General features: G+C 37.6%; 2 protein-coding genes across 7 annotated transcripts; both read left to right on the forward strand.

The window, feature by feature from the left end:
- Positions 1–4,548: 4,548 nt before the first annotated feature.
- On the forward strand, positions 4,549–9,712 carry LOC114266497 (uncharacterized). Of its 2 annotated transcripts, none has more exons than XM_028207429.2 (4): positions 4,549–5,147; positions 5,336–5,524; positions 9,133–9,416; positions 9,503–9,712. In XM_028207429.2, exons 1-3 carry the CDS (start codon positions 5,079–5,081, stop codon positions 9,394–9,396), a joined length of 522 nt encoding a protein of 173 aa, XP_028063230.2. In that variant the 5' UTR covers positions 4,549–5,078; the 3' UTR covers positions 9,397–9,416; positions 9,503–9,712. The 2 variants fall into 2 exon arrangements, with proteins under 2 accessions (XP_028063230.2, XP_028063308.2); XM_028207507.2 differs by having other exon boundaries at positions 4,697–5,246.
- Positions 9,713–36,163: 26,451 nt separating this feature from the next.
- LOC114266636 (putative late blight resistance protein homolog R1A-3) lies at positions 36,164–52,035 on the forward strand. Of its 5 annotated transcripts, none has more exons than XR_014343685.1 (3): positions 36,164–39,418; positions 45,105–45,283; positions 50,621–50,854. XR_014343685.1 is itself a non-coding variant. In XM_028207673.2 (2 exons), exon 1 carries the CDS (start codon positions 36,379–36,381, stop codon positions 39,388–39,390), a length of 3,012 nt encoding a protein of 1,003 aa, XP_028063474.2. In that variant the 5' UTR covers positions 36,164–36,378; the 3' UTR covers positions 39,391–39,418; positions 51,703–52,035. The 5 variants fall into 5 exon arrangements, 3 of the variants coding, with proteins under 3 accessions (XP_028063474.2, XP_028063536.2, XP_028063385.2); XR_003630751.2 differs by lacking the exon at positions 45,105–45,283 and adding an exon at positions 45,575–45,640 and having other exon boundaries at positions 50,620–50,854; XM_028207673.2 differs by lacking the exons at positions 45,105–45,283; positions 50,621–50,854 and adding an exon at positions 51,703–52,035.
- The last annotated feature ends 20,054 nt before the right edge of the window (positions 52,036–72,089 follow it).

Here is a 72,089-nt window from a genome sequence, read left to right on the forward strand (position 1 = left end):
TCCAAAAAAAAACATGATTCGAGGCATTCGAGCCTGAAAATTTCGAGGCCTCTAGTACGATTGTTTTAAATAAATCAAATCAAATCAAACCAAGCCTTAAGTCCCATTATATGGGGTCGTCTACAGGATTCCTTATTCTCCACTTGATTTTATCAACGACCATTTGATTAGTTAAATTAAGGAGATTCATATATTTATTTACTACACTAGCCTATGTTAATCTAGGTATGTCCCTTCTCTTAACATTTTCATCTACCATCATTATATCCCATCTTTTCACTACTACCTCTGTTGGTCTCCATTGTAGATGACCAAACAATCTCAATTTATTTTCTCTCAACTTATTTTCCACCAGTACTAATTGTAAATTTTAAATATTCTTGATAAAAACCGGTGGAATCTCACCATGAGAGTAAATTCTTCAGTTGTTAAAAACACCTTGGCTACCATATTGCTTATTCACGAAGAATGCAGGTAGGGATAAAAGATAAATAAAAATAAAGAGAGGTGTAGGGATAATTTTGGATTTTTACAAATTTAATGTTTAACATCAACACAATCCGTGAATTGATTTAACAATGGCCTAATGAAGGGAATATTTGTTGTGCAGTTTGAAATCAAGAGGGTGTGGTGTATTGTCCAAAACTTGAAAGCAAATGCATTTGTCAAAACCTAAGGTGTAATTGTAATTTGACCAAAGAAATAAAAAAGAAGGGGAATTTCCATATATCACAATTTCATCTCATTAAACCCATTTAATTTATTTATTTATTATTTTTTTTAAGATCTTTTTATCTCTTTGCACCTTCCAATATCCAAAATATCATCACCCTTTATGATTCTCTCATTTCCTTCTCTTTGTTTCTCATTCGCTATCTTTCTTCCTCTCTCCCAAATTAAAGAAGATTATGGTGGCCAGGCCTGACCCTGAGGGCAGGTAAGAGAGGCCTGCGCCTTGGGCCCCAAAATTTGGGCTGAAAATAGAAGCTCCAAATATAATTTTGTATTTTAGATATAAAAAAAAGGCCCAAATACTATAGGCCCAATTGGATTGATCGTGGTTTAATTATAAACTGGATATTGTTAAGCTATAAAGCAATAAGACCAGATTTTTTTTTTTTTGAGTATTTGTAATGATTGCTTTCTATCTTAATATATGAAAGTAAATTTTTGTTTATAATTTTAATGATTATATGTGCAAGTAAATTTTTTTTTTGTTACAAACAAATAAAAAAATTATTGTAACTTATCGTTTTATTCATGAATTTTTTTTTTTAATGTAAAAGGAACTCCATTTCCGAAATTCACCTTGAGCCTCCTAAATCTCAGGGCCAATCCTGATGGTGGCGATTCAAATGGAGGTGGGGTGGCAGCTTAGGGTGTCAAGGGTGGCAGGGAGGGAAAAAGGGGAAAGGTTAGACAAAATTGGAGAGGAGTAAGGGGTTGAAGTGGTAAGTAGGAGGGGAAAGGAAGGGTTGAGAGGTATTGGTGAGGGAGATGGACGTGTTAGGGTATTGTGCATGTCAAGGAGAAGCTGTAGGTAGGGGTGACAAGGGCCCAACGGCCTATTGTGCCGGCCCAAGCTTGCCTATGATTTATGCGGCTTGGGATTATATAGGTTCGGGCTTGCCAAATTTTTTTATCTCAATTATAATATGAACAAGGAAGTGCTTCTAGCCCTTCCTTGCCCGGCCAACCCATAAATTATATTATACAATATAATTTAATAAACATCATTATATGTATGCATAACATTGTTTAACTTTATTTTTTAAAAGCCTAAATTACGTATTGCTAGTTATGTAAACAATTAGTTATGAAATTTGAACTACTAGTCTTGAATATGTTAAAGAGGTACTCCAACGATTCAATTAATTATAATTTTTTTATTTTAAAATATTCAAACAACATTTATATTAAATAATATCCAAGCCATGTGGGAGGGCTTGAGTTTTTTTTTTTTTTTTTGAGAGGACTTGGGAATAAAGTATAGGCCTAATCCCAAGTTAAGCTTGGGAAATGGCTTCAAGCGTTATTATGTAGTACAGGTCAGGTCTACACCCACCTAAGCCTGACCCATGTTCACTCCTTGCAACATGAGAGGTAAAGAAAAGAAGTTGTAGGTAGTGATTGGGAAAGCGAATAAGGCAATTGCAAAAGATTGCAAGGGAGGACGACGGAATAGGTAAGAGGGTGACTTTACGAGGCAACATCAGTAGAGGAAGACAGGGACAGAAGTGGAAGACTGTTGCAAGTAAGAGAGGGTGGACATGGGCAATATACGAGATAGAGATCGATGAAAAGAAGTAGTGGAAGGATGAAAAAGGGTGGTAGTGGCAATCGATGGAGTAGAGAGGGGTGATGGCAAGTAGATGGTGATGGCAGTGGGTGGTGATGGTGGGGAAAATGTGTTTCGTAGAGTTTTAAGAATCGATTTTTTTTTTTTTTTTAATTTCAAAAATTTGTTTAGTAAATTTTATTTTATTTTATTAAAATACTCATTAGTTTCATATGATTTTTTTTAAGGGCATCAATAATTTTGAAAATTTTGAATGTATCTTCTTTTTTTGTGTTTATTTTTTTAAACTAATTTTAATTTTTTAATTTAAAAATAAGTTTTAAAAACCAAATCAAACAAATTTTAGGATTTGAATCATTAATGACAATGTTATGTTTGAAATATAATTGTAATAGAAAGGGTTAAATACGCAAAATCATCAAAGTATGTATCCTATATCATTTTAATCTCATATGTTTCAGTTCTGTCAATTTGATTATCAATTTATCATTTTTTTACTAAATAATCTCTATCTCTATTTGTTTCCTTCTACAATTAATTACGAAATAAGATCATTTTTATGAAATTACCTATGACATTGAATAAACTGGAGCTTAAATTGACACAATTGAAATATTAATGACCAAATTAAAACAAATAATATACTTTGGGGTTTATTTTTTCTCACTTTGTTGATTTAAATTTGACAAAAATACTCTCACTCCCTTAGAATTTATTTATTAGCAAAATTAATAAATTAAAAATTAAATTTAGGATAGTGCAATTCTAGTCTAAAAGTCAGACAACAAACACAATAATGTGGCAGTGTATTAAAATATCTAAAACAATTCTCTCTCTTATATTTTTTCTAATCATCAGTCAATCATCTCTATTATACATTACTGGTTTAGAAAATGGACTTACAAAGTGAGCTTGTAAATAATTTTTCTTAAATTAATACTTTCTAAATATCAATGACCAAAATGGAACAAGATATCTACTTTGATAAGACTGTGCAAAATACCGTTCAATCCTTTAAAATAGCTTAATCTGTACCGATTTGTTTGCTAATTGTACGTTAGTTTGATTCACGGTTTGAAATTTATAATCCACCTTCGAAATTGTCTCATTCTGCTAAAGTTAACACATACTCCCTCCATCCTAAAATATTAGACATTTTTGGAAAATTCAACTTTTTTTGGTATTACAATTATTATAATTCAAAAGTATTAACTTTCCAAAACAACCCTTTGGTAGTATAATTATTACACTTCAAAAATATTAATATTAATAAATTTAAAAGAAAGACAAAATGAAAAATTCATATTATTTTAATCATTGATTTTTGAAAAAAGATTAATATTTTGAGACGAAAGAAGTATATTTTTTTTATTATCTCTAATGAAATATTAAAATAAAAATCAATGTGCGAGAGATTTAAGATGTGAAGTTTGTTATAAATTAATATTTTACGTAAAATTAGTTAGTATTATATATGAAAAATATTATTCAAATTAATATTATATATTATGCAAATACTTAATAATTATTTAACATTATTTTTCAATTAACTAATAAATTGAACCCAACTCACAATTTAATTATTTATTAATCCGTTATTCATAATTTAATTTAGGTTTGGGTTTTTTTTTTCATGTTGAGATATCAACATAAGAAAACTTAAGGGGCCTATAGGGCCCACGAGTCATTTTTTGATAATCTGAATCGTTCATTTTGTAAAGATCTCAATGTATAATATCCGTAAAAAAATTTAAATCAATCTGATAATTATAACATTTTCATTTTATAACATTTTGTCTCCAAAAAAATATATGATCTATTTCAAAAATATATCTATTGTCCATTTTTCAGAAACAAATGTAATAAAATAAAAAAGTTACCATTATTGGATTATTTTCATGAACATTATACATTGAAAATCTTACAAAATAAATAATTTAAGGCTTCGTTTGGGAAGCCATGGTTTGGGCTTTTTTGGCTATTTTAGCCACAAAAAACAAAATAAGCTATTTTAGCCATAACAAACAAAACATCACATCTAACCCATAATCATTACATTCTTCTCTCACAAAAAAATTTAAAAAAGCCAAAAACTCAAAAAGTCCTTCCCAAACTAAGCTTTTGAGCCCAAGCTAAAATAGCTAAAAAAACCAAAAAATCAAAAAACCAACCCACTTCTAAATTATAAAAATAAGATTTTTGATGAACATATAAACCTCTCAAATTATCTTACGTTAACAGTTCAACAGGTAATAAATCAACCATTTAATTTATAATTTTACATTCAAACTGCATCTGACGGGATGGCGCACCCTAATTTGTGTATTGAAGGCTTTTGTGGGTTGATTCATGAACTGCGGCTACTAAAGGGGAGCTAAAGGTGCGGCCTTAGTCTCCCTCTTTCCGCTCTCCTGCCTCACTCTCTCTCTCTCTCTCTCTCTCTCTCTCTCTTGGATTGCAGACAGCCACAAAGCCAGCTGCACAAAAAACATCTCTCTCTTTCTCTCTCATTGTTCTGGCTCTGTGAACAACACAAAAAATCTCTCAAAACGAAGAAAAGTTGAAGATTGGTACATTTTTTCAACACAATCTATCACTTTTCTTAAAGCAAATCAAAGCAAAAACAACAAAGTGAAAAAAGCTCTCTCTCTCTCTCTCTCTCTCTCTCTCTCTCTTCTCTCTCTCATGCACACACACAAAATCAGATAGAGACATATATATACATATTTACATGGATAGGGACCCAATAAAGAAAGAAAAAGTTTGAACCCAGTTGGAAATGGTGGGAATCTTTTCTCGCCTTTCCCTGTACATGCGATCCCACCCTGCTACCTCTCTCCTCCTTCTGGTATTTCTCTCTCTCCCCCTTTTTCACTCTCTCATTTAGCTTTGTTACTTTGCTTTCTTGTCATTTCTCTACATGGGTTTTTCATTTGTGGATGATCTTGTAAGCCCCTTCATTCTCTCTGTGATTTTGTACATATAAATGTGTTCTTGGGTAGGGGTTTTTTGTTGATTCTTTGTTTCTGATTGTAGGATAAGAAGGAAACCCTAATTCCAGCTGTAGTAGATGAGAGCAGAGAGACAAGAAACAGGGGAAGTATGGATTTGTGCCAAAATGGGGTTGAATGCAATACTGAGTTCTGGCCGGTTGAGCATCCGATTGAGCCGCCGGATGAGGATCAACCTGTGAAATGCCCAATGCCAGACTCCTCAGTTATGAATGTAAGTGAATAAGTTAAAATTTTATTAAATTGACATTGATTTATAATTATTAGTGATTAGTGAGTTTTATGAAATTGATATTGATGTTGTTGTTTGTGAAGATTAACTGCACTTATTGGTGCAAGTAATTTGCTTTGTGTAATTGGAATCTTTTGCTACATACCTATTTGGCATAGCTCAATGCTTTACCGGTGGCATTTTGATTTATTTTTTAATTGCTGTGCTTATTTGTTTGTTTTGAAGTAATATGACATAACAAGTTTGTAGAAATGTTTGGAGAATGACTGAAATTTGATTTTGGAATTTTCTTTAAATTTATTGTGGCGTGACATTTAAATTTCAGAGCATGTGGAAGTGAGAGAGAAACATTGTGTTGTGCATTTGATAGTGAAAAATAGTGGGAAAATATATATATATATATATATATATATATATATATAAGGAACAAAAGCAAAACACAAGATTTAGGGAGTTCAACCTCCAATTAGGCTACATCCATTGACGAAGATGGCAATCAAATTCCACTATAAAATGATGGAGATTAAGGGTCATTGTTTGGCTTGCGACCCGGCCCGGCCTGGCCTAGTCCCACTGTGCCCAATGGGCTTTTACCTAGGCCAAATTTGTATTCTATGTGGTCTAGCTTGGCCTGAATGACGCTTGGGATAGGCCTGGGCCTAAGATTTGAAGCCCGGTCTAGCCTATTAGCTCATGAGAGGCGGTTGGTCGGCCCACTCACCGGTTTGCTTGGACCGTGAGCCGGCATAAAATATGAAAAATAAGGGGAAACAACTCTAAAAATAGGCCTAAATCTTGATTGTTTGGGCTAAGCTCGGTGGCCTTTGAGCAGTTCGGTTAAGCCCATTGGGTAGTTTTTGTGCCTAAGGTTGTGACTTGCAAACCAACCTGTCAGAGAAAGCCCGCTAAGCTTAACCCATGGATGGGCTTGGGCACCATTTTCGCACCTTGGTCAAAATGGATGCCCACCCCTTGTGAGACATTTGTGTCCCATTCTGTATTTGGCATTTGTACATTTAGACTTATCAACGATCTAAACAACCTTAAGAGGGGTGTACTAGGAAGCATCTTCTAAGAATATTCGCATAGCTGCAGCTAGAATTATACGTAAGAGCCTTATTGGGCACAAGTTTGCCAGAATGATCACCTACACTACTTTGCTCTGGGACAAATAATTATTGAATTGAAACAGTATTTTGTCCAAAACTTGGCATTCAATTTCATACTGCAAGTGTAGAAACTATAGTTTCATAAGATTATCCTCTCAAGAAAATATTGAAGATGAAATACATTGCTCATCTAGGTAAATTTCTAGGAAGATTTACATTGTAACTCAGCTAGAGCTCTTCTGGCAAGTATTCATTTTGCAACTGCAATGTTGTATGCTTTTATTACCTTGCTTGGAGATGCAGTTGCAATGATTGTCTGGAAAATTGACTCCAAAGACCTTTGGGGTACCTCCCATTAGAACTGAACCTCAATCGGGGAACTTGGACTGGTAATGCTTCAACAATCATTTTAGTAACAAATCATGTCACATGCATGGTCAATGATGGAAGGTTAATAGGTTTGTGGGGAATTCATGAGGAAATCCAACCACTAGAACATAATGGTACACAAGCATATCACAAATCACTAGAAGGCGCATGTCTAAGAAGCATGGACATGGACACAAACATTGGACACAGTGATTTTCAAAAATTTAGGATATGGACACATCATGGAAATGGTTAAACAAAATATAAAAAATAAGAATAGAAAGATATATGATTTTATTTTTTATGTGTATGAATATAAATTTAGAGCTTGGAGATATGAAAAGCATCGATATATAAGTGTGTGTGTGGGTGGGAGGGTGTATTTTTGTTTTCTTCCACTTTACTCTTTTAATATATTTTACTTGCCCCAAATTAACTTTTTAAATGTGAAAAAAAACTCCGGAAAGGTGTCGTGAGGTGTGTCCCCAGACACGTGATGCGTGTCCATGAAGTATCCTCAATGTATCCTACCAAAAAATAATCATTAAAAAATTGACATGCCACGTGGCTTGTCTGACACGTGGATGCTCATGTCCGCGTCTTGTTAGTGTCCGACACAGATATGACACCCATTTTGGAGTGTCCATGCTTCCTAGGTGCATAGACATTCTCTTTTTGAACTGTACTCAGAAATCAGGAACAATTTGGTAGAATCAACAAGATAAATTCTCTATATAGGAGAAAGTAACCTTATGTGCAAGATCATATGTAGGATAACTGAGGGGGTTTGGTTTTTCCCTGGTTTTTGTTTTGTTTGTCCTTGGCAGCATGCTCTGCTTTGTTTTTTGTAATGTCCCTCCATTTTCCATGAAATCCGTTAATCATAAAAAATTATTTCAAAATTTCTTCACAGACCTTGACTGCTTTAAATCATTGTTTTATAGTTATTTTCCAAAAACTTCCAACAGTTTCTCAAACAAGATAAATAAATGATGATTAAGGTAACAACTTGATCTAGTAAATATATTTTGAACTTATGCACCTACAAAGATGAAAAGTTATACATACTAATTTTCTGTTAAAAATAAAAAATAAAAATAAAAAGGTAGGCTGGAATGGTTAGTAGCATCGGTATCGCAGTGCTTGGGATATTGCTGAGGTGATGTTTTTGCATCTTTAACCTGCAAGTAGATGTTTGCTAATTCACTGACAGAATGAGCCTTAAATGATGATTGCGTTACAATTTTAAGTAATGTCAATTTCCAAATAATTTGAAGGTTGTGACAATTATTCCTGCTTAGACTGGATGCCTGTAAAAGGAAAACAAGATATGAAGAGTCTATTTAGGCGTTACACTCAGTGGAACTTTACTGGGTTTTGTTTGGGGATAATATGAAATATCAGATTTATATGGCTAGCTCTGGCCTAGCCTGACATTTAATCTTGATAACAACACATAAGGCTACAAACATTTTGAGTATTTATAGGTTCCCTATGTTCCCTGCTCTGTTTGGGCAATTTTTAATTTCACAATCCTAGTCTTTTAACCAGGAGTGTTATGCATCTCTAAATCGGTCATGACACTTTTTATGCATACATTGACAAATATGTGTAACTGTAAAAACATACAAAAATGTTTTACTTTATACAAGTAATAGCCAATAGAAGACTAGAATGAGCATATCAATTGATATTCTGGCAGTGGTTGGTTCTGTTAGGCAGTCATCTGCAAACTTTTGATAGGTAATTGTCCTATACTGAAAGCTTCCCAAGAGAGTGATTATTGAAAATTGGAGCATCCTTGAATTTCCAAAACCATTAACTATAAAATGGCAAGATCCAAATATTGGGTCTTGAAAATTCGGCATGATGTTTTACTGACCATCTTATGAATTGTCGTGTTGGTAGGTATGATACAAAATTAATGGCTTCTGTAACCAACTTATGACTGAGTTATAAATATGTAATTAAGTGAATGTCTTGCAAACTCAAAAATCCTTATCTTGTCTCCCAATGCGAAAAAAGTTTTGAGCTGGTTTAGGATGAGGACGATGTTAAGTAATCTAATGTTAACCTTGTAAACTTACGAAACTTTAACCTTGTAAATGGAAGGATGGGCGAATGCAGGAGGAGCGGTTTTGTGATAGCTTGTGGAAGAGGACAGACCTTTCAGTGGTGATGAATAAAGAAGGAATGGTGGTGGTGGCTGCAGAGCCACCTCCTGCTCGAGCAGTGCGCAAGAGGCACCACACAAGCACTCAAGGGGATCATACATTAACTCCTTTATTAAGAACGCCACCTCCCCAGCCTCTTCCAACACAAAACATTACAATCTTTCAAATGCTTCAGCAGCAGTTCAACAAGTTTGAATCATGACAACATATACCAGGAGAAAGGTGAATCATTGAGATTACATTAAAATGCAAAAATATTTTTACAAGTGCATTTTTGTGGTATTGATTGAAGTGTAAACTCTGTGTAGGGCATTGCTTGGGGCTCTTTACCTTCTTCAGAGACCGAAGAAAAGAAAACATTGTGATGGTCACGGCTTCCGCAAAACCAGTCAATCCTAGATACAACATCAACTTCTTGCAACTATATTAGCTTTTTCAGATTTATATGTTGTATATTATCATCAACCTGCTTGTAGTTGACATATATTAACTTTATGTTTGCATCTTATGATTGTTCATTTGCCTCTCTTTTATTTAATTTTTTTACTGGGCTAAATAAGAGGGTCATGAAATTTTGAAATGGTTGAGATATCTTCTTGTATAATCAGGTTTGGTGGGGATACAAAAAGAGAAGTGTTTCGACTGGAAATAACTATACGAAATCAAATCAAACTAAACGAACTATTGTTTCCTAATTAAGTAGGATAAACTATATTAATAATTTTTCTCTGTTAATGGCTACATGTTTAGCTAATTGAAAATAACTCAGGTCTTGTTTGACAGCATCACATTTTAGCCTAAAAATTAAAAAATTATTAAAAAATTAAAAAATTTAACAAATTATACAAAAAAGTAAAAAAATTATTTTTCCTTTTATTTTTTACATATTTTTTCGTAAAAAATTAAAAACTCATCTCAAATATATTAATTTTTTTTATTTCATATTTCAGCTAAAAAATTAAAAAAGTTACTAAAATAGCTTATTCCAAAACAAGGCCTCAGTCTATACCGTGTTTAGTGTTTCATCTGTTATACTGTTGGTTTCAAGTCCAAATAAGGAGAATTGTGTTAGCTAGTTTTTAATATGTAAAAATCCCAATTAAATCCTTATGAACATAAATTCAACTGAAAAAAACTGTGGAGCTAAAATGGGCTTGTGTGGTTATATATTACAAATCTGTCTTTTTTATTTTCCCCAATCTTTCTGTTTAGGTTTCTAGCAGTGCATCTTAATAATTAGTCTTCCTCATTTTGGAAAGATGATCTTGGTTTCATTCTGAGGATCTAAGCCCTCTGTCATTTTCATTTAAAAGATGACTATTATACCTTCAGGCCATGTTTGTTTGGGCGGATTGGATTAGCATTTTCATGACTAATAGTCTTAGGACTACGAATTCGTTGGATTATGTATCCTATCTTAACTAATAGTCAAGTTTAAAATAATTAGTCCGTACTTCAATTATTTAACCAAACATCGGATTAATAATTTTATTGGACTATTAGTCCAATCCCAAGCTCATGTCCATCCAAACAAACATGGCCTCAGGGTGTGCTTGATTGGATGGACTGGATAAGGGGGATTAAATTTCATCAGACGTGAGTTCTGAGACTGTGAATCCCCCGAACTATTTGGTTGGATTGGATATGTGTCCTGTGTTTATTTTTTTTATAGGATTAGATATCTGAAAATGACTATTTTTAGTGAATTCAACGTTTGATTGGACGGACTAGATAAGATAAATGAACAAAAGAATATTTTACCATTTTTCAATTGTTTACTAAGTAATAGCAATATTAAACATATCCTTAATATTTTAATTATTTTTAGCTACATTAAATAAAAATTTATTTTATTTTATTTTTTACACAATTAAATAAATTTATTTTTTTTAAATTAAATAAATAAAATATCAATAAAAATATATGTTATTTTTTTAATTAAAATTTGAAATAAATTTGTTTTTAAAAATAATAATAATTAAACAATGAAATTAAATAAAACATCTATTAACATTTAAATAATGAAATTAAATAAAATATAAACAAAATTTTAAAATAAAACATCAATAAAATATCTATAAAAATTATTTTAAATAAATAAAACATCAATAAAAAGTTTTAAAAAATTATTCTATTTTTAAATTGAGACATTTAAATTTTGTTGAATTTTACTACATATAATACATAATTAAATAGTAGAGGGTCAAAATGGTTATTTTACCATCTAATCCCAACAGTGGATAGTCTCCCGAAAATTGTCCCACACCCCCCAGGATACAATAGTCCCCCATATGGGGGATAAGGAGCAAGGTTCTAAATATCGGCCGGTACCGTCGTACCGGCCGGTTCGTAGCGGAAAATGGGAGTGTCGAGTCGGATACTCACCGGTATACCGGTGAGAATGAATTTCACGTCCGTAGCGGCCGATTCTCGACACGTATTGGCTTGAATTCGATACGTGAGCGATATAGTTCCAATATAGACCGATTCGGCTGAAAAACGAGCAAAACATCTGAAAGCAAATCACCTGCAAAAGAAAAAAGAATCAACCAAAGTACCTGCAAAAACAAAAGAAAAAGCAAAAAAGAAAGGAAACAGAGTCACGGGCTCAAACATTTCACTTCAAATTTTGTCTTTTTCAAGCAATAATACATACACACAGACTCACGGACACAGGGACACCATAAATCTGTACAAACCTCTAAAGTTTTCCCTCAATCGGACCAAACTCAACTCCTCAATCAAACCCAAATCCATCTCCCATGGGCATCAATCTTGTAAAGTGTTGTAAGGAGAAGCATCGAATCGAACCCAAACGCATCACCGATTTCAAGCTTCTTCGTTGAAGGTTTGTTTGTTTGTTTGTTTGTTTTTTTTCTTCTATCTTCTTTTTTCTTTTTTCTGTGGTTATTTTTTTATTTATATTATGGTATGGGATGGTTTTGCTTGGTAAGTTGTGTTTGGTTGGTTTATAATTTGTTTTTTAATGTGGTTATTTTTAAAAATATATTATAATATATGTGTTTGATAAATATATTAAAAATAATGTGTTGATTAGTTTTTGATAAATATATATGTATTTGATAAATTTATGTGTTTGATAAATATAATAAAAATAATATATATTATGGTTATTTTTAATATAATATGTGTTGATTAGTTTGATAAATAAATTTAGAGGAGAGTTTGATAAATAAATTTATGCGTTGATTAGTTTTTGATAAAAATAATATATAATATAATAAAAATAATATATGTGTTTGATAAATATATTAAAAATAATGTGGTTATTTTTTAATTTATATTATGGTATGGGATGGGAATGAGATATATTTTAATATATATTTATAATTCTTCAAATATTTATATATATATTAGGAGCATTTATGTATATTGAAGCAAAGCTCTGCACCTGTCCCACTTTGTTTTTCTATTTCAGTCTCCCATGTGTTGATTAGTTTCTTTGTAGAGTTCAACATTATGTGCACCAAATTCTGAATCATATTTTTCCCATTTAATCATTTATCTAACATTATGATGAGAGGTGGAGGTTAGTATTGTATTAGTACCTTAGTATTGTATTAGTACCTAAAAAATAAAATATTTGTGAAAAATTAATAATTGTTTTATAAAAAAATGTTCACAAATATTTTACTTTTTAAGTATATCTAGATAGTATTATTATTGTGTTGAATATTTTTTTTTATTTGATGGGATCCTTGATTTTTTTAAATAACCAAACTATATATAATAAAATATTAATAATACAAATAAAAAAAATTTAAGAGCTTTTGTTTGCTTGATGGGGGATGAGACTAGAGTCACCCTAATTATTGATTGAAAGTGCATTAAAATAGATAAAATAAATAAATAAATTAATTAATTAATATAGAAGATCCCAAGCCCAAAATTAGTTGAAAATGAGTCAAAAGTGCCTCTACATATAAAAATTTTGATTAAAATGTGACAAATTAAGGCTAAAAGAGTTAAAAAAATACATAAAATTGAGTTTTAGAGGGATTGCTAATGATTTTTGAAATTTCACAACCGCGACGCCCGATACCCGATACGTACCGGTCGATACTCCCGGTACCGATACTCCGCGATCGATACCGTTACGTTACCCGATACCGCGATTTAGAACTATGATAAGGAGTCCGGCCGGACTCCATGTCCGATGGACTAAAAAAAAACACAAATGCCAGATTAAATGATTCCCCCGGATTACAATCCGCACAGTAAATAGTCCCTCCTCCTTATCCCTCCAATCAAACACACCTAAATGTACTAGCAATTTTTTTAGATAAGTCATATTATAACCAAAAAAGAAAGATATACAATGAAGTTCAATACACATCTTTTGCAGGGAAAACAAACATAAACAGAAACAAACTACTCTCTCCAAAGAAACAAATTAAGCCTATAGAAGACAAACACAACATACACAACAAATTATTCAAAATTTCCCTCTAACACTCTTCAAGTAATGAAGTTTTGCTTTGAGTTTTCTTCTGTTATCCTCTTTTGTAATCTCCCCATTACTGGGATTACTTGGAGATGGACTCCTTCTACTTTTTAGGCTCTTCGTTTGGAACAACAACTTTTGATTTAATTCTCCATTCCCTAACTCTCCCATATTACATGATTCAAGGACATCAAAAGCATTAGATGTTGATGGGGCGAAATGTTGCGTCTCTCCCTCTTTGTTTATTACTGTCGTTGAACCTTGCCCACCATCTCTTCCCTTTTTCTTCACCACTTCCCATTTAGTTGGAATTTGTATGTTAATCTCCTTGACTTTCCACTCTTGTTTGGAAAATAGAGGGTTCAAGGTCTTTGGCTTCTAAGGGCACAAATTAGTGGTATGACCAAAAGTCTTACAAACATCACACCTTTGAGGCTTCCATAGAATCTCAACTTGAATCTCATACGAGTCACCATAACTAAGATTTATTTTGAAAGACCCAGGGATCTCTTTATTTGCTGGCACTTCAATACATATTCTCGCAAACGTAAGTCTATCTCTCTTGAACGTAGGCTCATCCAAATAAAGAGGAGTTCCCATGATGCTAGCAATGTAACCCAAACCTTCTTCAGTCTAAAGCTCCAAAGGAACATTATACAACCTCACCCACAACGGCACACTCGAAAATTCACACTTTGTTAGTTTTAGTCCAGGTTGCCATTTTTTAACAACAATCAGTCTAGCCCCAACGTAATAGGGGCCATCTTCCAAAATTTTGTCCATGCCTTCACTTTTTACTTTAAAAATAAAAAACCCATTATCAATGAAGACAACATCCTCAAGAAAATTTTCCCAAAGTTTCTTTGCCCAAGTTTTCACATAATGGAAAGAGAATCTTTTAGCAATGATGTATCAAACCAAGGCATTTTCCTAATAAAAAAAAGCCTTTTTTTGAGATCTCTATAGGGACATTGTACATGCCATCTACTAGGTTCTCAATCTTATGGGTACCTATTTTATACATCATTTTTGACACCTTGTTAATCTCTTCTTTAAGTAAAGAGCTCCAAACTTGTAGAGGCTTACCTGATATAGTAGTTGTATCACCATCACGACATTCACCCTTGCCAGATTGTGTGTCTTCCATATATAGTTCAACCAAATCCTCATTTCTACAAGCTCGCACACTTTTAACACTCTTTCGTTGCTTGGTGCCAATTATTTCTCTCCTTTGATCAGCATTGGGTAAGCCAAGTTTATTTGACATTATCATTTCATTTGCCGCCAGTGGGGACATAATGGCCAATTTTGGCCACCGCTCAAGATTAGTTAGCACTCTAGTTGGTGTGTTCCATGAGTTAGGTGTTTGATGCTGCTTTAATGATTGCTCAATTGAGACTTGCATTTTCACATTCAATTGCAACCGTGGTGTACCAAGATTTCCACACAAACATAGATCGACACAATCACACTCGATTGAGCTATCCTCCAATTCCACATCCCTTAATCCCCTTTTGTTTTCATTCGGGGGCCCTTGCCATGGTCCCACAAAATCTCCAAATATGACCCATTGTAGGTATTTATAATTCTTCTCTAATTTTCTCAAAGTAATAATGACCCATTGCAGGTATTTATAATTCCTTAGATATGCTATACAGATCCTATTGAAAACGACATATGGTATTCATACCATGGAGAATGCACAAACAAAGATGGTTGGAGCGACCTTGTCCCACTTCTAAGTAATCACAGTGGGTCAAGTTAACTCCACTTGTCTCATTGCTGGTGTTCTTCTCTATTTAGGGGAAAATTACTGGGTATTTATAGAGTACCACATGTCTATGCTTTTTCACTAATCATCATTTACCATACTCTCTCATGTTCTTCAATCACCTAACATAAAGTCATAAACCCCACCTTATCCATCAATCATAATATCCTGGAGCACCACGTGACCATACTCCAAGAGTACCCAATAACTTTCCCTACTTAGGAGCATTAGCTCAACTTCCTAAGTTGATAATATATAATTACTTCAAAATTACTCCCAAATTTCTGCATAACAAATTTGAGAGTTTACTCACAAAAAAAATAAATAAATAAAATTTGAGTTTGCTAAAATTGTGGGCCTGTTTAATATATGTTCTTCCAAATTAAAAGTTGACAATCAAACAATAAAAGTTAAAAGCATTTATACTATAATATGTCAATTATTAGTTTTTCTTTTCTTCTTATTTAAGTCATTTTTGCCTCATAAATTGTAAATAGAAAGTATATCAAACACCTTGTCATAAGTTTTCAAAATTTTGGCAAAATAACAAAAAAACAAAAAAAGTTTTCAATTAAAAAAAAAATTATATGTACATCTATAAACCCAAATTTACTTTTATATCTGACATTTGAAGGTTAACCCTAACTCCCATCTTCACTTCTAGCTGCCACCACAGCCACCTTCACAACCCATCCCCCACCTCCCCTTAACCCCTCTCTCCTCTCTCATTTCTCTACCCCCTTTCAATTATTTTGAACCAATCCTATAACTAGAAATTATTCTTTCTCTTAAAAGCTTGTAGAGAGAGAGAGAGAGTAATGAAAGCCTCTCTTTCTAGAGATTTCAAGTGAAGTTTCAGCGACACTTCGACGACATCCGTTACACTTCTAAAATGTAGATTTACACTCCTAGAGTATAAATCTACACTTCTAGAGTGTAGATTTGAATTTTTTTTTTTTTTTTTGGTGTCCAGAATAGAGATTTTGAATGTTTCTTCCTCTATTTCCTCATAATTTTTTTGATTTTCGACACCCATAATAATTTCCTTTTCTCTCAAACCTTCTTATATACCATTGTGGTGTTCTTCCTCTTCAACTCTTACTTTTGGCGGTGTCTGAAGTATAGCAACAGTGGCGGAGTTGGACAGTGATGACGAGTGTTGATGCAGATTTCGCTTGGATTGATGTAGATCTAACTTTCCAAATCACATTTATGAGAAGATCGGTGATTTTTCTTGGATCGTAATTGACTTTTTGGTGGTTTTGTTTTTGTTGTTTGTAGTTTGTTATTTGGTTGTTTGTTTGGCCCTTTAGAATCTTATTGGTTTTATTTTCATTCATATATTATTTATTTTATTTTATTATAACTGTTTTTCATGTTTCTCAGAAAGAAATTGTTCTCTCTCTCAACTTATTTTTCTTGCTCTAGAAACTACCAAAAATATCGTTGGAATACTACTCTCCATTCCATATGCATTCCTTGATCTGGGTTAGGGCCGGCCCTGGACGTAGGCCCACCAGGCTATTGCTTAGGGCTCCTCAAAATAGACCTAAAAAAGGGGCCCCCTCCTATTATAATTTAGTGTAATATATTAGGTATGTTTTAAGTCTAAAAAAAAATTAAAGAAGATCCAAACTAACTTAAAATAAATTGACCCATTAAAAAATTAAAAGGCCCCTTCAAAATAAAAAGGGCCCATTCTCTCTCCCTATCTAATTTCTAACCATAACTCTTCATTCAATTTTTCCAAAAATTTGAGAGAAGCGGCACAACAGAGCACTAACGAATTTCTCAAGAATTCAGAGCAGCAGCACATCATAGGTAGGTCTTTTTTTCTATTCAATTAATTAAATATTTGTCTTGTCTTTTGTTCAATTGCTATTATAATATTGGTATTTATACAAATCTATATCATTAAGACGAATTAATCTTTTGCTACCTGTGCTATTATAACATTAGAAATTTAATAGTTCATGAGAGGGTAATTTGTAAACAAATTGGGCCGAGCTAGGAAGAGTTTTCTTTGGGAGTTGGGCCGCGTAATGGGCCGAGAAAAGGGCTGGTGTAGCTCGGTCTTAGGCCAAGAAGACATCTTTGATTTCTCTTGTGGGTCGAACCAAAGGGCCCAAGTGTGGACGTCGAGTGGCTCGGTCCCTTTTTATCTGAGTACCAAACTAGGCAAAGGCGTTGACCGAGCTACCTAATCTAGGCCCAAGGGTTGGCTGAGGTATTTGATAAGATGAAGAGCCGAGCTAGGTATAGCTCGGTTGATGCTTCTATTTCATCACTTAGTTGAGTACAGAGCCGAAATAACTTGGTTGACCGCAATGTTAGCCGAGGTAAATGGGGTGGCCATCTCACTTGGCTTGCAGTGATGAGGGTGTTCTGAGGGTAAGCATTATCCTTGGACATAAGACTCCTAGTAGGACTCTGCTAAGGAGAGTTAGAGTCCTACTAGGATTGTGCAAACCATCTCACTTGGTTGGTAGTGAGTAGGAGTGTGACTCTTAGGAGAACTCTGCTAAGGAGAGTAAAGTCCTACTAGGATTGTGCAAACTATCTCACTTGGTTGGTAGTGAGTAGGGTGTGTGATTCCTAGAAGGACTCTTATAAGGAGAGTTGGAAATCCTACTAGGATTGTGCCAAGTAAAGTCTATAAAAGCTCATGACCAGACCTATGTATAGGTATCCCAATTCTTACTCTAGAATACATAGAGCTTATTGTCTATTGTCTAATTGCTGACTTAGGCATGAGAGGGGTTTTCGGCACACACCCGCTGGTTAGCTTATGTTTGTGTTTTCAGGTGGCAAAGCAACATTGTTTGGAGGAGTGCAAACTTGATTAACAGGATTATACGAGAAGATTATTTCGCGCTCGTACAATTGGCACCGTCTGTGGGAATTCCAGAAAAGAACAAAACCTCTTGATCAAGTTTTTCTCTCTAGTTAGGAGCAATAGCGCACAATGAAGACTTGCCGCAATCAGCTATTGATGGGCAAACCCCGGAGGGGGGTAGGAGGCGCAAAGGTTTACCTTCTATCCCACCCATGGCGGAATTAGATCCCCAGCGAAGGAATCCGTGGAGAGAAGAGAGAGAAAGACGGGGCTCAAGTTCATACCGCTCTCAAAGCCCTGATAGACAGAAGCGAAAGATGGATCCTCAGGTTCTCGAAGATCGTGTAATGGAGCAAGACGAAGTAATAAGAAGAATGGCGGCTGACATAGAGTCTATGAAGAGCCAGATTGCAAAGGAGTGGCAGCAAAAGAGGAGCGCAAAGGCAACACACACTCTTACCACTCAGAAGATCGTGACAGACAAGTCACACCATCACAAACTAAAAGTAGAAACCTCAGGTCGGGCGATACATATATCAAAGACTTCCAGGACACGTTACTCCAGGCCTGAGAGAATAAGGACTGAAAGGGCTCGAAGAAGAGAAGACACTCAGGCTAGCAACCCCTGCAGAGTCTCCACACTACAACGATTGGCTCCTAGAACACATGGGAGTGTCGAGGTTGGAATTCCAGAGCCATGCCTTGCCTATGAACCAGCAGACAAAGCGTTAGCAAGGTTGCAGAGCTCACCGTTCATTCCAACAATAGAGAATGCACCATTACTCTCAGGCTTCCACCAGCCCAAATTCACTACTTATGAGGGGAAGTCGGACCCCTACATACATTTGAGCCACTTTTACCAGGTTATGACTGTGTATCGGCGAAACGAGGCTCTAATGTGTATCATGTTTCCTTCCAGCCTTGGTGACCTGGGTTTAACGTGGTTTGAAAGGTTGCTAGAAGGTGGTATAGCTTCGTGGGCGCAACTAGCGGAGGCATTTGTGACCAGATTCAGAACGAACACCAAGACACCAGTGGAGATTGACCAGCTTCTCTCCATAGACATGGACGAGAAAGAAACATTGAGGTCTTACAATAACCGGTATTGGGAGACTTTTAATCAGATTGGAGATTGCCCTACAAACCTAGCTATCGCACAGTACAAATGAGGTTTGCTGGCTGGCAATAAGTTGAGGGATTCAATGACAATGACGCCGCCCCTTACTATGGAGGCCCTGATGGAGAAAGTGCACCAACACATCAGGGTAGAGGAAGATGGGGCGCGCACCAAGGCAGAGTCCAGCGCAACAGGGATACCAGACAAAAAGTTTTTTGGCCAGAGTTAACACGGTTGACAAGTAGGATTGACCACGCAATAGTCTTTGCCCGACTGGGGGGCAAATGGGAAGGTTGGCAGGATTGGCCAACTCTTTCTAAACAAGCCTTTGCCCGACTAGGGGGCAATCAAGAAGCTTGGCAGGATTGGCCAGCATTTAGCTCTTCTTCAGCCAAGAAAAGGATTCGCGCTGAAGAAGGTTGATAGGAATAACCAACATTTAACTCTCCTAAGTTGAGATAAGGATCTAGGCTACAGGAAGTTGGCCAGAATAACCAACGTTGAACTCTCTTCAGCCGAGATCAGGATCTAGGCTGAAGAAGTTTAGTAAGAATAACCAAACACTTGGCTCTAGGTTGGCCGGAATAACTAACACGGAGCTCTCTTCAGCCGAGATTAGGATCTAGGCTGAAGAGGTTGGCTGGAAAAACCAACACTTTTTTGCACCCTTTAGCCGAGATCAGGATCTAGGCTAAAGGCGGTTGGCAGGTTTGACCAACAAAAACTTTTTTGCACCCTTTGGCTGAGATCAGGATCTAGGCTAAAGGTGGTTGGCAGGTTTGACCAACACATTTTTTCTTCAACCGAGATAAAGATCACAGCTCAAGAAGGTTGGCAGGTTTGACCAACAAAGTTTTTTGGATTCTTCAACCGAGATGCGTACCTCGGCCAAAGCAAGCTGGCAGGTTTGACCGACATAATTTTGAATGCTTGGACCGAGATGGTTATCTCGGCCAAAGAACGTTGGCAGGGTTAGTGTAAACCGAGTTAAGTCTGCTCGGCGAGACACAGAAATGACGACTCGCCATACGATTGCGAACTCAAAGGACTTAAATGTTGAAGGCAAAAAGGCAGGGCTGTTCAAATTTTTTGGAGGTACATGACGGTTGTAACAAAAGAACGAGGATAATGGGGGCACACCATGTATCCTGGGAATGACGTCATACCAGATTAGTGGAAAGACATGTTGAGCTACAGACAAGACTTATTGGGCCCAAACGAGCTATGAAACCGAATAACTTTTTAGCTCGCCAGAGTGGGGCGTTCTTAGCTCGGCTGGAGGAAAAATAATCCCAATCATGCTACGCAGATGGAATTAAGGGGCAATTGAGAGGGTAATTTGTAAACAAATTGGGCCAAGCTAGGAAGAGTCATCTTTGAGAGTTAGGCCGCGTAATGGGCCGAGAAAAGGGCTGGTGTAGCTCGGTCTTAGGCCAAGAAAACATCTTTGATTTCTGTTGTGGGCCGAACTAAAGGGCGGAGTGTGGACGTCGAGTAGCTCGGTCCCTTTTTATCTGAGTACCAAACTAGGCAAAGGCGTTGACCGAGCTACCTAATACTAGGCCCAAGGGTTGGCCGAGGTATTTGGTAAGATGAACTGAGCTAGGTATAGCTCGGTTGATGCTTCTATTCCATTACTTAGTTGAGCACAGAGCCGAAATAACTTGGTTGACCGTAATGTCAGCCGAGGTAAAGGTGTCAGCCGAGGTAAATGGGGTGGTCATCTCACTTGGCTTGCAGTGATGAGGGTGTTCTGAGGGTAAGCATTATCCTTGGACATAAGACTCCTAGTAGGACTCTGCTAAAGAGAGTCAGAGTCCTAATGGGATTGTGCAAACCATCTCACTTGGTTGGTAGTGAGTAGGAGTGTGACTCCTAGGAGGACTCTGATAAGGAGATTAAAGTCCTACTAGGATTGTGCAAACCATTTCACTTGGTTGGTAGTGAGTATGGTGTATGATTCCTAGAAGGACTCTTATAAGGAGAGTTGGAAATCCTACTAGGATTGTGCCAAGTAAAGTCTATAAAAGCTCATGACCAGACCTATGTACAGGTATCCCAATTCTTACTCTAGAATACACAGAGCTTATTGTCTATTGTCTAATTGCTGACTTAGGCATCGGAGGGGTTTCCGGCACACACCCGCCGGTTAGCTCATGTTTGTGTTTTCAGGTGGCAAAGCAATGTTGTTTGGAGGAGTGCAAACTTGATCAATAAGATTATTTCGCGCTCGTACAGTTCACATCACATAATTTAAAAGTTTTGTATTTTGTTAAGTGGTGGTGGTGCTCTTGTACTTGTTTTGATCTAAAAAAGTATTTTTGATCTCAACTCATCATGACTCTTAAAAGAAATTATTTGTCTAGATTTGCTAAAAGGAAAAAGAAGCAAAGAGTCGAAAAATTAGTTGAGTGTTAAAGAGTAGCTATTGATAAGTTCTTTACGAGTAATTTATTTGTTTTGAAAAATTAGTCGAGTGTCAAAAAATTGATTTATTTGCTTTTAAAAATGCAAGAAGTTGTTACAATGTAATGTTAAGTATTTTTTGTGATTTTGACACAAATCTTTTATCTTTTACCTTCAAAATGTTTTTTCGTTGAATGACAAAAAAAAATGTGAAAGGTCCCAAATAATCTAGTAATATTTATTAGTTGATTATCAACTTTGAACTCTGAAAATCGGGCCTGATCTGGGTATTACATCTCAATTCTCAATGTCATTCTCTTTCTTTGGTGTTCTTGTTTTCGCGATTATCTTTGGCTTCTGGCTAGCACTTGGAATTGGTGGGTCGCTTGGACTCCCCAATCACAGGCCAAGCCTGCCATTCCTGAAACTTTTAGCCTTGCGATGGTGGGTGACAACATATTAGAAGTGTTGAAAATGTCGAAAATTACTCAATGAACTGATGGGTCGAACCAAATTGATTTCTTTAGGTTGATTTGGTTTGATTTTTGACTAGTTTGCTTCTAGGTCTTCAAATCATCAAATGATAGAATTGGGTTGGTTATTAATTTTGGTCTTGTCTAAACCAAATCAATCGGAGAATCGAACCTATTTATATGTATATATATATTTAAATTTTATTTATATTGATATATTTTCACATTGTTGCCCTATTACAATGGATTTGAATAAACTTAATAATTTTTCATATACAAGAATTATTAGGTAAATGAAAAATCTTGAATCAGATTTCGCAGTTGATGATTATATTAATAGATTTAGTTTATTGATTATATTTAAGCTTGAGTTAAATTTAATTTCTATTGATTTGTATTAAATAATATTTTGTTCTTTAGTTGTATTATAGTTAAATGTTAAAAACTTTTTATTTTAATTATTTTTTTTTATTATTATTATTATTATTATTATTATTATTATTATTATTATTATTATTTAAATAGTGGAATCGTGATTTCAACCTGAATCAATCTGAGCTACATTAGGTTGGGTTGGATTAGGTTGGTTTTACTACATAATTGGTTTGGTTCTGAGTCCAAAAAATTGGAATCGATTATGATTGGGCTGGTTCCAAATTTAGTGTTAGACCGAACCAAACCGACCCATGAACACCTCTACAACATATCGCGTAGCAAATAAAACTATAACTCTTTTACAATCTGTTGAATCCAAAGTTACCAAAAAGATAGAAAAAAAATAGAATGAAGACTTACGTGGAGGTTCTAATAGGTAGATTTATTGTCTAATATGTCCTATGAGTATTAATAATGTTTTTCATCAAATACTATTAAAAAAACGTCACTAATTGTTAATTTTCAAGAACAGTTTGAAAATTGTCACAAAAATGTCACTAATTATAAATTTTAGCAACAGTTTAAAAAATTGTCATAAAAAAATGTCACTAACTTTTAACTTTCAGTGACAGTTTAAAACATTTTTTTTAAATTCAAACATACAAAGAATGAGACTAAAGGCCCTCAAATTCTTTCATATTGACAACATAAGAGAAACTCAACCCTTCTCACAAATACCAAACTCAAACATACAAAGAATGGGACTCTAGTTACCCAAACCAAGTAAAATACTCTGTTTTACGTGTCCACAATTTTTCTAAGGAAGCAAGTTGTGCCTTGACGCACGTGCGGCCAAGCACACTCTGGGAGTGCTGAGTGGACCAAACTTGCGCCTAAGCACACAGAGACAAACCAAAAATAAGCCAAATTCAACAATAGCTCACTTATATTAACTTCATGGTTATATCTTATGATTGTTCATTTGACTCTCGTTCGCTCTTTTCTTTTTTCACTGGACTACACTAGAGGGGTATGAAATTTTGACTTGGTTGAGATTTCTTCTTGTGTAATCAGGTTGGTTGGGGAGGTAAAAACAAAAGTGCTTCAACTGAAAATAACTATACCAAATCAAATCAGACAAAGCTAAATCGTTTGCGCCAATCAAGTAAAGTTAATTACATGAATCTTTTTTTAACATTTCACTCTGCAATGACTATATGCTCAGCTAGAAAATAACTCAGCGTGTCATGCTTAATGTTTTGCTTTTTACAATTGATTTTAAGCCCGAATAAAGAGAATGGTTGTGTTAATTAGCGTGACAATCAAAAACGAAATTTTCCCTAATAAGGAGAATACCCATTCATTCTTCCCTGTCTCCCTAGCAACTTTGTTTAGAAGTTGGCATTTCAGCATGTATTATACCTTAAATGCACTAGTGAGCAGATAAATAAAAACAAAAAATCAAAGACAAAGAAGAAAAATCTTTCCTCCAATTTTCTAAAAGCACTGACTAGAACCATTGTACTTTATTTGTAATGCCCTAAATATGCTATACTGACCGTAGTACTTCTAATTATCGAAACCTGCAGAAAAGAATGATGGGGCCGGAGTTGACTCACTTCTAACCGACTAAAGTGGATCAAGTCGACTCTACTCATCCCATTATTAATGTCTTATTTGTTCAAGAGCACTACCTCAACTTACAAAATAGATAATGCAGAATTATTAAGTAATTATTCTTAAAATCCCACATAACAAATTTGAGAGTTTACCCAAAATGAAATTGAGTTCACTGAAACTATGGGCCTATTTGGTGGGGGCTTTAACCTATTTGGTTTTTTTTTTTTTTTTTAATTCAAAATTAAAAAAACTAGGTTGCTTTGAAAATTAATTCTCAAAATAGGTCAAAACATATTTTGTAAAAAAAACTTTTTCTGTTAAAAAAAAAATCATTTAGAAAGCGTATTTTGTAAATATATTTTCTTAATCAAAAAGCGTATTTGCAAAATATGTTTTCAACATAATTTTTTTAAGAAAAATAATTAATAAAACAATTGAAATCATAATTTTTTTAAATAAAAATCTGAAAAATTATTTTGTAAATATGTTTTCATAATAATTTTTGAAAACATATTTTCATCATATTTTTTTTAAATAATTAATAAAAAAAACTAAAATCATAATTTTTTTTTAAATAGCAAAACTCACATAATATTTGAAAACGTACTTCATCATAATTTTTTTTAAATCATTAATTGAAAGTCTATTGAAATTGAAAAAGTATTTTACATTTTTTTAAATAATAGAAAAAACATCATTAATTTTAAAAAATAAATAAATTATTAAGCGTGTTGAAATAGAAAAAGCACCATATTTTTGTAAATATGTTTTCATCATATTTTTTAAATAATTAATAGAAGTAATTGAAATAGAAAACATATTTTGTAAATACGCTTTTATTATTTTTAAATAGTTAATGAAAGTTTATTTTGTAAATACTTTTTTTTTTCTTTATTTATGGCATACAAATCAATGTAATTTTTTTAAAAAAATAGAAAGCTTGTTTTCTTTGAACATTTTTTTCATTTATGTTAAAAACATGCTTTCAGTCTTTGTTATACATTTTTTTTTTTTGGTCCCGGGCTCTTACTCGCCGTTGTTCATCTCTCTTTCAACATAATTTTTTTTTATATTGAAAACATGTTTTCAACATATTTTTTTTTTAATGCTTTGCATTTAAAAAAAAAATAGAACAAGTTTTTCATATCAAAAACGTGTTTAAAAAACACTTTTATCATTTTATTACCGTTGCTTTATACACAATTTTTTTTATTTAAAATAGAAATCATGTTTATGAATCTTTGTTTAAAAAAAATGTGTGTTTCGGTTTTTCATTTTTCAAAAAAAAAAAAAATGTGATTTCAATTTTTTTATTAATTATTTTTTTTAAAAAAAATTATGATGAGTTTTCAAAAATAATTATGAAAACTTATTTACAAAATATGTTTTCAGCTTTTTATTTTTAAAAAATTATTTTAATTTTTTTAATTATTTAAAAAAATTAATGTCAAAAACTTATTTTGTAAATACGCTTTTTGATTAAGAAAATGTATTTACAAAATACACTTTCTAAATGAATTATTATTTTTTTTCAACAGAAAATGTATTTACAAAATACATTTTGACCCATTTTGGGAATTAATTTTCAAAACAACCTAATTTTTTTAATTTTGAATTCAAAACGAAATTAAATAAAACCAAATAGGTTAAAGGCCCCTATTTGGTGTACCTTCCTACAAATTAAAAGTTGATAACCAAATAGTAACAGTTAAAAGCATCTCTGTCCTAGCATTCTAATAATTAGTTTTTCTCTATTTTATTTAAAGCATTTTTTTCTCAAAAATTATAAGAAGAAATTATATCAAACACTTTGTCATAGGTTTTTAGATAAAAAAAAAAAAAAAAAAAACCCCTTGAAACCAATTTCATAAGCTGCACCAAACAAAGCCTATCTTCATTTTGTGTCAAAAACACTGTCCTGTACAATGCATTGGACCAGCAGCTTTTTGTAACTAAGAAATCCTTGCCCAAATTTTTTTTTTGTTTTTTTTTCAACTCGTTTAAATTATTTTTAGTGTATAAACTTTAACCAAAAGTAGCACCAAACCAAATACAGATACTATCCAAAATCAGGTGTATTTCGAAGGTTGGAGTGCTGGTACTTGCTCTAACCAAAATTCTTTGTCTTGGGAAGATAGTTAAAAATTGATTTTTTAATTTTTTTTGATTTTTTTTTTAAAACGTGCAAAAAAAATAGAAAAATAATGTGACTCAAAATAGGTTAAAAGCTGACTTTTAATCATCTTCCTAAAATAACTTACCTACCTTCTATAGATTCCCACGTAGGTATTTAATATTTTTCTTCTTTGGGTGTCAGTGTTTAGGGTTTGTTTATTTGGTGATTTTTTTTTAAACCTTATTTTCGTCTTTAATGAATTTTATTTTTAAAATTTTTTAAAATTTTTGGCTTCTAAATTCAGCTTGATAAGACAAATCATAAAATTAAAAAATTCTAAAAAATCCACAAAATAAAAATAAGCCAAAAATAGTGAACTTTTTTGGCTTTTCATTTTTTTTAGAATTTTTCCAAAAAAAAAAAAATACTTTTTAGGCTCATCTACATAAGATGGATTGGAAAAGTAAAAATTGATATAATTTTTAGAAAAAATCACTCAAAACAAAAGAATTCGGAAAAATATGTGGCGCTTTTTGGTGTTCCCAAACACTCACAACGCAGGCCAAGTTTGATTGGACGTATTGGAATATAGGATTGAAATTCTCAATTCACAAGACTCATGGTTGTTTTGGAAATTAATTTTTTAATTTTTTTTATAAAAAGATGTGTAAAAAAAAATGGAGGTAGTAGTTGATTTTTTTGTAGTGACTTTTTAACTAAACTTGCCCTTATATTCCATTAATTGGTTGTAATTTTTGTTATTTCGATTAGATTTTAATGGACATTTTATCTAGCAAAATTTGCTGATGTTTTCCAATTTTGATTGAGTGTATTGTAGTGTAGGATTGAAATTTTTGGGAAATTTGATCAAAGTCCCTTCATAATAAAATTTTAATGCACTAAAGACAAGTACAAAAAGTTTTTCTTGAAAAGTTTAGCACATACCACTATTACCAAAATATCCTTAGTGAGTAATTTAATATTTTAAACTTTAAAATGATATAGCTTTTGATCTAAATGCCGATTTTTAATAAAATTGATATTTTTAGAATTCTCTCATCAAGATCTATCAAATAAGATTTAGGTTAACTGTGAAATTCTTTATAAAAAAAAAAAGATTACTATCAAGTAAACGGTAACATCTTACTCTGTTTAACAGTAACATTTTACTTTGGTTAGTAGTAATATTTTACTTTAATTCATAGTAACATATTACTGATTATCAGAGTAAAACTTTACAGTCTTCTTAAACAGGGCATCAATAAAAAAAAAAAAATTTTAAAAAGAAAGTATGACTTGAAGGAAGCTCTACAAATTCATTCAGTACGAATTCACAAATAAATCAACAACAATTCAACATACCTGAAGTAAGCTCTACAAACAACAATCAACAAACTCAACAAATTCTATCCAATCCCACAAAATTTTCAATCAATAGGCCCAATCATTCAACCAAACTTTCCTTAATAACACTAGGTTTCTACACCCACCGCTACTTTAATCAAAACCCAACCAAGACCCAAATCTAGACCCACTTTCACTACAACGATCGGCATGGAAGCTTCCCCTCAAAACTCTTTTTCTTCTTCATTTTAGTTTATGAATTTTTGGAAGTGAATTTTGATTTCTTAGGGCCTGTTTGGTAACGTTTACATTTTCAGTTTATATTTACAAAAATTTTATAAACTGGTTTTTGTTTATTTTTAGAAAAACATAAACTACAAACGCGTTTGGTTTAGACAAAATGTTTAAAAAAATTTTAAAATATAAAAAAGAGTGAGAAATTGCAAGTGGTGGCGGGTGGTGGGTGGTGACGAGTGGTGGCGGCGGAAGACGGTGGTGGAAAGTGGTGACGGGTGGGTGGGTGGATAGTGGTGGCAGGTGGGTAGTGGATGGCGGGTAGCGGTGGGTGGTGGCGGATGGGTGGTGGTGGTGGTGGTGGCAGGTAGCTGGTGGTGGTGGTGGTGATGGGTGGGTGGGTGACAGTAGCGGGTGGTGGGTGGTGGTGACAAGTGGGTGGTGGTGGCGGGTGGTTGGTGGGTGATGGTGGTGGTGGTGGTGGTGGGTTATAGGTGGTGGTGGCGGGTGGCAGATGGTTATGGCAGGTGACGAGTAGGTGGCGGGTGGTGGGTGGTGCCGAACGGATAGATGGTAGTGGCGGACGGATGGATAGTAGTGGCGGGTGGGTAGTGGTGGTAGATGGTGGCGGGCGGATGGATTGTAGTAGTGGGTGGTGCGTGGTGGCAGGCGGATGGATGGTAGTGGCGAGCAGATGAATGGTAGTGACGGGTGGTGGGTGGTGGCAGGTGGGTAGTGGTGGTGGTGGCGGCGGGTGGGTGGCAGGTGGTGGTAGTGGTGGGTGGTGGGTGGTGGTGGCGGGTGGTGGGTAGTGGCGGTGGGTGGCAAGTAGGTGGTGGATGGTGGTGGTGGTAGTGGTGGTGGTGGTGACGGGAGGTAGGTGGTGGTGGCGAGTGGGTGGCAGGTGGATGGTGGGTAGTGGTGGCGAGTGGTGGTGACAGGTGGGTGGTGAGTGGTGGTGGCAAGTGGTGGTGGTGGCGGAAGACGGTGGTGAAAAATGGTGGCGGGTGGTGGCTAGTGTTAGGTGGTAAAAAAAAAAAAAATTCAAAACTCAAAACGGAAACACATTTTTTGACCAAATTCATAAACTGAGACCATTGATTTATAAATCAAAAATTTACCAAACAAGTTTTTATTTGAGTTTTTAAAATTTTTGTAAATATAAACTGAAAACTGAAAGCGTAAATGTTACCAAAAGGCGCCTTAGGGTCTTGAACTCCATGAGATGAACAATGTTGGGGATTAACTTGTTTCTACTCTCTCACTAATCAGCTTTTAGAAAAATTGAGTTCTTCAATGCATTTAATTTGTAATTTGCATTACTACCTTGTTTACTTCTTTAGTGTGTTTTATATGTCATGATCCAATCTCGGTACTTAGGAGCTGGATGTTGCAACTAGTTGATTTCTAAAATTACCAAGGATTAATTCTAAATTAAAAGGAATTAGCAACGCAGAGAAGTAAAATAAAAGGTGTAAATAAATATTTATTGTACTTATACGCACATTGAAACTTTTATTTACTTAAAAAGAGTCAGGTAATAATTACTAATAAATAAAAACAAAATCAAAACAAAAAAATAAAAAAACAAAACGCAGTGTTTATTCCAAGCCTTGGTTCTGGTTTATGGGGTAAAAAAAAAACCCTCACTAAGTTTCATTACCTGAAAGGGTTTAACAATGATAAGCACATGACAAGGTGAGAAATATTATACTAAAAGTATAAGGTATAAAAGTCATCATAGATAATTATTTAGGCTAAACAGTGAAAGTTTGGTTCGAATAAACAAGTCATTTAAATAACAAAAATATCATACAAAAATCATATAAGTAAAATAATTATAACTACAGTACAGAACATAACACATGACAATGGATCCATAATAAACAAAGAGTTACTAAAGTGACTAATCAGAAGGTCAATAATGATTTAAGTCCCCAAGACATGAGATCTCCGTAATGGTATTCATAAAACACATAAATAAATATCCAATCTCCAAAATTATAAATAGTTTATATCTATAGATTTCCCTTGTAAACAAATAGGATTTATAAAATAAATAACATAAGTGAAATGTTAATATAATTTACAAAGTATAATACACATAAAATAATTCATAATTACTTAAGATATAAAATAAACAATGATGCTACAGACTCCAGTGGGGGTCGCACCTCCAGTGAAGTGGCGTGTCCTCATTGGTTGAAACTCAAAAAAAAAAAAAAAAAAAAAACAATTTTTGTTTTGGCCCAACCACCACGCGCCACCTCACAGAGGGTCGACCCCCGTGGGGTCCGAAGCATTTTTGTAAAATAAATCACCTACATAAGGACTCCTAATTTTACTATCCCTTTTCCTAATTTTGCTCTCCCTTTTCTAGTCTCTCTCACTACGCTGATTCCTTCTCCTCCACTATGCTGATTCCTTTCTCTTTGGTCACTTCGTCCTCGGGAATTCACCTATTTATATAGGTGATTCACTCAACACGTGGCTTAATTTGCCACCCCCTTATTGTTTTCATTCTTATCACTAGGCATAGTTTATCCAAACAAATAGCTGAGGCATAGTCTATTAAAACAAATAGCTAATTATTCTATGGCCCAAATATTAAATTAATCGTATTACAATCTCTCTCTCTGAAAAAATCATAATGACCCCTAACTTAAATTAAATTACATTTTAAGTATATCCAATATATACATATATATTTTTTCTAATCATAATTAGTTTATATTAACATGGAGTTAAAATTAATTAAATATTTGGAATGTCACAGTATATATGGTTGCATTTTCTCATATTCTGTGAGCTATATATACATAGGTGCAAAATTGTTTAGAAGAAAGAGAAAAAATAATAGTTTGTCCTTCATGGAGGAAACACTTGTTGCTCAAGGGGTTTAGGAAGTAAAATTTTTGGACGGTTACACATTAACATGTTGGGCCTAGGGAATTTTGACTAAATTTCCCAATTATTAATTCACGGGACTCATATTCTATTATTTGGTTGTAATTTTTGTTATTTTGATTAGATTTCGATTGATATTCTATTCAACAAAATTTACAAATTTTTTAATCTTAAAACTAACATTAAAAAAAAAAGAAGCCCAATTAGTACATATTAATGTGTGTTTGAGAGAGAAAATATTGGTACACACTTAACCTTTGGCATAGTGTACAAAGCCGTTATCCCGTGACTTAAACCCATAATCTCAAGGTTATGAGACTAAGATTTTACCATAAAACCAATGGTCACCCCTAATCCTACAACTAATATACAAAATAATTATATATATTCATATCTACTGCAAAATAAAATAGACAAAAGATAATTATTTATCTCACTAATCTAACGAAATAACTAATGTTACACTAGTTGTTTGAGATAATTTAAATAAGTATACTTTTTGATTTTTTACGAAAAGATGTGCAGAAAAGTAAAGAGGTGATGTGACCTATATAAGTACACAATGGCCCTGTTTGGTAGAGCTGTGGGAAAGTGCTTATAGCTTATGCCTTAACAGCTTATAGTTTATAACTATGAACATAAGCTGATTTCTGACTTATAAATTAAGCTTCTCCTGCCTCACTCAAAGAATAAACTGATTTCTGACTTACAAAAAGCTATAAGCTGCATTGTTAAACTAAACCAAACACATCAAAATAGCTTATATTAAGCTGAAAGCTGAAATAAGCTGAAAAAAAATTGTACCAAACAAGGCCAATAACATGAATGGTTAATCTCTTCACTATTAATTATGTTAACCAAATAGGACCTTATTGAATTGTCGCAATCAATTTTCACCACCTCAACCAAGTTATTGATTCTTGGTATTTTCTTGATTTTTTTATTTGTTTTTTTTTTCATTTTGATCTCTAGCGGAAGTGAGATGAGAGGAGGTGAAGGGTAGAGGAAATTCTATTTTAACACACCTAATTAGCTCAGCGTACATCTTTTCTCAATACACACACCTATTAATTTGATTATCAATTAATTTTCTCAATCCACATACTTAAAGTTGCAATTACATCCTTCATTCATAACTGTGGGGACATATTTTTTGAATAACGACATGTGGCCAAGGTGGCACCGAAGTGTCAGCTGAAGTGCCATATGTGCTGGTCGTGGTGCCGAGATGATCTCGGCTAGGCTGAAGTTATTTGCAGAGACACCGAAATTCGAAATGAATATAAATAAGGGACAAGAGTCTTAGAATGGGGAATGACCTCATCCTGAATAAGGATAAAACTCTTATGGTGCTTATCTTTATCTATTGGAGAGTCCAAGATAAGCACTGAGCCAGAGTCCATTGAAGCTAGGCTTCTACAGGGATCATGTCAGTGTTGGCTATAAAAGTAAGGCACCCTCGTGGGTCTAAGGTATGTTTTTTGTATTCTGACTAGTGAGTTAAGCACTATTTGCTATCATTGAGAGATAATTGAGTACTGACTTGATCGTCGGAATGCCCCCGGGTGGACGAACCACTGCCAGAGTCTTTTCTTTCTGTGACAGGTTGTTCGGGCGTGATCTATTCTGTCGGTGTTTTCCAGCTGAGTACCTGTTTGGCAGTGTGGTCAGAAAACAGCACACATAATAACTGTTGTACACACCACTAACTCTCTTTCCACACACTTTTGATTGACCCTATTTCCACATTGATCCACCCACGCCCTTGAAGACTTTGGTCTGAAGTAAAATTTCCTCCATTGAAGACTTGCATAGAAGACCTCCATTGAACCTCTATTGAAGACCATTGTAAATCCTTCAAAACAGTGTTGAAGGTAAGAAATCTCTCCATTTTCTTATTACATTTATCAGTTTGTTATTACATTTATCATTTTTGGATCTATGTGCACTCCATTGGCATAAAACCTTCGATTTTGGTCTTGTGAGTGACAGTTTCGGGCTTTCGGCATTGGATTTTTGAAACAATAGAGTGAATTCGGAACATAACTTTCGAATAAATTGTCTTATTTCGACAAATTACTTCCGAAAAAAAAAATAAAATCTCGATTATTAGTTTCTGAAGTTGATGAATTTCTTTGGTTCTGTAGTTCTGAAATGATGCCATGTTTTCGACAGTTTAGTTTCGAAAATTGGGTGTTGTTTCGGCACTGAAGTTCCGAATGGATTTTTTTTTCCATTTATTTAATGACAAAAATCAACACTGGTGGTTCGACTGAAAAAAAAAAGAAAAAAAAAACTATACAAAAAAAAAACCTTTTCATCATTAATTTTGTTGTCACCAGACATATTTTTGCTTGAGTTTATGTGACACCTCGTATTTTTGAAGCATTAATATTTAGTGAGTGGTATTGGTGGTTTATTATGATAATTTAAGGGTGAGATTTTTAGATAAGAATCTAATTTTAAATTATTTATTTGTATTTATCTCATCCCTTTTATATCTATCATATTGTTATTTATTCAGATATAATAATAAATTAATTTTCCCCACAATTCCCCATCACGTGGAAAAAGAAACAAAAAAAAAAAAGAAAAAAAAAAGAAAAGTAAAGAAAAGACAAAGCCGTGGGCAACCCACAGTTCTTTGACATGGCATACCAAACCCACTATTCCATCACTTCATTATTCCATTTACTTTTGATTTTTTAATCTTTTCTTTCTCTCCTTTATTCCTCTATAAATCAGCAGAGTGAGAGGAGCTCTTCACAATCCTTCCTTCATTCAGCTCTCCCCTCTCATAAATTGTGTAGAGTAGAAATATTAAGTTTAGATATGAGAGTTAGTAATTTTACAGGAGATCAGAATTATTTTAGAGATCCATGGAGCAATTTCAGATTTATGGTGATGGAATTAATTATTTTGAGGTAAATTCGGGCTGTATACAATATGCTCTATTTAAATCTCTTTGCAAAGAGTTCTCTTATTTTAAATTATCCTTAATTTGTAATCTATTTGATTATTGTGGTAAAATCATTTGTTGTCGAATTGTTGATATTCTGATCATTTGGTAAAATTCTCTACAAATATTTCAGTATTAAAATGGTGATTTGTCTGACTGAATGGCATGGAAATACTCCGTACATGGATCAAGTGAATCTTATTAATTGTTTACACCAAAATGCCCGGATAAGCATGGAGCTTGGGTGAGGTGGGTGAATAAATAAATTTATTCACTGGTCATGTACTGAGTAGGACCGAGTATTTGGTCCTAGATAAATTATAGTTGATTTGTTGTGCAATTTGGTAAATTGTTTGATTATCGTATCGTTGATTTAATGTCATAAATTGTTGGATTTCTGTTAATTTATTATGTATCCGAGCCTTGTATTTCTGTCGTATTGTATACTTCCCGAATTAATTTATTTTTCAGGTGCGGAGCAGATTTTAGTGGAGCTCAAAATTGAGATTAAAAAGATTTATTAATATAAAGATTTGGGACCCACCACTGTAATTATTAAATTTGGAGATAGATGTAACATTGTTTATTTTGGAGATAATTGTGCTATAGAATATTTGGAGGATATTATACCATTTGGAGACGATTTTGTAGTTATTATTTTTGGGAGCAAAACTTGTATTTTTTTTAAGGCTATCTTAGTGTATTTAACGACCCGGGAGTGGGGCGTCACAGTTTAAACTTCCATTGGTTTGCAATTCTTCCATATCAAAATCAAGCAAAAACTGTGAAACTAATAAGAAAACGATATGAATAATAGAGTATAAACCTAGAGATTAAAGCAATATGATAGATGTTTTGAGAGTATTGTTTTACAAGCAATCGAAGAGTATAGAGTGTGCAACAAGTAAAGTGACAACAATGGAAAAACTAGGATTTAATTTTTTTAACTCAAAAGGTGTATATTGAGATTTTCTTGTCCTTAAAAGATGTGTACAGAGAATTTTCTTATATAATATTATGGGTGTTGCTAGATGTCTATTAGTCATTTTTATTTAGGATATAATTGTCATTAAATTCATATTTCATGGGTAATTCTATTTTCACACACCATTTACACTTTGTGCACATCATTTCTTAATTCACACACTTATTAATTTAGTTACATTATGTTTTTCTCATTCCACACATCAAATGTTCTAAATATATCCCTAACTCATAATTTAAACACACACCATACAAAACACATTTACACACATCATAATAGTAACTTCGGCATATCCACCAACACATTTTCAACAGTTCTTTAGAGCCAATTAGTAATGAAATGATGAAAAGATTGATTAAAACTTTTTTTTTGGTTCGCGATTAATGATGATATCGCAATCAAAAAAATCTTAAAACAAATTATATGAAAAGTTTTCATCATTATTTTTTTTCGCAATCCTATGGAAGTTGAATTTACAAGATAATAACAGTTCTTTGCTCGCAAAAAATAAAAAAATAAAAAACCACTTCCATACATAAAAGATCACATTTTCATCCACTCAAAAAAAATTAAGGTTTTAGAGACCAAAGTTTAGGAACAAAATTATTTTTTAGAGACCAAATATTTTTGTTACGAAAAGTGTGGTTATTATATTTTTAGCAACGAAAATTAAACATTAGTGATGAATTATTATCCTTTTGGGACCAAATTATTTTGTTCCTATAAGTCTATTTATTAGTGACATTTTCAAAATTTTGTCGCTAACAGCCTTGTTTTTGACTTTTCGGAACTACTTTTTAGCGACTATCCTCATGACAATAGAAATTGATTCCTAAATATTTTTTGCAACAAAAATTTCACTTTTAGAGACCAAAATATTTAGTGTCTAAAACTCTTATATGTTGTAGTGATCGTTGCATTGGTTGTAAAGTCATATTCGTCTCTAAATTTAAAATTCTATGATTTTGTATATCTTTTATCACACAAATAAAAAATGACAGGAGTAAAATAGAGTGCAACAATGATGAGAGTGAAAAACAATAGAAGAACAATGTATAAAAAATGACAGGAGTAAAATACAGTGCAACAATGATGATAGTGAAAAATAATAGAAGAACACTGTAGGCCTTAGTGTGATTTTTTTTTTTTTCAATATATTTTATTAAGTGCCTGTCTTGCTAATTAGATGTGTAGAAATGAAATTTTCCCGAAGAGTAGTGGTAGTTGTGAAAGTGGTGGTGCATAAAGATAGGGAGATGAAGTGTGGAAGCGTGATGGGGGTAAAAGTAATTTTGTTATTTCATGACTCTCTCTCGTTAACTGAGTTAACTTTTGAGGACATCGGTGGAAGCCAGTGTTATATTTTGTCAAACTAATAGGCCAGTTGCAATTTAAGCAAATTGTTCGAGGACGTAAATGTAATTTGCTTAAATTTTAGCAGAGTCAACATTTTGGATGCCACAGAGTCTTTTCTGATCGAACTCCGTCTTCAGAACGCAAAACTTGAGAGAGAGAGCAGAGCACCGTAATGGGGCTATGGAAGCAGTAAACAATTGAGTGTTTGCTGATCAAAAAAATGGATGAGTATGAGACAGAGGAAAGCGAAAGCGTAAGAGAAAGAGAAAGAGAGAGAAAGATAAAGAGATGGAAACAGAGAGGGGAATTGGGGAGGGAGATGGGTGAAAATTATTCTGTCTTGCAGAAACTGAAGCATCTAATGATCAGTAAGGCGTGCAATTTGACGGCAGATCAGATAGATCATATCGACTCTTTTTACGATCGGCTAAGATTCCTAGCAATCATTCTCAAGGATATGGACGAGAAGCAGCAGCAGCATGAGCTGAACCATGAAGTTAAAAACCTGCCGATGCAAATTGATCATGTGATCTGCAAGACAAGACAACTCATCCGTTCTTTTGATGTTGAAGTTCCAGGGCAGAGGGACAGCAGCAACAACGGTAACAGTTTTTTTGATATTTTAATTGGCACAAATATAATGGAAGAGATTAAGACGATCGAGGCAAAAGTGCTGCAGTTTTATGACCAGATGAATCAGATCCAACTCCTACAAGATGATAAGTCTTTCAATGATGGAGTCCAATCGTCAATGTTAATGGAGAACAGAACCACGGTAGAGGAAGAAATTATGGTCGGCTTTGATAATGAGGCGTTGACTATAAAAGAGCGACTTATTGCTCGAGGGAAGAGGCAGCTACAAATGATTAAAGAGCGACTTATTGCTGGAGGGAACAAGCTGCAACAAATGATGAATTTGTCAAAGTCAATGTCAATGCCAATGCCAATGGGGAACAGAACCATGGTAGATGAAGAAATTACAGTGGGCTTTGAGGATGATGCGTTGACTATAAAAGAGCGACTTGCCGGAGGGAAGCAGCAGCTACAAATGATATCAATTGTTGGGATGCCTGGACTCGGTAAGACTACTTTAGCCACAAAACTGTACAATGATCCTTACATCATACACTACTTTCATATTCGTGCATGGACCTATGCTTCTCAATTACCCAGAAAAACAGATATGTTGTTGGATATTTTACGTTCTGTTAATGTCGTCTTTACCGATGAAATTAAAAACATGACCAATGAGAAGCTAGGCGAAAAGTTGTACAAGCAATTAAAAGGCCAGAGGTATCTCATTGTCATTGATGATTTATGGGATATTGGTGCCTGGGTCAATCTTAAAATGTATTTCCCCAATGACAACAATGGAAGTAGAGTTATGTTTACTAGTCGCCTCAAAGAGGTGGCTATGCATGCCTCACCTGATTGCCATCATCATTGTCTGCGTCCTCTCACTGAAGAAGAGAGTTGGGAGTTGTTACAACGGAAGGTGTTTCAAAATGGACGTTGCCCTCCAGAACTGATTGAAATTGGGAAGCAAATAACGAAAAGATGTGGAGGGCTTCCACTTGCAATTGTTGTAATTGCAGGACTTCTTGCAAAGAACATCAAGACACAAAAGTCGTGGAAAAAAGTTGCCCAAAGTGTAAGCTCATACATTGTTAGTGATCCAAGCCAGTACTTGGACACACTAGCACTGAGTTACAACCACTTGCCTCGCCACTTGAAACCATGCTTTCTCTATTTAGGAGCATTTCCAGAAGATCAAGAAATCTCGGTTGAGAGATTAATTTGGTTATGGATAGCTGAGGGGTTTATACAAAAAATTGAGCAGAAAAGCTTGGAGGAAGTAGCGGAGGGTTACTTAATGGATCTCATTCAAAGAAGTCTGGTAATTGTTGCTCAAAAAAGGTTTGATGGTCGAATTAAAGCATGTCGTATGCATGATTTGTTGCGTGATTTATGCTTGAAGAAAGCCAGAGAAATTAATTTCCTAAAGTGGATTCACAATTATGAAGATTCTTATCCTCCTCCTTCAAGTAATTACAAAGCAAACAACCAATGTCACCTGTGTATCGATTTTGACTTCTTGGAAAAATGTGATCATGTTCTCTTAGAGTCTTATTCCCCAGTAGTTGTTCAATCATTATTGTGCTTCAGAATTAAGTCTGGGAGAGAAATTAGTTACGGCGACAGTCCGTTTGATGACGTGTTCTCGTTTATTTGTTGCAACTTCAAACTTCTTAGAGTGTTGAACATATGGTACATCAATGCCTTCATTTCAAGAGAATTAACACAACTAGTTTATTTGAGGTATTTGGCAATTAATTTGGAAAGTTCTTGTGGATTACCGCCATCAATATCCAATCTCTCAAACCTAGAAACACTTATTATTTCTACACAACGGGGTGAGGTTATTCTGCCATGTAATGTTTGGAAGATTCCAAAGTTGAGGCATCTTTATGCTAAAGGAGGTGCAAAAGTTGACGTGTTTTTATGTTCTGAAGAAGTAACAGATCCCAACCATCCCTTTTTTTTGGTGAATGATCACAACCATCCCTCCATATTAGAAAACCTACGAACCATCACTAACTTAAACTGTTATGGATTTATTCAGGATTTATTGGCAAGAACTCCTTTTCTTACAGAGCTGGGAATTTGTGGACAACTGTTTTCAGATTCGGGGAATTGGATGTTTCTTAACCTAGAAGTTTTAAGACACCTTGAGACTCTGAAGCTATGCAACAGTTTTTTCCCCAGATACACAACTACTGTCAGAGAGGTCAATTTTCCTGCAAATATTAAAAGGCTAACCTTGAAATATACAGGGATAGAGTGGGAGGAGATATCAGTCCTTGGGATGATGTTACCCAACCTTGAGCTTCTCAAATTAGAAAATGATGCTGCCTGGGGACAGCAATGGGAAACAACTGATGGTGGGTTTCCTCGACTCAAATTCTTGAAACTGAAGGAACTCGATGTTGAGCGATGGATCACCTGCTCTGGTCCCTTTCCAAGCCTTCAACACTTATCGTTGGAACGGTGTCAATATCTCAGGGAAATACCATCTAGTTTGGGGGATATACTCACTCTGCAGCTGATTGAGGTAAACTTTTGTCATTTCTCTGTTGAGGAATCTGTCAGGAAAATTAAGGAAGAGCAAGAGAGCATTGGAAATAATTGGTTGAAAGTGCTGATTAGAGGAATCAAACGTGGGGGCCCTTGAGTAAAGTGTAATGATGCAACTTCTAGAGGTATGTTGTTTTTTATATTTATGTTTAATTTTTTCTTTTCTGATTTTGAATTCAACCCTACATAAAATAAAAGTAATCTATCTTGTGTATTGTTAAAATCCACCTACTCTCCACCTACTTCACCCACTTAAACCTACTCTACTAAACCTAACCCACTACACCACTACCACCTCACCTACTCCACTAAACCTAACCCACTAACCCACTACACCACTACCACCTCCACTTCACCTACTCCTTACCTACTACACACTCACCCTCTTCTATATATAGGAATCATGAATCATTGTAATATACATCAACATATCAATCAATAATACAATTCTCTACTTCTTTTTATACATTGAATTTTTACATGGTATCAGAGCAAGGTTAAGAACCTAGCAATTTCGTTTCACCGGCGGGCGGCAATCTCGCCTTGGCCGCCCGCCGGACAAACCCAAATTTCCTAATTTCTTCTTCCATGACAGCTTCTTCAAACGTGTTTCAGAATGATCAAACGCTCAGAGCTTCCAGTACCTTTGTAATTGACTACATCAATATATTCATGGTCCCCTCTAGGGACCTTCCCACTTGACAATCTTTTCTGCTGCTGTTCTCAGTGTTGTTGTTGTTGTTGTTGCTCCTTAATATATCTTGTCCAGAGTTGAACATATAGGAGTTCATTCCACGTGTCAGGTACACCAGGAAGGCACCAATGGCTGCAATCTTGGAATCTCAATGGTGATCGTCTCTCCTCCTCCGTGAAGTTCAGCTTCCTGTAAATTGATGGGTGTGCATCCTTGCGATAATCTGTCATTCTTGTGATGTTCAGATAGAAGACTGGGTCTTCATCCCTTTCATCAACCCCTCCAACACTCTCATTTTCTGTGGATATTCAGAAAGATATGTTGCATTCTTGATTGGCTCTGATCCACTGTCACATTTCCCTCCAGAATTCCATTGTCCACCTCTAAAATGCACAGCAGATGCTTATCCATTCTCAAGGATTCGCCAACATTGGAGGAAAACAAAGTTGCTGAAAATAGTTTTGTTGTCATCATGTTATCTAAGAACAAGGCATCAGGTGGGGCATCAGGTGCGGCCTCAACTGCATCATCTGCACCTTCAACTCAGGCCCAGCCAGCTAGTTTTTCTGCCCCCTTTTTATTTTTTAAAACCCATCTTCTCCACTGCCCCATATATATCTATATATATCTTTTTTTATTATAATATATTACTCAAACACACTCTCTCTCCTCCTATCTCCCATCACTTTGCTGGACACTGAGCAAATTCTCATTATCATTCTTATTATTTTTATTATTATCACATGGGCGTGTTCCCCCTCTTTATAAAAAAACAAAAAAAAAAAAAAAAAAAAAAAAAAAAAAAAAACCAATTTACAAATTTGCACAACACTCATATTTTATTCATCTCCGGGATCAACCCCGATCACATTTTACACACAAAAAAAAAAAAAAAAAAAAAAAACCACAAAACAAAACAACAAACACCCACATCTACAGGCGGGATTTTTCTTCTCTACTCTGCCGCCGGTCTTTTCTTCTTGCCTCCGTCCTGGGCGGCTCTTGACGGTGCTACCTCCGTGCTTCCTAGACCACCAAGCAAATTCACTCCCCGCTGCTCCTCCACTGCAGCATATGGCGGATCTCCAAATCGGAACATCACGGTGGCCTTCCGCTTCAGCTCCTTATTTTCCGCCTTTAGCACACTTATCTCTGCTCGCGCATCCTTATACATGCGTTGGAGCAGAGCCAGTTGGGCGTTTAACTGCTGCACCTCATTTGTCCTACTCTGCAGCCGGTGCGACAAGTTTGTGACCGCAGTCATGGTTTCCACACATGACTTCAGCGTATACTGATTGGCCTCAATATCAGTTTGCACCGCCATTTTTTGCTCCACCGACCGCATCGGAAAGTTCAACGGAGCAAAACCAGAGGTGTTTTGTTGAGGTTCACAGGCCACCGCACTGGTTATCTCTCTTGTTGACTCGTTGAGGTCGGGAAAGAGAGTAAGTAGACCACGGGACGAAGCGGCCATGTTCTGGGTAGCTGGACGGGAAGAAGAGGCCATGTTTTTGGGTTGCTGAGTGTTTCAGCGACGCAGCGATTTCCGACTGGTACTTTCAGAGAAGGATTGGTGGCAACAGAGTGTTACAGAGTATCTTTCTCAGCAAAACGAAGAATTTTTCAGAGGTTTCTCTCAGTTTTTCTGTCTCAGCTTCTGCCCCAGCCTCAGCCTCCGTCTTGGTTAAATAGCCGAGGCAGCCACGCGTATCGCGCGCCACTTGACGCCAGACGACAAACGGGCGCGCCAGCCAAGGCACTGACGCGCCTCGCCATCATGTCCGGCACATCTTTTTATGACTTGGGCTCGCCTTTTGATGGCACGCCTTTTTATGTATTGGGCACGCCTTTTGATGGCACGCCTTTTGAAAGATTGGGCACACCTTTTGAGGGTGCGACTTTTTAAGGGTCCGACAAGACTCTGTAAACTGTCCCGACATAGATTCTGGTTAGTTTCTACAAGGGTCCGACAAGACTCTGTAAACTGTCCCGACATAGATTCCGGTTAGTTTCTACAAGGGTCCGACAAGACTCTGTAAACTGTCCCGACATTGATTCCGGTTAGTTTCTACAAGGGTCCGACAAGACTCTGTAAACTGTCCCGACATTGATTCCGGTTAGCTCCTTCATGGGTCCGACAAGACTGTAAACTGTCCCGACATTGATTCCGGTTAGTTTCTACAAGGGTCCAGCAAGACTTTGTAAACTGTCCCGACATTGATTCCGGTTAGTTTCTACAAGGGTCCAGCAAGACTCCGTAAACTGTCACAACAACTGTCACAACATTGTCTGCTACAACGGTCCGACATGACCCCATAAACTGTCTTCTACAACGGTCCGACATGACCCCATAAACTGTCTTCTACATCGGTCTGACACCGCCATCCAGTGTCCTCTACACCGTTATGACACCCCCATACAGTGTCCTCTACAACGTTATGACACCACCATACAGTGTCCTCTACAACGTTATGACACCACCATCCAGTGTCTTCACCAATGGTCTGACACGACCATACAGTGTCTCCTATCCTTTTTTATTTTTATGTATTTTCTTGTTTTGTTACTCTCTCCAAACTCAAGTTGGTTAGTTCCTATCCCCCTTGAGTTTGCGGGGGGCTGTTAAAATCCACCTACTCTCCACCTACTTCACCCACTTAAACCTACTCTACTAAACCTAACCCACTACACCACTACCACCTCACCTACTCCACTAAACCTAACCCACTAACCCACTACACCACTACCACCTCCACTTCACCTACTCCTTACCTACTACACACTCACCCTCTTCTATATATAGGAATCATGAATCATTGTAATATACATCAACATATCAATCAATAATACAATTCTCTACTTCTTTTTATACATTGAATTTTTACATGTATATATAAACTAACCTAAAACTCTATGCATGGTCTTAAACAAATAATTAAAATTTTATCTTACAAATTAAAGTAATAATTCTAAAATTTAAAAAGAAAAAATAGTAAAAATTATGTGAATGAATTGTTTTCATTTAAATTGCACTAAAGTGGTGTTTTAATTGTGTTGTTATTAATATTTTATTTTAAATATTAACTAATAGATATATATATGTGTGTGTGTGTGTGTGTGTGTGTCATTACGTGGGTTAGTAATATTTTAGAGCAAAAACATTGAATGAATTATAAAAATTACATTTAGCATACAAGATAAATAATATGTACTTTTATATTAGATTTTCTCAAATGACATAACAACGAAAATTTTTAATTTACAATTACATAATAAAATTCATTTAAAATTTGTTAAAATCGAAAATAAATTGGAAAATGAAATAATTTTTTTATTTTATTGAAAGAGTAAGCATTAACCCCTTTTCCCAAGCCATCCAAAATGAAGTCATCTCTAACCCGCATCAAGCTCCACCTCTAAATCATTTCACTCCTCTTGTCAACCACTGTCAACTCATGTTTTAGTTCCCTTCCTAGACACAAATTTTTATTCCCCTTCCCCCAATTACCCTTACAATTTTCAATCCTACAATCAACGTCTAAGTGAACTTTGTTAGAATCTATACTAGCCATATTCTATGATCTTTATCCTCATTAACTAAACGAAGCCCTTGTAAATAATCTCATCGAATGGATTATAAAAACATGGAATGGTTAGGTCAACTATTAAAAATATGAGGAAAAAAATCAAATCAATTAGAAAATGGCTAAAAAAAAATGTCATTTTCATTGGGGTCAAGTATGTCTTATGTTTGGTGCAAGTTATTTCTTGTGTTTGATGCAAGTCTTTTATGTGTTAGACTTTCATCCAAACAATACGAATATATAGTGCAAATTTTTTTAATTTACCTCACTGATACGCAATTCTCTTAAAATATGAACCTAAGGCTGGACGCAAGTTTAGATATTCACAAACTGAATATTACAACATTTGTACCATCTTATCTTGACCCAAGTCCATTTAATATCTTTTCTTTGTCCTATCCAGCAATATAAACCAACATTTTTTACTTTTTAGTTTGAAAATTAATTAATTTAAATATTCTAGCTATAATTAATTATATATATAAGAGAAATCAATCTATACACAATTAAAAATATAAACCTATAAATATTGTCTAAACGTATAGAGTTTTTTTTTGTTGATATAAATCATTTTGTTAGCCAATGTTTGTATCATGGATAAAAATAGATAAAAATTCTAATTTGACCTTAATATCTTTGAATTGAACTGCTAAGACCGGTCTTAGACTTGTTGAACCATTCAACTTATAGTTAGTATTAGAAAATTACGTGTATTTAAAATTTACTTAAATGGTAATTTTGTAATCTACTTAAAAATTTATGAATTTTGTATTTTCAATTCATTGTTCATAAATAAAAATTTTATTTGAAAAATAAGTGAAAACAATAACTATTATAAGGTGGGTAAATTACACACCTCCCTTGAGATTTCTGACAATTATATTGGCCTCCTATTTTTTTCAGAAATTACACTGACCTCCCTTGAGGTTTATTTTTTATTTGCATATTCCCCCTTTCCATTAGTTGACTGTTAGTTTGACTAATTGTTATTTTTTTTAATTTATTTATTTGTTTTTGTGAAAGTCAGTGATTAGTTGTTAGATTATCACATAGGGGGGTTTTAGTTTGATTTTGTATAACATTTGAAGTGATTATCTATAAATTAAAAATAAAATAAATCAATTAATTATTTTTTAGGCAAACAAATTAATATGAATTATTGAAGCCAAATGAAAAATACAAGAACTTGTATGTATGTAATGCAATAAATTATATATATATATATATTTATAGTTAAACCATGTGAGTATTTAAAAATATTATTTAATACTATTCAAATAAATACAAGTGTTGTCCCAATTTTATTTTTATTAATTTAGATAGTAAGACTCATGATATCCAAAAAAAAAAAAAAAAAAAAAAAAAAAAAAGTGAAGAAGAAGATAGTAAGACTCATCAATTTTATCTTATTTTTTTTAAGACAACTAAATTGTATGATGTCAAGTATTGATTAAAAACTACCAAATAACTTCTCTTATATTTATATAATTAATTTTTGAATTTGTTTCATCATCACTTTTGTTGTGACAATAGGTTATTCTAAAATAAAAAATGCTTGAGAGCCCGAAAAGGAGGGGCTCGAATGGGTGTGTGTTGGGGGTTCGCCTGGATGACCGGGTGAAAACTTATCTACCGCGGTTACCTTTGTTGACTGCGGCTGTCAACCTTCTCGCCGGACGACCGGCCGGACGTCCACCCGGACGACCGGAAAGGTGAATTTTGAGCCATTCGAGCCAACCTCCTTCTCGGGCTACCCAGCACTGCTCTTCTAAAATACATAACATTTTATATGTAACATATGCAAGTTATAACATTTGTGGTGTTGATTACCACAAATATTATAACTAAATTTTTTTCAGTCATAACTAAAAAAAATGACTCATAACCAAACACAACACAAGGTATAACCAAAATAATAATGGCATATTTAATGTTTATTAAAAAAAATATCTCTAATGTTAAAATTACTAAACTAACCCTCCCATTAACGCCGTTAATCACAGGGAAAGTCAGTGTAATTTTAGAAAAAGAAGGGGAGATCAGTGTGATTGTCAAGAACCTCAATCAAGGTGACTGTAATTTATCCTTATAAGTTTTATATATATATATATATATATATTATTTACATATATTTAAGATAATTGCATAAAAAAATTGATATTAAAATTTTTAATAATATTTAGAGTTATGTTAGGGACCCCAAATAAATTACCAAATTTTTTTACCAAACCTCTCACATGGGTGTGGGATCCACACATGTGATTTGTGTGGTTCTCACATCCATGTGAGAGGTTTGGTAGAAAATTTGGTAATTTATTTGGGATCCATAGCATTTTCCTAATATTTATGCTACATTTGGATAATGTTTACAGGGAAAGCAAAATTAAATTAATTAAACAAAAATGGTTATTTTTGTACTATTATCTAATTCATTTTTTTTTTTTTTTTATATTCTTAACCTAACTAGAACAAAATATGGTTTCTTTCACTCCATTTTCATTATTTTTTTTTCATTTTTTAATTTAACTAAGCATATGGCATTTTATGTTTTTCAAATTTCATTTTCAATTTTAATTTTTGTAATTTTTTTTGGAATATGTTATATATATAATGTATTGAGTAACAATATTCATGTGATCTAATAAGTATTTAAAAGTAATTCAAAAAATTATCAAAAAATAAAGTGTATCGAGTATGTGTGTGCTAAAAGTTTACCACACAACCAATATCTGAACTTCCTCCTAGAATTCTGGGAACACAGCTGTAGAACACGCAGCCTATATAGATCCACGTCTACACAATTAGAAGAATAACTAAGCCTTCGTTTGGCAATGACTTTTTTAGTTGACTTTTTGACTTTTTTGGCTTTTTTAGCCTGGGACTTTTTTGTTCGTTTGGTATTCTTGATTGACTTTTTTTTTGACTTTTTAGCTTTGAAACGGTGGATTTTTTTTTTGTCCTTTTGTGATTTTGACTTTTTGTGATTTTTTAACCTTTTTTTGTCCTTTTGTGATTATTTAGCCAAAAATGAAAACCAAACAACCCCTAACTCGATTGCTTGTCAACCGAGAGGGCACTTCAATGATAAAGTTAGTAAATTAATATCCCATGATATTTCGACAAATTAACGGTAACTCAAATTAACACACATAAACTCACATACCTCTCAAATTGACACACATAAACTCACATACCTCTCACACATGGGGGTGCTTATATAAAGATGTCCTCCTAGAAGTAGTGATCAAGTCAAACACTTATTCCTTTTAGAAATAATACTAGATGATTCATCTCTCCCAGTTAGGTTACGGTTAACCTCTCAAAAGAGTCCTAAATACACCCAACCTAGGAGTCATTCATTCACTAGGATTTTTGTCTTTCACCAAATACCTTAGCCTAGACATGGATCATTTTCATACCTCGGCCAATCACATTCCACCATGTGGCACTTCAGGCCAAGGTCATGCCACGCGGACATGTTGAAAATTATGTCCCCACACCTGGCTCCTAGATACTATCACCTCAGGAACCATAACCACAACTAAGGCTACTGAAGACAAAGCAACAATGACAACTATAACACACCTATAAAACTATCATAAGGATGTAGGATAGTAATACACAATCCTCTCCTCTATAACAAACTTAGTTAGTTAGAATCTATAACTAATCTAGAGATACTTTGTTTTGTTTCCATGTATACATTGATCAAAGACTTCTATGTGTAGTTGAGTTCATAATGAAATAATAGAAAATATCCTTTTTGCTCTCTCTCTCTCTCTCTCTCTCTATTTTCTTCATGGTATCAGAGTGAATTAAAGTAAGAGGAACATTGAAATTAGTATTAGTCAATACAAAAGGATGTTTGTGACTCTTTGAGGCACAACAATGACTGCAAAAAGAAGAACAGTCTTTATGAGAAATGGAAAAACCACAAGTTTTAGCTATATGATGAAAAACATTTGAAGAAGGATGCCCTAGTCTTTTATGCCAAGTGGCAGCTGGAGAACTAATACTAGAAAAAACCTTTGAATAGTGATCAAAATGAGAGGGAAGGAAACTGATAGAGACCGTTCTGCTGATGACCTTTACATAGAACTTGGTTGCTGTGTTTGTCCTAAATAACAAATGATTTATCAATAAATGTAATGGTGGAAGCATTATCTGATGTGAGTTGAACATAAAGCAAAATAGATGAAATTTGTGGAACATGCCATACATTATTAAGTTTGAATTTGGAGGGAGTAGATAATGTTGTTGTTTCTTCTCTTAGTCATGTTTCTGTTTCTCCTAATCCTAGTCCTCTTGCTAACGATCATGTCCTCTTCTTCCTCTGTTCCTTTTTCTTCCTCTCCAGTTGGTATCAGTCTTACTATTCCTATTTTACCTCCTCATTTGCCTCTTAATTCTCATACAATGATATAACTAGAGCTAAAGATGTTGCACCTTCCTCTTCTTTGTGTCTAACAGCTTCTTTACTTCCCAAGATGCAATTGCAATTTGAATTGCACTGTTTTGTTTCTACCCGTATTAGTTTTATTCATAATAAGTATGTTTTGATATATGTTGAAAAATCTAGAAATCTCCTAATATTGATTTGTGATTATGTATCAATTTTAAGCACTAAATATCAATCCCAATCAAACAATCAAGACAAATCGATACAACGATTTTAACGTGGAAAAATCACAATTGGAGCGCCTCCAATTGTGATTAAAAAACCACGGGCAAAAGCCACAAAACAATTTTCTAAAAAGACATAAAGGAATTACACAGGTATACTCTTAATTACCTAGCGAATCCACGCCCAAATTGAACCAACCCCTATGTGTCTCTTCCAGCCCCGTCTGTACCTCGGAATTGTTTTGACGATGAGCCTCTCCAGAATCCACCAAAGTTTCAGGCTCGAATTCTTTAGAATCCACTGAAGAACAACTCTCTCTTTTGTATAGAATAAACAAATAATCCTTTGATGTATATTCTTTAAACCATGAGTTGAATACTCAATCAAACATTAAAGAAAACTAGCAAAATAGCCCTAGATACAAACTCTAATATCCAAGAAGATCTCAAAAACCTAATCCTAGTTTTTGGACTAAAACAAGTACTTATAGAAATCTGGGACTGTGAAGCTCGCTTGAGCGAAGACTCTCTCCCTTGAGTGAGGAACCAAAAACGCGTGTTTTCGATAAGTGGCTTCGCTCGAGCCAAACTACCTGCGCTTGAGCGTACAAACATCCTTCTCAGGTTTTTTACAGACGCAGCCTTCGCTCGAGCGAGAACTCCTTCGCTCTAGCGAGTAAGGGCGGACAAGCAACTTCGAATGCAATTTTGCATTTTGCTTTGGGGGTGCTGCCTCTCAACCCCACCGTGGCGCTGTTCCGGACCCACCAAGGGGCGCTTTTCCCTGGACCCCCGCGAGCTGATTGGGCAGCTCGATCCCCGTCATAGTCAGCGAAGTGGCATGTAAGACACAATTCGGGTTGGATTCGCATCTAAAAACTCATAGCCTCACTGAAATAAAAAGTGTGAAAACAAGTACAACTGAAAGGAGTTTTGTCAATCGGAATTGCCAAGAATAAAAACCTCACACATGTTAAAAAACAAATAAGAAAAAACAGGAGTTTGTGTTTTTAAGATGCTATCGAAATCTACCGTAGGGTCATCATTTGACCAGTGACCCAGCTAGGTCCATATTCTTGGGTAGGCTGGCAAAGCCCAAAAAGTGCTTGGGTTGAGACTGGGTCTAGGTGTTGTAGACTGACTAGTTAGCCCTTGAGAGGTGATCAATCAGCCCATTTGTTCGACGCACAAGCAAAAAATAGGAAAAACGTTTTTTTTTTTTTTTTAAAAAAAGATTGTTAGTGTTAGGCACCTCACTAGCTCTTCAGGGCTTGGGCCTAAAATTTTTGGCTCTGGCATGGCGTGGCCCACTAGAAAAAAACCTATTGAGCTTAGCCACTGAAGAGCTTGGGCACCAATTTCACGAGTTGAGCCAACCTTGCCTGAGTGTACACACAATGCAAATTCTCAGGTCAAGACCTACCATCTTCAGATCTAATCAGTAATTTTCCTCCTATGATGGATATACTGATTTGAGTATATCAAGTGAGCATAGGGCTGGGATAACTGTGCTCAAACGAAGTTGATGTTTAAACAACATACTGAATCTCTTCTTCTAATGCATTTGCTAAAATATAATATTTGGAAAAAATGAGTGGTACCCCTTTATCAATTTTGTGTTGGCTATTTGTATTAAGAACAATACCTTTTTTTTTTCTCGTATAATTTGGTAAAATTTCAAAATTATTTCCATTTTTTGGAAACAAAAATGAGACACAAAACAAGTTTTTGTTTCCCGTTTTCAAAATATTTGTAAAACATAAACAAAAGATTAAAACATAAACATTACCAAATGGGTGTTTAAGAGCTCAACCTCGAGAAAAATCGAGAGAGTGGGAGGAGATGTTGATCCTTAGCTTGTTACCCAATCTTTGTTGAGAAGTGTTGATATGATAAGTACTGAATATTTGCCACTCGACCGTAGATCCAACTATGAATACATAGTTCTCTGTATATTGGTTGTATTTTTTCTAATCATTGCACAACCGCAATCATTGTGGACGTATGCTAATTTTGGGATGAACCACTTTCAATCTTGTGTTCTTGTGTGTATGTATAATTTATAATTCCTATTTTATTCCTTTCTATTTTCGTGTCTCACTCATCCTGATTAGGTATTCCGCATGGGTAACAACTTGCCAAAGATCTTGATCTAACTAGTGGAAAACTTTGGACTAACCTGTGCGCTACCGCATTGAAACATCTTATAATGTTATGTCTATTGTGATATTTCTATTTTTTGTCATGTTCTTTTTCTTTTTCTTTTCTGAACTTTTTTTTTCTTTTAAGATTTCACATAGGAAGATTAATAAGGAATGCAACTTCACAGTGAATTTTAATTTTCTCAAGTGGAATTTCATTGTTTTTGGTAGTACTTGCATATCCTTTGGCTAAAAATGTAAAACCAATTTGATAACATGTTTCAGGATGAAGATTGTCTTGCTTATGGCTTCCCTCCCTTGTTCTGAATCAAACAGAAATGGTGTTTTCAAAGGTGCTATCAGAGAAAATGTACCAATTAGAGATTGAGTGTTTGATTGCGCTAGAAATTGCTAGTTAAGTGTGCTTTTTATGTAATATAACTGTGTGTGAGTGCTTGTTTGTAATATCTAACTACTGAATTAACCCAAAAAAATATATAACTACTGTTTACGAGGAAATTGTTGGAGTATTATTCTGTTTTGCTTATTGTCAAAATATAAAAATGGAGTAGAGTTTGTGACTTTAAATTCACATGGTTTAAGCAGATTTAGGTGTTTGGCATGGCTGGCCAGCCACTTCAACTGGGAGGAACAGAGCATTTGAGTTGACAATGTATCTTTTATTTGTCATATAGGTTGCATGCATGATACATCACTTATTCACCATGCATTAATAGTTTTGAGTGGTGGAGATATACAGAAAGAAAAATTGTACAATTTTTTTTGTATAGAGTGATGCGGCGTATTATGGTCTCTTGATTTAAAAACAGAATTTTCTTCATTGTGATCTTGATTACAAATGAGTAATGTTATACAACTTGGATTACATTGATCTTAAAAACTACTAAACACATATTAGGTGTTTTATATTCATTCAACAAGGGATATAAAAAGTGTGACGGCCATTCCAGATAACAGTGAGGTTAATTAGAGTACAATACTTTTTATTGTTGAGCTGCTGCCATTGTTCAGTTCTGCCAGCACTTTGGCAACTGCAATGTACATGAGCCTGCCCGCCGTGAATCCTAGAAACAAAAACAAAAATAAAAACAACAAAAACATATTGGGATTCTTACTACTGCTAATGCATATGATACCCTCAGCATCAAAATGAGCATGCTCAGATAATTTCTTTAAGATTTTTTACCTCAATCAAAGATGATCGTCCTTGATCTTGACCCATGACTAAAGCATATGCGACAATAACAGTAAAAGGTGATTATTTATTCTTCAATTAGTTTTGGGATTAAAAAATAAGATTCAACTTGCCATACTAAAACAATACTAACCAATGTTGTTCTTGCTAGTGCCACCAGTGCTGAGAGGAAATTGAAAAAGAGAGCTTTCAAGAGACTGAAACCGGATCTTACCAACTAAGAAGCACAACTACGGATATGGATGTGGACACAGACGCGAATGCAGACATGGGACAAGGCGAGTTCAAAAAATGGGGATGTGGAAGGCGGGGACACGGCAATAAAATATGCTTTCATATATATATATATATATATATATATTTTATCTAGATTGATATTACATCCACAAACAATCAATATTAACAAAAACTAACTCTAATTCTATTTTTATTTTATTTTTTAAAAAGTACTTTTAAATTAACACTTACAGTTTATATCTTTTTTTATGGATGATCTATTAAGTATTTAAATTTTAAGAAAAAAATAATAAACATTCAACATTTATCAAAAAGCACTAAATAAAATGGAAAAAAAACAAATTGAAATGTCCCTAGTGTGTTCTCGAAGTGTCCCCGGCGTGTCGCTTGAAAATAAATTAATTAAATAAGAGGACAGGCCATGTGGTGTGTCCCATACCTCGACATGTTTGTGTATCCGACACGGATACGACACTTGTTTTGCAGTGTCTGTGCTTCATAGCTTACCAAGATTCCAAAATCATGTATCTGCATAGGGGGTTTGACAAAAGATATAGCACCGACAGAAAGTTTAATTACATTTATAATTAAAAAATGAAAAGTTTTTAAGGATGAAATACAAGATTTAGTGTTGCCCAAAGTATGATTATATTCTAATGTGGCGTTCATAACGACAAAATATAACTACGCCAACATGGCAAATCCTTAATGACGCACAACAAAAATATGTCAACAAAATTTAGATCAAATATTTCCTTTAAGATAAATTATGTTAACATGTGGACTAATAATATGAAGTGTCAAATATCATGTTGATCACACTATGAATATCCTTCTGGGTAAATATCATGAACTACACACATGTACCAAGTCCAATTCATTCTGCACTTTTGATGTATACATAAAAATAACGAAAAATTGCACTAATAGTTCTTATACTTTACCCCTTGTGTCATTTTGGTCATGTAATTTCAATTCAATTGATTTTGCACCTTACTTTCAAGTTTTTTGTCAATTAAGTCCAATTGAAAATGGCCATTAATTTCACTGAAATTTCACACGTGAACAACAAACGTCATGTTTTCAAGGGTAAAATAGTCCATTCGCCCATACCCCATCCAATTTTGTGAGTTACGCTTCGGTATCTCTAAATGCACCTCAAATTTGTGGTTGGACATCTCATTTCTTTGAGCATGCTAATTCCTGAATTCAAATTTTGTTCTTTTTCTTTGAGCACCCCAGTTAACACCAACTTTACCCCCATCCATCCCAACCTCTCCACACCACCACCACCGCCCCATCATCTCCAGCAACATCTCCCCGTCCCTTCCCACAGTGTGCAACGGCCTCCCTTTCCCTTCCTGCAGCCCGACACTAGCTCCTTTCCTTACCCGTCAAACGATACCCCTAAACCCCACATTCCCTCTCAATTTCCTTCCCCACCAGCTGACATGACTGCCGCCACCCAATGCGATCTCCATAAATTTGGTTTGGTGGTTTGTGTCCTAACCACCACTATTTGTTTAGTGGTATACATCTGAACCACCATCATTTTTTTGGTGACTGTGCTCTACAATTTCAAATGAAGGGGAAGTGAGCAAAGACAGGGAAGAGCTCTAGGGTAGGTGTAGCTGGCGGCAATGACATCTAGGTGAGGAAAAAAGGATGGGCCGATCGCCGGAGTGGGGTGGAGAGGGGGCATGGAGCGTGGGAGCGACTAGGGGGTGACGGGTGGAGTTGGAGAGGGTGGGGAGGGGAGTTGGAGCACCAGCTAGCCAGGGTAGAAGATGGTTGTATGGTTTAAGGATTTTTGGTAATTTCATTTAGGGGTATAATGAGTTGCATTTAGAACCTGTTACACTTAATTAACTTGCTCAAAACTAATATTATATATATAAAAAGATAGAGAGAGGAAGCAGTTGGTGGGCGTAAGGGAAGGCGAAGGGGAAGGGGGCTTTAGGCAATGAAGAAGGGGTGTTGAGGATGAATGCAACAAAGGAGGAGCACGGCGCAACAATGGCGATGAAGAAGTAGCAATCTATCCTTCCAGCAGAGGCAAAGATCTTCAATGACAATGGCAAAGGCAATCTTAGTCGATCTCCTTCCTCTCCTTTCCCCCCTTCCTCTGACCCATTCACTTTATCTTCCCTATTTTCTTTTTCTTTGATTTGTGGTGGAGAGTAAAATTGATTTGACAAACGGAGAGGTTTGCAGAAAGGTGGGTTTGCTGTGGTTGAAAGGGGGTGATTTGGCAGATGAGGTGTTTCACAGTAATGGGGTAGTAGAGGGAGACTTTGCTGGTGGTTGGGATGGTTGTTGATGGTGACTAATGGAGATGGCAGTGGAGTATCAGGATCCTCTAGAGTGGGATTCTCTGAAGTGATCCCTGAAGTGAGTGATCCAACGGTTCAAAATAAAACTAACCAAAACGATGTCGTTTTGGTTAGTAATTTAAAAAAAAATTAAAAAAAAAAAAAATAGAAATCAACTTTCTGGGTTCTCTTTCACTAGTTCATGGGAGAGTTAGAGAGAGAGAGAAGGGACCAGACAAGAGAAGGGACAATGCTTTGATTTTGAGTTGAGACTCTACTTCATTTTAGAAATCTTTTGATTAAGTGAATAGTGAGTGGTTCTTGTTCTTGATCTATACACTAGTGCTTCACAAATCAGCCTTTGATGATGATGAACAGCCCTTGTTCAAGTCAGCCATGGAAGACCTTCTGTCACCGATGTCCTCCACCGATCTCCATGTCCGTTGATCGGATCTGCTGATTTTGTTGCTCATTGTGAAGAAGTGGTTTGGAAATACTCTTCAAATCCTGGGGGACGCTCGTGATCTTCAGTTAGTCACCTGAAAAGGAATGAACACTTTGGTCAGGGGTGTCAGAATTAGCACTTCGACGAATAAGTTAGTGTATACTCTCTAGATTGCTTGTGTCTTAAGTTAAGCATACTAATTCTCACATACCTCTCTTTGGTTGTTGTTTTTCTATTTATATACGCTCCTGATCTTCTAGGTAGGGCCAGCTCTTGATCTATCATGTACTTACTCACTCGGCCCTCCTCATTTAATCGACCCCCTACTCGGCTTATTCGGCATTTGAAACGGCAGGGGCGGGGCTGAATGCATACTATACACCGATTGGGAATTTATACATTGCCTATCCGCGTCTGCAATTATTCGGCCACCACAATTGCCCCCCGAACACCCCACTAACTCTGTTTAGTTGGCGTGTTTGGTTTCGATCTTGAAAAGTCAAAAATTCGGCGGTTAACCTCATTCCAAAGCATGTCAGAACGCACACGTTTTCTAGTCATCATTACAAGTTCCTGCCTCTTCGTACACTTCCTCCATTTAATGTGGTTTAAAACTTTGTCTCTTCGAATGTATACTTTAAATACTAAACATTTTTTGGTTTGCCTTCTAGTACAACTCCTTCATCTCGCGACCTCTGCAGCTCTCTTCTGTCTCTCATTATCCTTTCCGCTCCCTGTAAGTTCTCTTCTCTTTCACTCCTAATACCATTTTCTTGTTTACTGTTAGTTTTGCATAACCCTTAGGCTGAATATGATGGCAAGAAATTTGAAAACACTTCTCTCTCTGGACTGGATTTCGGCTTCCGACGCCATTGTTCCATCCTTGATGACGTTCACTTGTCACTTGTGGTAGATAGCACCACCGATATGCAGAGGACCGACGAGAGCACAATCATTTTTCCTCTCCTATCGATTGTTGAAGGCGGCGTCCGTTTTCCCCTTCATCCGTTTTTGAGATCTGTCTTTTGACATTGGGGCCTAATCCCTTCCCAGCCTAACGTGAATTTCTTTCGCATCGTAATGGGGATCATAGAGTTAAATCGTCGTCTTAGGATTAACCTAGGCATTCCTGCAATTCGGCATTGCTATGTTTTAGCCAAGTCCATTGGCCGTTTAGGATGCTATTTTCTTAGGGCCAAGGACACCGATCATCATTTAGTGACCATGCTTGCCAGCTCTGGCAAGCGTGTTGACGACGTGATGGTCGTTGTTTGAGGCAACTGGGAATTCGGCGAGGGTGAAGATCGCCTGGATCCCGTGCCAAGGCGAAAAGGCGATCCAGGTGGCCATATAGCTTATTCTAGTTGCTTATATTTTCGCATGTGTATTCGGCTCTCCTTTCATGTACTTACCATTTTGTTTGTGCAGGCAACGCGTTGAAGAAGGTGCTGGTTTCGGCCGACGATGCTGTACTTGCTGATATTAAAACTGCTCGGCAATTCGTTGGCCGTCCAAATCTTCAGAAACAAGGAAGGGCGGCCCATATTCTTTTGCGTTATGCGCCGTCCTACGTAACGTTTTCGGCAGTAGACCATATACCAGTTCCAAAAGGCGAAGATCATTTTACAGCCCTCATCTTCCCCAGCTTTAAACGCCTGAAGGAGATCAGTTTAGAAGCCTCCGATTCGGAATAGGTAGAAGAACAAGTAGCCGATCAGATCATCGAGGACACGAACCAATTGGGAACCGAGGTAGACGAAGCACTCAATTCGGCGTTTGAGGAGGCTGGACTGAATTTGTCCGACCCTCCATCCACATCCGGCCGAGGGGACGTCTTTGAAGACATTTTTACAAACTTAGGAGATCTCCCCGGCACTTACCCAAAGGATATGGCTGGGGAATCACTTCAGCAACTTGCGCGGAAGAAGAACGCTGAGAGGATGGTCGCCAGGCGGAGGGCCGAGGCCGTCTGGTCGGAAACTCCACCCGCCGCGGTCGCTAAGTCTACACCGGCAATGGAGGCTGAATTTACTCCTCCGGTTATTTCCGAAGAGATGGCTCACCCTGAAAGGGCCGAGATAGAGGAGGTGGGGCAGGCCAACGATGGTGAACAGAAGGGCGAGAAGCGCCCCGCCGATCGAGAGGTCGAGTATGAAGAGGACCAAAGCGATAAACGGCCCCGAGTTGAGGAGTCGGATTTGGTCCTTCCATTCACGATTCAACCAAGGATTAGAAATATGTCGATCTCCTCAGACTCCTCGGCTTTGAGGGACCTGGCTGTGGCCTTGAGCATGGCCTCCTCGATATCTCTGCCGGTCGACAGAGCCGTATTTTGCGTGGTGCCAGATCTGATGCTAATTGCTTTGGCCGCTCAGTCGGTCCTTTCGATACGTTACTTGTCTTATCTGCAATCTTTCGTCTTTACACATGCACGTTTGTAAATGTCTCTAATTATTTGTTTACCGTTTCTTTGTTTTGTAGGCGATGGGCAGGATAGCAGAGATCAGCCGCTGTCAGCATGACGCCATAGAACAGATCAGCCTATTGAAAGCTGAAATTGAAAATGAATAGAAAAAGGTTGTGACGGTCTCTCAAAGGGTTGATTATAAGACATCGCAGGCAACGGCGGAACGCACTAGAGTAGACTCAGAGGCCGAGCGAGCCAGAAACTTTGATCAGTTGAGGCTTGCCACCAAGGAAAAGGCAAAGGCCAGCGAGGAGGCGCTTTAGTTAGCCCAGAAGGCAATCACCAAGCTGGAAGCCGACTTGGAGGAATCGAAGAAGGCTAGGGAAAAGGCCGACTCCGAGACTTCCAAAGCGTTCCAAGCTGGGCAAGAGGCCGCCTTGGAAAGCTACGCAGAAGAAGCGCCGAAGTTTGAGAATCGGGGCTTCAAACACGGCTGGGTCGAAGCCCTCGCTGCTGCGAATGTGCCATTGGCACCGCCAATTCTGTACGAGCAGGTGGACGTTGACTCGCTGGCGTCTGACCCTGAGGAATGATTAAGGCGTATTTTCGTTTTTTGTAGGCATCTTAGATGCACAGTTTTTTGTTAGTTTATTTTCATCATTTTTGGATTTTCATGTGTAAAATGTCCGCTGTTAGCGCCCAATTTATGAATGAAAATTTTCTATGCTCTCAAGTTATTGCTTGTACTGTTTGTTATATGAGTACATAATTAAAAGAATCAGCAGTTAGAACAAAATGTCACGACTACGTGAGACGACAAACTTATTAGCCGATTAAATTAATGAATTTGATTGATGACTGAATAAAATGAATTCATGAGGTGCTGATAGATCAGCTCATAAGGCAGCTAGGGTACATAAGTCGATTTGCTTGATGAATCTGCCCTTGCCTTAGCTGGTTCATGAACTAGAACGCGAATAACGGAGGTTTATGAACTAGAATTAAATGAACTCATGAATATTGTACTGATAAATCGATTCATGGAGTGGCTAGGGCACTCAAGCCGACTAGATTGATGAATCTACCCTTGCCCCAGCTAGTTCATGAACTAGAACGCCGAATAACGGAGGTTCACGGGGCGGCTGGGGCAAATACGCCGATTATATTGATGAATCAGCCCTTGCCCCAGCTGGTTCATGAACTAGAAAGTCGAATAAAATGAACTCATGAATATTGTACTGATAAATCGATTCATGGAGCGGCTGGGGCACTTAAGTCAACTAGATTGATGGATCTGCCCTTGCCCCAGTTGGTTCATGAACTAGAACGCCGAATAACAAAGGTTCACGGGGCGGCTGGGGCAAATACGTCGATTATATTGATGAATCTGCCCTTGCCCCAGCTGGTTCATGAACTAGAAAGTCGAATAAAATGAACTCATGAATATTGTACTGATAAATCGATTCATGGAGCGGCTGGGGCACTTAAGCTGACTAGATTGATGGATCTGCCCTTGCCCCAGCTGGTTCATGAACTAGAACGCCGAATAACAGAGGTTCGTGGGGCGATTGGGGCACGACTCAATCGGCGCCGGGCTGTTGAGGTCTTAATATTAATGAGATCGCCTCGGAGGTGCTGCCCCCGTAGGGAATAAATGGGCGTGTACTTCGTGCATGAAGGTCCTATTTATATGCTTAGAGTCAGTAACAGTTCTTTGAGGAAGGTTAAACAAGTGCAAATGTCAAATAGACTTTTCTTTAACAGCAGAGGAGAAGCGAGGACATTAGTTGAGTTGGGAGGAGATATGAGTCGAACTGGTGAACCTTCGCGCACAGGAAGTAGGACTTCAAGGGATCAGGAGAGACACCAATCTCCTTGTTGTCGAAGTAGGTCGCCCAGGAGGGACAAGCAGCCACAGGGGCAGATCTCCTTAACTCTGTTCTAGAAGGGAATCCGATGCGACTCCGCGCCCATTGAGTTTTGCAGTCTTCGTGGGGAATAGACCAATGACAGAGGCAGATTCGATCATCCGAGATCCAAATGTGGCAGTCGAGTTCGCTCGACAGATTTTTTGACACGAAGTCCAGCAGTCGATGGTAGGTCGGCAGGATTTCGAAGTGTTTCGTAAAGGCGTTCATGGGACGGTGAAGGGGTTGTACACCGCTTATGAAATTGGCATGCGTCTTCGCGCCGCTCGGCGTTATATAGAACAGAGAGATGAACGCATTCGGAAGTTAGAAGCTCGCGCAGAGAAGCCCGAGCGTGAGCTAAGGAAAATCAAGTCTGCCGAGTCTCAATCGGCCAGCCATCCCAACCCGGTTGCGGAAGAGAGGGTGACTCAAAGGTTAAGCGATGCTATTGCCGATCGGAACACGGCTAGCATGTTTGCGATTGAGACTGCGAGGACCGCGACCTATGAAAAAGGCTTTCATGATGGCCGAAAGGTTGGAATACAGAAGACCATGGAGAAACTCGCCGAAGAAGTTTGCCGATGTGAAAATCGTGGGTTTAAGCACGGCTGGATCAAGGCACTTCAGCAAGCTGAGGCTCTCTAGGTAGCAGGTGTGAATTCTGCGTTGCCGCTGTACTAACAAAATGATTTCCCCTTTTCGGCTTTCGAAGTCGAGAAGAGTGATGATGAAGGAGCCGCCGAATAAAAGCAGACCTTGTAATGCTCATATGTAGATTGAGTGCGAAATTATGTATTTATTGGCTAATTTTAATAAAACGCTTCATTTTCAATTTGTAGCGTACTTTCTATTTATATTAGTACACTTGATGCCAATCGATTTATCTAAGGACACATTTTATTTTGAATGTTCGCACGTTTTAGCCTACGTTTATACGGCTTGTCCTATTTCAATTTGAATGTTTGCATGTTTCAGCCTTTGTTTATACGGCTTGTCCCATTTCATGTTGAATGTTTGCATGTTTTAACCTATGTTTATATGTCATGCACTAATGGGGCTTTGAATTTGGAGACTTGGCCAATCGTGATATCCACGAAGGGCGCTTCGAATCTGAAGGCTTATTCGGCCCAAACGTGACCTACAATAATGGGGCTCCGAATTCGGAGACTAATCTTGGCCAATCGTGATGCCCATAAAGGGTGCTCTGAATCCAGAGGCTTAATCAGCCTAAACGTGTCCCGCACGGATGGGGCTCCGAATTCAGAGATTGATCTTGGCCAATCATGATATCCACGAAGGGCACTCCAAATCCGGAGGCTTAATCGGCCCAAAAGTGTCATGCACGGATGGGGCTCCAAATTCGGAGACTTATCTTGGCCAATCGTGATATCCATGAAGGGCGCACCGAATCCAGAGGCTTAATTGGCCCAGAAGTGTCATGCACGGATGGGGCTCCGAATTCGGAGACAGATCTTGGCCAATCGTGATATCTACGAAGGGCACTCCGAATCCGGAGGCTTAATCGGCCCAAAAGTGTCATGCACGGATGGGGCTCCAAATTCGGAGACTTATCTTGGTCAATCGTGATATCTACGAAGGGCGCTCCGAATCCAGAGGCTTAATCGGCCCACAAGTGTCATAAATGGATGGGGCTTCGAATTCGGAGACTGATCTTGGCCAATCGTGATATCCACGAAGGGCGCTCCGAATCCGGAGGCTTAATCAGCCTAAACGTGACCTGCACGGATGGGGCTCCGAATTTGGAGGTTTTTTCTCTCTGCCAATCGTGATATCCACAAAGGGCGCTCCGAATCCGGAGGCTTAATTGGCCCAAAAGTGTCATGCACTAATGGGGCTCCGAATTCAGAGACTTATCTTGGCCAATCGTGATATCCACAAAGGGCGCTCCGAATCCAGAGGCATAATTGGCCCAAACGTGACTTGCACGGATGTGGCTCCGAATTCAGAGGCTTTTTCTAATCTTGGCCAATCGTGATATCCACGAAGGGCGCTTCGAATTTGGAGGCTTAATCGGCCTAAAAGTGTCATGCACGGATGGGGTTCTGAATTCAGAGACAGATATTGGCCAATCGTGATATGCACGAAAGGCGCTCCGAATCCGGAGGCTTAATTGGCCCAAAAGTGTCATGCACTAATGGGGCTCCGAATTCGGAGACTGATCTTGGCTAATCGTGATATCCACGAAGGGCGTTCCAAATCCGGAGGCTTAATCGGCCCAAATGCACTAATGGGGCTCCGAATTCGGAGACTTATCTTGGCCAATCATGATATCCACGAAGGGCGCTCTGAATCCGGAGGCTTAATCGGCCAAACGTGACCTGCACGGATGGGGCTCCGAATTTGGAGGCTTTTTCTGATCTTGGCCAATCGTGATATCCACGAAGGGCGCTCCGAATCTGGAGGCTTAATCGGCCCAAAAGTATCATGCCGTAATGGGGCTCCGAATTTGGAGACTGATCTTGGCCAATCGTGATATCCACGAAGGATGCTCCGAATCTGAAGGCTTAATCAGGCCAAACGTGACCTGCATGGATGGGGCACCGAATTCGGAGGCTTTTTCTCTTGGCCAATCGTGATATCCATGAAGGGCGCTCCGAATCCGGAAGCTTAATCGGCCCAAAGTGTCATGCACTAATGGGGCTCTGAATTCGGAGATTGATCTTGGCCAATCGTCATATCCACGAAGGGCGCTCCGAATCCGGAGGCTTAATCGACCCAAAAGTGTCATGCACTAATGGGGCTCCAAATTCAGAGACTTATGTCGGCCAATCGTGATATCCACGATGGGCGCTTCGAATTCTGAGGCATAATCGGCCTAAACGTGACCTGCGCGGATGGGGCTCCGAATTCGGAGGCTTTTTCTGATCTTGGCCAATCGTGATATCTACGAAGGGCGCTCTGAATCCAGAGGCTTAATCGGCCCAAAAGTGACCTGCATGGATGGGGCTCCGAATTTAGAGGCTTTTTCTGATCTTGGCCAATTGTGATATGCACGAAGGGCTCTTCGAATCTGGAGGCTTAATCGGCCTATAAGTATCACGCACTAATGGGCTCCGAATTCGGTGACTGATCTTGGCTAATCGTGATATCCACGAAGGGCGCTCTGAATCCGGAGGCTTAATCGGCCCAAACGTGACCTGCATGGATGGGGCACCGAATTCGGAGGCTTTTTCTCTTGGCCAATCGTGATATCTACAAAGGGCGCTTCAAATCTGAAGGCTTAATTGGCCCAAAAGTGTCATGCACTAATGGGGCTCCGAATTCGGAGATTGATCTTGGTCAATCGTGATATCCACGAAGGGCGCTCCGAATCCGGAGGCTTAATCGGCCCAAAAGTGTCATGCATTAATGGGGCTCCGAATTCAGAGACTTATCTTGGCCAATCGTGATATCCACGAAGGGCGCTCTGAATCCAGAGGCATAATCGGCCCAAACGTGACCTACACGGATGTGGCTCCGAATTCGGGGGCTTTTTCTGATCTTGGCCAATCGTGATATCCACGAAGGGCGCTTCGAATCCGGAGGCTTAATCGGCCCAAAAGTGACCTGAGAGGATGGGGCTCCGAATTCAGAGGTTTTTTCTTTTGGCCAATCGTGATATCTACGAAGGGCGCTCCGAATCCGGAGGCTTAATCGGCCCAAAAGTATCATGCACTAATGGGGTTCCGAATTCGGAGACTGATCTTGGCCAATCGTGATATCCATGAAGGGCGCTCTGAATCCAAAGGCTTAATCGGCTACACGAATGGGGCTCTGAATTCAGAGACTGAACTTGGCCAATCGTGATATCTACGAAAGGCGCTCCAAATCCGGAGGCTTAATCGGCCCAAAAGTGTCATGCACTAATGGGGCTCTGAATTCGGAGAGTTATCTTGGCCAATCGTGATATCCACGAAGGGCACTCTGAATCCGGAGGCTTAATCGGTCCAAACGTGACCTACACGGATGGGGCTCCGAATTCGGAGGCTTTTTCTCTTGGCCAATCGTGATATCTACGAAAGGCACTCTGAATCCAGAGGCTTTTATCAGAACACTTTTGAACTGGATTTCGCAGTGAGTAAACAGGGATCTTTGCATTACAAAAGTGGAATGTGTACATGTTGAACCATTCAAAACTAGTATCATTCCCCACAAGTCGGGTTTAATGATAGAATTTACGCAAGTGTGTTGAATTCCAAGGCCGTGGCAGACTCTTTCCAGACATGTCTTTGAGCCGGTACACCCCTACTCCTGCGATCGAATTGACCTGATAGGGGCCGTCCCAGTTAGGACCCAATTTTCCATCAGCCGATTTCTTGGCAGCTAGAAGTACTTTCTTCTGGACCAGCTTTCCTGGTGTGTAGTGGCACAGCTGAACACGTTGATTGTACAACTTAGCAAGCTGCTACTGGTACCATGCCATGGATGCAAGGGCACAGTCTCTTCGTTCTTTAATCAGAATCAAATCCAAGGCCAGCATCATGTCGTTTTGGCCCATATCAAAAACTTTTGATTTCAAGGTTGGGAGGCCGATCTCCAAGGGTATGGTTGCCTAGGTTCCAAAGCATAAAGCAAACGGCGTTTCCCTAGTGGATCGCCTCGGCGTAGTTCGATGGGCCCACAATACACTCGGCAATTCTTCGACCTATTTGCCCTTAGCTTTCTCTAGCCTCTTCTTGATGCCGTTCAAGATGGATTTTTTAGAGGCTTCGGCTTGACCATTGCTTTGTGGGTAAGCCGGCGTGGAAAAGTAAGGCTGGATACCATACTTGCTGCACAGCTCTCGGTAGACGCCACAATCAAACTGGGTGCCGTTGTCTGAGATAAGTGCTCTTGGAATGCTGAATCATGTTATGATATTTCTCCATACAAAGCGCTTCACATCAGCATCTCGAATGTGCGTTAATGCCTCCGCTTTGACCCATTTTGTAAAGTAATCTGTTGCGACAATCAAGTATTGCTTGTTCCCTGGGGCCCTCGGCAATGGTTCGACAATATCAAGTCCTCACTGGGCGAACGGCCAGGGACTGGTGATAGAGCTTAACTCTTCAGCAGGAAGATGGGTTAACGGGGAGAACTTCTGGCACTGTTCACATTTTTCACATAACATTCGGCATCAACTCTCATTGTTGGCCAATAATACCCTTGTGTTACAGCTCGATGGGCCAAAGAGCGCCGGCCAGAATGGGCACCACAGCTACCTTCATGTATTTCAGTCAGAAGTTCCTCGACTTTATTTGGATGAACGCATGCTAGGTATGGACCAGAAAGGGATTTTTTATAAAGCTTTCCCTGCGGATCCAAGTAGTATCGCAGGGCTTTGTTTTGTAGCTTGTGCACTTCTTTCTTGTCCGCTGGGAGCTGTTCAAAGGACAGGAATGCAGCAATAGAGTCCATCCAACTCGATCCTGACTCTATGACATTAATTTGGAGTTCCTCAGAAGGGCCAATGCTCAGCTCTGGGATGAAACCAACTTCAATAGTCCGTTTAATCTCTGAGTTGATGGCGGAGGCTAGGCAAGCCAGGGCATCTGCATGTGTGTTCTGGTCACGGGTGATTTGGTTCAATTCATGATGGTCAAATTTTGCCAGCAAGGAATTTTCCTTTTTCATATAAGCGGCCATACGATCGTTTCTTGCTGCGTACCCCCCCTTTAGCTGATTGCTCACCAATATTGAATCGAAAAATATAAGAAGACGCCGAGCACCTAGGAGATGTGCATTACGCAAGCCGGTTCGCAGGGCCTCGTATTCAGCCACGTTATTTGATGCTTTGAAGCCGAGTTTGACAGCCTGCTCAATTATTGCCCCATCGGGAGCCATTATCACTACTCCGGCCCCGCTGCCCCGTTGATTGGACAATCCATCACAGTACAACTGCCAAATGTCCCCAACATAAATTCTCCAATTCAGCTTAGGTTGAATTTCATCAGATTTGAAGTTGGCAAGACCCCCAGTGAATTTGGCCACGAAGTCGGCAAGCACGGTCCCTTGATTGAGGTTCTAGGCAAAAACTGGATATCGTATTGGCCGAGTTCAAAAGTCCACTTTGAAACGCGCCCTGATGCTTCTGCACTACGGAGTACCGACCGGAGGGGGTGGTCCGTTAGTACCCCGATGGTATGCCCCTAAAAGTAATGCATCAGCTTTCTTACTGCCATGACGAGGGCCAGAATGAGTTTTTCTCACGGAATGTAGCATGTTTCGGCATTAACCATTGCCTTGCTCACATAATACACTGGCCGCTGCTCCCCCAGCTCTTCTTTTATCAGTACGGCGCTGATAGCCCGGTTGGAAACCACTAGATACAAAATGAACGGGTTGCCCGCCGAAGGTGTTGTCAAGAGTGGAACTGATCGGAGGTAGGTCTTGAGGCCGTTGAAAGCAGCTTCGCACTCGAAGGTCCATTCAAAAGCCTTGCCCTGCCGTAGAGTGTGAAAGAATTGTCGGTAGTGGTTAGTGGAACGACTGATGAACCTGTTGAGTGCGGCGGCCATCCCCATCAATTTCTGAACCTCCTTGACCGATCGAGGAGAGCCGAGTTCTAGGATTGAGGTGATTTGCCTCGGATTGGCTTCGATTCCTCGGTGGTTGACAATGTAACCCAAGAATTTGCCAGAGTCGATCCCGAACGCACATTTGGCAGCGTTCAGCTTCATTCTGTATTTGTGTAGAATGTCGAATGTCTCTTCTAGATCGGCTAGATGAGTTTGCTCCTCTTTGGATTTGACCACCATATCGTCAATCTAAACTTCTATAGTGTGGCCGAGTTTCTCCTTGAACATGGTAGTGACCAATCTTTGGTAAGTTGCCCCTGCATTCTTCAGCCCAAAAGGCATAACCTTATAACAATAGGTTCCTCTTGGGGTGAGGAATGCAGTTTTGTCTTGGTCCTCCAAATGCAAGGCAATTTGGTGGTAGCCTCTGTAGGCATCAAGGAAACGCTGGTGACGTGCCGTAACATTTACAAGTTGGTCAATTCTGGGTAGGGGAAAACAATCTTTGGGGCAAGCTTTGTTTAGGTCGGTGAAATCGATGCAGACACGCCAAGTCCCATTTTTATTCTTCACAACCACAGTATTCGAGAGCCATGTAGGGTAGGTCACTTCCCTGATAGCTCCGGCATCATGCAACCGGTCAACCTCTTCAACAATAGCGGCAATGTGCTCTATGGCTGACCGCCGGCTTTTCTGAATGATCGGCTTGCATTGAGGGTCAACATTTAAACGGTGCTATGAAACAGACGGATCTACGCCCGACATCTCGTATGGAGTCCATGCAAATATATCAAGGTTACCGAGCAGGAAGGAAATCAGTTGCTGCCTATTGGCTTGATTCAGGGAAGCGCTGACTATGAAGAACCTATCTGGGTTTCCGTCAATTTCAACTCGATCCAGGGCTTCCATGGCCTTTTCGCTTGGGGGACGCCCAACATCGTCGAGGCTCTCTTGATCCGGCACCTCAATAGAATTCACTTGCAACTCTTTTGGCATCTTTCTAGCAAGGAGATAACATGCTTGTGCCGATTTCTGGGAGCCACGGATTTGCTCAATGCCGCGTTCTATCAGGAAGCGTAGCAGCTGATGATAGGTGCTTGGCACGGCCTGCATAGCATTCAACCAAGTTCACCTCATGATGAGATTATACGGTGATGGCAACTTGACGACCAAGAATTCCACATCCATTGTTCAGGAACCCGCTCGAACGGGTAGTGTGATTTTCCCCAACGGGTACTCTGGATTTGCGTTAAAGTTGAATAATGAATAGGGAGCTGGAGACAGGTCTGACTCGTTGAACCCGAGTTTAATGAAGGTCTTGTAATACATTACCTCCGAAGTACTTCCCTGGTCTATGAGAACGCGTTCAACGGTAAATTGGTTTACGCATAGTTCAATGACCAATGGATCGATATGGGGGAGTGTTACGTCGATCAAATCAGAATCGTCGAAGGTAATATTCGGAGCTTCTCGGGACCATTTTACTGGTGTGGTTTGCTTTTGGGGGGTGGATGCGACTGAATTACATGCACGGTTGGGGCTATTGGCAGGTTGTATATCATATGGATGACGCCGAGCGGAGGTGAATCCTGCCGAAGGGCAACTATTTTGGTTTCGTTGTTTCGGACATGTTGCTGGAACTGACCATCTTGTACCAACTCCTCAAGGTGGTCTTTCAAAGCATAGCAACTGTTAGTGTCATGACCGTGATCTTTGTGATATTCACACCGCTTATCCCGTCTTCTCGTGTCAGGAGGTCCCACCATTTTGGATGGCCATTTGAAGAACGGAAGGTGTTGAACCTCAGCCATAACCACCCTGATTGGGTCCGATAACTCCGTGTATTTCTTGTCGGCGCGCCTCGGGCGCCTGCAATCCACTTGAAGCTACTCATTAGCTCGGTGTGGACACTAGTCGTTTGATCGGCGTGAATCTTGTCTTCTATCTCATTTCACCCGATTCCGTGACTCAGGGCTCTGTGGTGGTACAGCGTTTATCGGCTGCACGACTTCAGGCTGGGCCGACTGAGCGACTTTATGTCCGTCTTTGACCCGGAGGGCATTGTCTTCTACTTTGCAGTATTCATCAACTTTTTTCATCAACGCCCAGACCGTTTTTGGGGTCCGTCTAGTCAAAGAGCTGCGGAGGGCACTGTCTGGATGTAACCCATTTTGAAGGCGGTGATGGCCATGGAGTCATTGCAAGCATTATCTACCAGATTAAAACATTCCCAATACAGTGCCGAATAAGCATGAAGGGTTTCCCCCAGTTGAATCTGTATTGCCCACAGAGAATCGGCTTGCTTCGGTTGGACCTCATTAGTGATGAACCTTGCCCTGAAGGATTTTTGGAGTTGGTGGAAGCTTTTGATCGAAACCGGCTCCAGTTTATAATACCACCTGACAGCCAATGGTCCCAAACTGCTGGGAAATATTCGGCACATGAGGGCCTCGTCGTCTGCATGCAATGTCATGGCTTGCTTGTAGTGACAGATGTGATCGGTGGAGTCTGACTTTTCATCATAGAGAGTGAATGACGGAGCTTTGAACTTTTTGGGCAGAACCGCCCTTGTGATCTGTCGCACAAAGGGGTCATGTTGATCCTCTTCGTCCGAGTCATCTCGTCTTCGTTTAGTCCTTGGACGCGGGCTTCCTTTGGAAGAACTGGAGATTGCTACTTGTCCTTTCTTTTTGGAATCTGAGGAGGATGAGTCAGAATCACTGCTACTGTCTTGTTTTCGAATTCGGGATCGTCGACCACCTGCCCTCAGAGATCGTTTCGGATCTTGGCGTACAGCTTGTTTGGACTTCGTCACTTCCAAGGCCAAATCCTGACGGAGATGCTCGTTCTTAGCGATCATGTTCTCCAACCTCTGTTCGTTTTGCTTTGCTTGCTCCATAATTGCTTGCATTGCCTCATATGCTGATGTCGAGGGTGAACCGAAGTTCAAGGCCCTTCTTGCGGTAATGTTCTCTGGCCCAAGCATATTGCTTGGAGTGGTTTCATCTTGCGGCGTAAGGTCAATAGCGACTACCGGAGGATCTTCTATCACGCCCGCCATGGATGTGCTTGAGTATTCCCACAGACGGCGCCAATTATGGAGAACTGGTTTGGAAATACTCTTCAGATCCTAGGGGGCCCTCGTGATCTTCAGCTAGTCACCTGAAAAGGAATGAATACCCCGGTCGGGGGTGCTGAAATTAGCACTCCGACGGATAAGTTAGTGTATACTCTCTAGATTGCTTGTGTCTTAAGTTAAGCATACTAATTCTCATATACCTCTCTTTGGTTGTTGTTCTTCTATTTATATATGCTCCTGATCTTCTAGGTAGGGCCCGCTCTTGATCTGTCATGTACTTGCTCACTCGGCCCTCCTCATTTAATCGGCCCCCTGCTCAGCTTATTCGGCATTTGAAACGGCAGGGGCGGGGCTGAATGCATACTATACACCGATTGGGAATTTATACATTGCCTATCCGCGTCTGCAATTATTCGGCCACCACACGCATTTTGATTTTGATGATGATGATACAGATCTAAATCAATCTTTGGTGCTCGCACTATGGGGTTTGTAAATATACATATATGCATATAGAAATACAGATTTGAATCAATCTTTTGATGATGATGATGATAAAGATTTGAATCAATTTTATTGTCGAATCAATTTAATCTTCTTCGCAGGGTCTGTAAATATACATATATGCATATAGAAATACATATCTGGATCAATCTTTTGATGATGATGATGATGATACAAATCTGAATCAATCTTATTATCGACGAATCGATTTAATCTTTTGAAGCCTCTTTCTCATTTTGTTCATGGGTTTTCTTCAATCTTTTGATGATGATGATACATATCTGAATCAATTTTATTATTGAATCGATTTAATCTTCTTTTTTATTTATTTAGATTTCACATATCAAAATCCATGATAATGATACAGTTTGAAGTCTCTTTCTCATTCTGTTCACATTTTTTCTTCAATCTTTTGATGATGATGATGATGATGATGATACAGATTTGAATCAATCTTATAATCAAATCGATTTAATCTTCTTTTTTTTATTTATTTAGATCTCACAGATCAAAATCCATAATGATGATACAGTTTGAAGCTTCTTTCTCATTCTGTTCACATTTTTTCTTCTTTCTTTTTATTTATTTATTTATTTTTTATTTATAATTTCCCCCACCAAAACGACGTCATTTTGGTGAGGATTAATCTCAACCTTTCATTCCATTAGTGGGACACGTGTCGGATCCATCTCACTCAGTCTAGGAGATCACTGTAGGGGGATCACTCTAGAGGATCCTAACGCAGCAGTGGAGAGGGTTGAGATTCTTAAATGATTATTTTATTATTATTATTATTGCTAGGAGATTGTTGAATGATGTTGATGAGGTGGGTTTTAGGCTGGTGGAAGAAGGTTTGGGTGGCAAAAAGAGGGCTTTGGTGATGGTTGACAGAGTGGTTGATGGTAGCTGATAGTAGTTGGTGGCAATGGCAGTGGAGAGGTTTCAGCAAAAGAGAGTTTGGGTGGCAGAAGTGGTGGTTTGGGAGGGTGGAAGATGGTGGTGATTGCCAGCAGTGATGGAAAAAGGTGGTGTTCGTGGTGTAGATAGCCGACATTGATGATGAAAGGTGGGGATGGTTTGTTCTGGGTTATTGGGGAGAAAGAAACAATCATTGTGCAGGGTAGAGAGAGAGAGAGACAGCTGAACGGACCATTATGCGCCTGAAAATTGGTTGTGTGCAGCACATGCGAAATTTCATAAAAAATTATAATGATCGTTTTCAATTGGACTTAATTGACACAAAATTTAAAATTAAGGGACAAAATCGAGTTGATTGAAATTAAAGAGACTAAAATGACAAAGGGTAAACAATCATATTTATCATAAGAAAAGAACCAGAAACAACATTCATCGAATAAGTCTAATTAATTTTTCACTTCTACCCATAGTATATAATTTTAGAAGATGCTAAAATACATAAGAGTCAGTATCAAGCCTAGTAGAATATATGCAGTTAGCTATGGAGTAAAATAACCCATCAACTCACATGTTTTTATAGGAAACAAGACACTTTGCATGCTGTAGACACCCCATTTTTGACCGCCCTTAAGACTTGGGCGCCACTGATTGTTTACTTGGTGGTGAAAGTTGTGCAGTGCAAAGGTTCGATTTTCTTCAGCAAGGAGAGAGTCAAATCCAAACCTCCCACCCCATTTTTGGACTAAAAAGATTTTGACCAAAAGATTTTAGACTTTGAAACCCTCTCTTTCAAAATATTTTTGAAAAAAAGTTCCTACGATGTTCCGAGGCTCGCATTTCGTTAAATGTTGCGTTTTTCGGTAAACCGAGCAAGGACAAAGTGGATTTGAATGAAAGAGAGGTGAACTCTTTGAAAAAAAATCTTTAAAACATCTTGTTTAGAGGTTTGGAGTTGAGGAAAAGAAGAGGAGAGGGGAGAAACCAAGTTGGGGAAGAAGATGGGCATGAATCGTCAAGAGAAAGTCGAGCAGCTCTCGCTAAATCAGGCCTACCCTTTTGTATACTTGGATTGCAGCTATGACGCCACCACCGTTGGAAAGAAGACTTCTGGGGCTTCATTTTGCACTCAAGAATCTCCTAAAGCCAAGTCCGGATGGGGGAGATATAGCTGGTTGAAGTTAGGCATCATTCCGGTTGGACCGAAACTGAGTAGTCTTCACTAAAAGAGGGATATCTCTTAGCACAGTTGGAATTTTGATGCAACGATGCCACCACTGGAAATCTTACTTCTGGGGCTTCAATTTGGACACAAGAATGACCTGAAAAGGAGTCCAAATGATGGAGTTATGCTTGCTTCAAGTCGGGGACCAGGACTGATTTTTTGCTGCTGACCTCTATGGGAGTGTGCCGACCACAAATGGAGCATGCCGACCATATGCCGACCAAAAATGATCCTTGCCGACCAGAAAAAGTGGCCGGTCGGCCAGTTATAGTGGTCGGTCGACCACTTGTGCCCAAAAAGCCCAGATTTTGCAGATATTTTGGCTCAAGCTGTCTTCCAAGTGCTCCAGCTGTCCCAGCATCAAATATTTCGACCAAGGCTCCATTTTTTCTATATATGGAAGCCATATCACTTGTTTTAGGAGGTTAGTAAGTTTGGGACCCTCTTTCTCTACAAGATTTTGTGAGCAAAATCTGAGTCTCTCTCTTTAGAAGCCCCTCTCTCTTTTTGTTTTGAGCCTTAAGCTTAGAATCCTCTACACTTTTGCAAAGAGACCCTTAATCAAAGTTGATCATCTTTGGGCTAAGGTAGCTTGGGACTTTGTTTGAGCTCCAAAAAGTGGTTTTAGCTCAGAATTGGGGTTGTTTTGCTGCTGTGCTTCAAGGGTGAGTATCTCCCTCTTTTAAGCTTATTTTTGTACACAATCTTGGCCACCTTTGCATGCTGTTTTTGGCCTAGTTGTCAACTGAAAAAAACCTTTGTTTTTAAGTGTTTAAAATGATGGTTTGAGGCCTCTTTGAAGTTAGAGGTGGTCCACCCTTGTTTGTTGCTTATTTGCTAAGCTTTTTGCCATCTTTTAGAAACCCTTAAAGCAATCTTTTCTTGGCCTTTAAACCACTGAATTCCAGAGGAATTTCAGTGGTGGAAACTTGATTTTGAGGTCCCAAAAATGAGGGGGTGGTCCCCTCTCCTCTTGTCTAGTTTGCATGTGTTGATGGCCTACCAAA

This window comes from Camellia sinensis, chromosome 11, assembly GCF_055761805.1.
Source record: "Camellia sinensis isolate YWXY chromosome 11, ASM5576180v1, whole genome shotgun sequence".
NCBI classification, from domain to species: Eukaryota; Viridiplantae; Streptophyta; class Magnoliopsida; order Ericales; family Theaceae; genus Camellia; species Camellia sinensis.

Coding starts and splice junctions, on each gene's coding strand:
- LOC114266497 (XM_028207429.2), top strand. CDS start 5,079: ATGGTGGGAATCTTTTCTCGCCTTTCCCTGTACATGCGATCCCACCCT. Junction 5,148..5,335: donor CTACCTCTCTCCTCCTTCTG/GTATTTCTCTCT, acceptor TTCTGATTGTAG/GATAAGAAGGAAACCCTAAT. Junction 5,525..9,132: donor CAGACTCCTCAGTTATGAAT/GTAAGTGAATAA, acceptor TGTAAATGGAAG/GATGGGCGAATGCAGGAGGA.
- LOC114266636 (XM_028207673.2), top strand. CDS start 36,379: ATGGATGAGTATGAGACAGAGGAAAGCGAAAGCGTAAGAGAAAGAGAA.